Below are 72,089 nucleotides of genomic sequence, written 5' to 3' on the forward strand. Positions count from 1 at the left end.
CTGTAAACTGAGGAGCCTATATGTGACCAGCTCCTACACAACCAGGGACAAGTCGCCAGACATGTTTTTGTTTTACTGGCCTATAATTAAGACAAATTTTCCATTATAAGGCCTATATATTAAAGATGAAATTCCCATAAAAAATCAAATTTTGGAATTCTTAATATCATGGTATTTGACTCTGGGACTTTCAAATCCTTGAAAGTACCGTATAATATTGAAAAGAGGTTTGTTTTATCAATAATTAACAGTTGAAATACTAGAATCCCTGTTCAATCCTGCGTAAGGCAGGAAACTATTTGGCACATCACTCAGAATAGCAATTTGGCAAAAATATCAATGTACCATTAGCAAAATTATCCATATCTTGAAAAGTATCGATAATGTTGGTATTATTTTAAACGTAATTGTCTAGTGCTTACATTTTTATTCAAATCATGAAATGTCAAAATTGCGTCTTGTCCCTGTTTTTGTCAGAGTGGGTCACATAACTGCATATAAATTCAGACTAACTTTCAATCGAGAACTCTTTAGTCTGATTCAAAGGTCAAATACTTTTGACTGGAGTATTTAAGCCCAATCGCCATTCTAACTTCCGGTTTTTGAGAGCAGTTTTAGGACACTTTGACCTCTGACATATCGGGAAAATTTACGTAATTATTATTAATTTTCTTATTATTGTCACAATTGTGATCATTAAAAATACCAAATAATTAATTTATAAAATACTAATATTTTTTATATTTGTTTTAAATATTATAAAACATTTTAGATTATATTTTGTACGTACAAAAACCCAATATTCCTGAATTTTCTGAAAGGTCAAAGGACAAAGTGTCCTAAAACTGCAAAAACTGTCCTACAATGCATTGCAAACTTCCAATGCCGATTGGGCTTATTCGATCACACAAATCGTGTATTGGTTGCTTGGGATCAAGCGATTAATTGCAAAATGTTTTTAAAAAAAGTGCTCAAACCCATTACAGTTGAGCGTAGAAACAAATTCAAAGTAATGCCGTGAAACTATTAGTAACGGTTGCCTTTTCCAGAGGTCTATACTTTGAATTTGTTTCTACCCTCACCTATAATGGGTCTGAGCACTTTTAATTCCAAAGTTAGTCATCTGAAAAATAATACTTGTTATATATTAAAATATCAATTTGTTTTTAAGTAGATAATTGACCGTGCAAGCTCTAAGAACTCTATCTGTAGCGTAACAATAGGAAAACTGATATTTAATTGAGCCTATTCAATTAACCTAGGTTGTAAGATTTAATGCATATACTATAAGGCAAAGAACAGGTCTCTTGTATATATTTGCTTTTCACTAAGGAACCGACATCTGAAAGCTTTTATCTCTAGTTTAACAATAGTATAATTCATATTTAATTTGCAAAGGAACCCGGGTCGTAAGATGTCTGTGAACTGGACTTGTATCGCATCAATAAGATAGTAAAGTAGAATTTCACTACTAATACCACGCAGATGCAATTTCAACAACAAGGGGTCTTTTGTGTACAATTTCACCTTGACTCGACGAAATCTATTAGCACTTTCCGTGACTGTCTCACACTTCCTCTCTGAATTGCTAATTGTTTCTCTCTGTATTCTCTATTCTTTCCTCACTCTCGCTCCTAGTTAATAGCAATCCCATTTTACCTAAGATCTGTTTTAGAATACAGTGCTATTGCAATATGCAGGGACGTAAAGACCTAGCTAGATCAGTATGCTGGAAAACGAAACATTTAAAGTAGTCCACCATACAACAGTAATAATGTCAGGCGAAAACTTGTGCCACCTGCATATTTTCTTTTCCTATGTAAATCAGCAGTCATATTAGTGGCTTATAAGGGCATAAATCAAAATCATTTCTAATACTTCTACAACATTTATTGATACCATTTCAAGATAATCAAGCGTTACTCACGTCGTCTTATTAAAGGGCAGGTTTATTGCAAAAACAAGTTTATCTCTATTCGAAGAGAATAATTATTACATTACAAGTTTACACTCGTTGCAATTTTTTTGCGTATTTCTCTTGAAAAAAGAGAAACTGTGTGGGTAAAGTTCGGGCTCGTACGTATCTTTTTCCGTTTGAAGCGAAAGCAATTTTCAAGGCAGCGGGCTGATGAAGCGGACACTATATCATTTACTTGTGCAACACAATCACAATCACTTTGACAAGTTTGACATTAGCAACAATGAGTTGTACTATTATTTACCATAACAATGCTGCATAACAATATACAGACTATTGTTCTCATTTTGGAATCAAAACCTCACACAGTATTGTTACTATGCATTTGCTTTGTAATATGTGACCGTTCACGGCGAATGAGCCGTAAATTCATCCCCGGTCAATTTTGTTTTATTTCGTGTTTAAAAATAAACATCATAAACTTAAAAATGGTATATCATTTGACTTCAAACGATATCCAGAAGCGGGGTTATGGTTTGTTAAACTTTGCTCCTTCAACAAAATTATAGCTTTTTACGTTTTTACATGTGTCTCTTTTTCCACATTGCTGGCAATAAATATTAAACAGTCATAATTGGCGGTCATTTCAAATCATCCCCAAGTCAATGAGGTTTAAGAAAGTTCTCTCATTGTTAATTGTTGGTTATGCATACCTGTACAAAATATAATGCCTGGTAACAATTTGTTTCATACATCATTGTCTTTCAAAGACAGTTACTCAACCAAGGAATAAGTTATGGTCACAGATTTGGTGTCATTTTTGACAGGAAAGAACAATGTTTTCACTGAAAAGAGGAGTTTAGTTTGATAACTACATTCGATTGATTGGACTGCACGGCGCCATGATTACGGTGATTGACACTGATTCAAATCCTTTGTTTGGAGCCAATCAATAATTTCACCCACAACTTCTATTGTTGAACTAATCCTTCCACATGACAGGTGGTTTCATGGTGTGAGCAAAAGATTATTTCCATATCAAAATGGCGGTCATTTTAGATTTTGAGGTTGTTGCCACAATAGTTTACAATAAAAAAAATAAATAAATAAATAAATAAATAAATAAATAAATAAATAAATAAATAAATAAATAAATAAATAAATAAATAAATAAATAAATAAATAAATAAATAAATAAATAAATAAATAAATAAATAAATAAATAAATAAACAAATATGACACACCATGCAAACACCTCGGGGCTATTAATTGGTCGTTACTTTCAAAATATGTGTTTGTTAGAATCGGGTGTGAGGTGCCCTGACATATTTAATTTGATTGGTTATCTTTTGTTTACAATTTAAAGTTATTTCATGTTATCCCATCCCATCGAACCGGTCTATTACGTTTCAAATAATCGTCCAGTTTTCCCTCAAACGCCATTTTTTAGAAGAGGAAGTTGTCACGTATGTACACATTCATATCAATACATTGGTATACTTTTTAGTTCAAATATCTTAAATAATTTTTTTTTCCATGATTTACGATGTAAAATTCACTTTTTGGGTCAAAATGTTAACAACATAATGCATTTCATCCAAATTATTGCATCAAGATATAATATAAAGATGGTTTTGTTTGTGATATGTGACATGTATTCTTCACAGCAAGTATTAAGTTCATAATGTATTTACTTTCAAAGTTATGCCTGTTTTAATAATTGGCATTTTTTGTAAAAAAAATACAATAATTGCATTTTCAACCCAATATCTTAGCTCATGTCACTTTTCAGAAATGCAAGTCTTTTTAACAGAAAGATGAGACTCTGTTAATTCTAACCCGGCTGGCACCTTTGTCTAAAATGTTGCACGAAAATCATAACTAGAGCAGATAGATGGTCCCCAAACAGATTCCCATCCTCCAAAAGACCATTAGACATAACAAGAATAATTGGATGCTGGTACATTTTTTTAAATTAAAATACATTGTCCATTACTTGTAATCTGTTTGTATGGTTAAACCTTTGATGTCGTTTCAGATATAATATGTTTGAATAATCATAACATTATCATATCGAGCTAATCTCGTAGGTGGGATACGCGTATATTTACATATAAATGTGTGACCGTTTCCGGTGTATAAAGGTAAAGGTAAACGAGACGATCCTGTATAAACAATGATCGTAGTGCCCATTTATCTTTCATTGGCGATTGGGCCAGACTCCTCCATGTAATATTGCTATAGGGGGATCGCTACACATCCTCCACAGCGAGTCTGTTACCTTCCAAGCATTTAGGAATGCCGGTACCCATTTATACACCTGGGTGGAGAGGAGTAATCAAGATAAAGTGCCTTACTCAAGGGCACAACACGTTGGCGTCGCCGGGGCTCGAACCCGCAACCTTCCGATTATTAGTCGGGGCCCGTTCCGCTCGGCCACCGTGCTCGGCCACCGTTTCCGGTGTATCTAATCTTATTTTGGTTCTGAGGTTGACTACAAAAATCTTGAAAAGATAAGCTCTTATTTGTTGAAGCTACCATTTACAGAATTACAGGTACAAGAGCGGAGGTAGATTACGGGTCCAAATGGGAGCTTTTCCATGGGTACGAGTAGTCGCTTTTACACGTTTGGTTATGTTTTTCATAATGCCTTCTTAAAGAGCTGCATGGCACAAAAAGGTCCATTTTGAAAACAAATGATGACAAATATGATAATTATTTGCATCCTATACCTATAGACGACTCCAACACCTCAATGGCAGCCATAGCTGGGTCCCCCTTAGGTCTATCTTAACTTAAATGTGAAATGATGTGGCTTTGGCGGGATATTAAACTGCATCCCATCACCCGTGTTACACGTAGACAAAAGAATGATGAAAGTTTACAACACAATACATTTCACCACCGATTTTTAAGCGGATTCAATCCACCCAATTGGGCAGTAACAACACCAGTGTGGTGCAGACGGGACCCAGTAATGGCCGACTTAATTCTGACCATCACTTGGCTCGTTGGATTCGTCTATATTGGGCGTAAAAAGGGCATACACAGCAATATTATATAATAGGACAGGTAGAAAAACTAAGAGATACCCCTATAAAGCGTAACTTATTACCGAATACTTAAAAAAATTAAATGTTTAAGTGGGTGTGATTTGGGGATGTTATTACAGTTCACATACCTGCCAGTACGCAGATCAGGTGAAGCAACAGTCCAAAGATATACCGGTTCAACAAGTGGGACACCCACATGATGAACGACCTGGGAAGAAAAATGAAAGTAAATCAGTAACGGTGGATATTTACTACACCAAATATCAACTTACAGCAAGCCAAAGTAACAAAAAAATATTAAAATTCAATCATTACAACAATTGATAATTTCCACTTCAATGTTTAAACTTTGACAGACTTTGTGTATATGCTATATCAAATTTTAATATAAAGCACGTAACAGGCTTTAGGGCGTACTAACACCAAGCTCAGTTGTGATTTCGAGTTGTGATATAAATATTTGACTTAAAATTATCAGTCGCGGTATATTATCAAAAACGCACCGAACTATATAATGAATTACCTTATTTGACCACTAATTTCTTCGAAAATACAACCTATTTTAGACTTACTTTTGTTTTTCCTGCTTAATCGATTTCGTATCCTTCCTGCAAATTCAGACAGGGGTGGGGTTTGGTTCTGGAGTGACGCCAGGCACAACCAGAATGATGCCGTTAACACGACTATGCTATGAGCTGTTGCTACCAACACGTACGCATGCGTGAAATATTTTACAACGAGAGGTATCATGGGCGTTGTTAGTTAATATAAATAATATAAAGGTATATTTACTGTTAGCTTGAGGTTGCTATGATAGAAACGTGACGCATCTCGGAAAATCGGGTACGATGAAATCAATTATGTTGTGCAAACAGTATTTTGTGAACGTGTAACTCAAGCAAATCCCCAAAGTGGTCCCACAGGATCGTACAGCAGTCAAACAATAATCCAATTAACACTTTTGTGCGTGTACGACCTATGATTGTGAAGTAGCTGGGTAATATATTGATGGCCGTTTCGCTTGTTGGGTCAAGAGTGCTCCAATGTTCGTAACCATTGAGACGAATTGTTCGTTTATAGTTTACACAATCTGTGATGTCTGGTTAGTATGTTACACAGCAAAGAATTAAAATATCAGAAGGATTCAATAGCATTCAATGGCCATTATTTTCATTTATCATATATCGTCTGAACACCACAGATAGTACAAACTATTCCCTTTCCTGAATTCCTCTAACTTGTGATATTCTCCCCCATATTGAAGAAACATTAACTTTTAAATTTTAACTCCAGTAGATTATGCAAATTGACCTTGGACCTGTTGTGCCACATAACTCGGTAACTACATGTCGTAAGAACAACTGGAAGCACACAATTATAATTACTGGTTTTTTTAAATAAATTTGAAGCATGCTTAATGTTTCCCTCTGTATGATCTACAGAGCGTATTTGGGGTCCTTTTTCTAGAGTGACGGTGTTCAAACAAAGCTTGACAGACTAAATATTCGAATCCCACATACCCAAACTAACAGAAATGAGTTGGATGATAGGTGTTACGTACACCTGCCGAATGAAGCATAAATAAACACACATTAAGGATATCCGATCCCATATTGCTTGCTTGATTTGTTTGGACTAGCCTTTTCTTTCTTTGTCTTTTTTTAATCATAAATTATAGGCAATTATGTTCGGAGTGTATTTATAATTTAGCCAAAGTAGACTTAATTGTACTTTATAAGCAGGATTATATTATTATTATTATCTAACGTGAAAATTTTGTTTACAACCTTTAGAACAGCAAAGGGTTGGGAAATAACAGACTATTTTTGTCCAAACCGGGGCCTTTTGATTTTCTGAGCCAAATGTTGGACATTATGCATATAACTCGAGAACCACATGATTTTCAACAAATCTGAGCACAACCTTCTTCAACATGTTCCCTACAAGAATTATGGGATACGTGTTGAAATCAACACAAGTTTGAGCGTTTTGAGAAATTCACGATATAATACAAATTGTATGACAAATTATTAAAATTTGATATTTTTCACATTTTTGATATATAACAGTCCTCTAAGCAATTTTTTTTAAATCTAATGATATATTCTTGATAAAATTTTGACCTTTCATATTGAAGATATGGATTTTTTCCCCAAAAGACCTAATTGTTTTGGTGTTTTGGGGAATAAATTCCATATCTTCAATACGAAAGGTCAAAATTTTCAATTGATCGTCGGCTTTTCATCCCACCTACATACAATTTAAGTATAAATCATCAGATTTATAAAGTTTACTTCGAGTACTGTTAAATATTAAAAATATCAATTTTTAATGATTTGCCATAAAATGTGTATTACATTGCGAATTTAAAAAAATCAAAATTATTTGATATCAGAAGGACATTCTTTGTATTCAGAATGTAATTCGATATGTCTGATGTGCTCTAATGTCCCACAATAAATACTGTCCAAACGTTCATACCCCATCCCTTAATAGTGTCATATGTTTATAACATTTCGATATTTGATGTTATATAACTCATACAAAGTTTCTTGTCATTTGATTGGCCAATTACTAATGGTTATTTCTGCTATTTTAGCGGCCAGCTGCAAAAGGACTACGCGTATAGCGCGATGTTTTCACCTTGACTCACCGATTATTGGTGTGGGTGTTTCTTCTAAAATAAATATACATTTAGATATTTTTAATTAATTTTGTTTTCCTGGTGATTTATAAAATTGAGTGGAAGAAAGGGAACTTATGATGAGTTATATAAAACAAATATTGAATGTTATTATTCGTTCAATAGAAAGAATATTCCCATGAGGTGAAATATGAACTGTTCCATTCAACGAGGCTTATAATATCCTTACCATTGAACTCATAAACATTCAATATTTGTATATTATTATACATGCAGTGATTTAGATATGATATGAGACACAAAGACACAAATATGTGTTAGTACATTTAATGTGTATTTTCGGTAAAGTAATATACAGACAATGTATGTATGGATTATAGTGATATTGGTCAAAATTCAGAACAAGCCAACGTTAAGTGCTGCTGGTGCCTTCAAGAAGCTCAAATAGTACACAACTGCTTCTGTTCGTCATATTTGCCCTCTTCGCCAATGGTGTGTGTACGACAGGGCAAGAACAAAATGTTTGTTTAAAATCATGGCCAAAACGTTAACAACTAGCTAATAATAACCACATAAATGGCGCACTGGGATATTTGACTATTTTATCGCTTCAGTCATTTTTGAACACTTAGAAATGTGAGAACACTATTTAAAAACGGGCATGCCTTTTACAGAAGGAGTCACTAAGGGTACTATGCGACAAGTTCCAGTGAGCATGTGGCAGAGGCAAAGTGCTGTTGGGCTGTCTCAAAATAATTAGTACCAAGACATTTATGACGTACACAGTGGATAATAACTTTTAAGTGTCACGGAATTTTCAAACATAAAATTTACTTTTCAAACGAATTAGAATTATGAATATACTGCAAAAGTTTTTTTTAAAGAAGCTTAAAGACGCTTACCTGAAATCTGAAAACTATAGCTTTACACTTGGGCACATCTTCGACTATATTCAATTGCTTTTGAAATTGATATTTACTTGGCCATTAAAATGATTAGAATTGCAATATCTGGTTCTTAACTTGCGTCAAACACATTGCGGTAGTAAACTCGAACTTATTATAATATTAAACTGTCTGCGGATATAGTACGGCATGTACAGATACATGTATTAATGAATTTGATACAAATACTATTATTATCTGTAATAAGTCATGCTTAAGTCATGCTTAATGATATGCTTTAGTGAACTTCAACTTGCAGAAGAAACTAGCATGTTTAGTTTACTCGTGTAGCATAATAACTTGTGCTTCTGAGGAAAAGTTACTGTAACATCATTTATTGTTGGATTATCAAATTATATGCCATTGTTTCCTTCTAAAGCTTTCACCAATAACTGTCAAAACTCTTTTAAGCATTCTCTGATAATTCTTGAAGTAGCAATAAACAAGTTCTATAATTGATATGCTTTAGAACAGATACACTGGACATTGCACTTCATCTTATCGTTGCTTATTCTAATATTAAATTGTCTGTAAAATATTATGTTATGCTCAGATATTAATTAATTTGAGACATAATGTTTTATTAGTGCAATAGTGTAGTAAAATATTATAACGAGTGTAATATGATATAGGTAACGAGTTATATCACTTATTAGCTTAAGTCTGAAAACTGTCTATATCTTTTCGGGTTATTTAATATAAATATTTGTATATATATGAATATATATAATTTTCATTATCCGAATACCATAGTGAACATAAAGCTCCTACAATATTGTGAATTGCATATAAAGGAAATTCACAAAGCTCATTACAAGTAAAGGTAGAAGGGATCCAAGGGAAGTCTCTTTAATGCAGATGACAGTAATGTTATTTGATATTTAAGAATTCTTGTTGAAGGAAGCATGTAAGTAACCATTCAAACGTCTTCCTATTTTTGGAATTATTTATAGATTCTGACATATATCTTGCAGAAGAAAGTATAGTGTGTTAGTTTTCATGACATAATCTAATAACTTAAGCTTAAGGAAAAGTTACTGGTACATCATGATTTCGTCGGCCGTATCACATACTGACGTATTTGCAAAATACGCATTTCGAGAAAATCGAAATTGAAAATCTAGCGATTTTCATTTGCTGCATAATCTTGATTAAAATATTATTGTCGATTTTCACAGTAATGCAAATATACCATATTTTCAATATAATTCACTTATCACTATCAGAGCATAACTTATTCTGCAAAAAAAATCAATATTAAATAAAATACGTCACTATGTGAAAAGGACTAATGTCAATTTCACCGTTCAAATGACAATAAGTCGCGCAAATACGTCAGTATGTGAAAAGGACAAAACAGCAATTTTGCCGAGTATTGACAGAGTCGCGCAAATACGTCGCGCAAATACGTCAGTATGTGAAACGGCAAATTCTTCAGATACGATATACTGGGCTTGCGCAGTATAGGTGATCGGCAAATACGTCGTTATGTGATGCAGATATTTCAAGGTTTTGTAAATACGACATAATTAAATTAATTAATATCTTAATAATTACGCCACTTTGAGGCATGATTTTTGGTGAATATATAGAGTAGAACATAACAAACTAACATACCAATTTTCTCAAAAATGAAAAAGGTTAAAAATGTCGAATACGTCAGTATGTGATACGACCGACGATTTGTTGGATTCTTAGATATCTGCATTGCATAGGTTTCCTTTGTTTCCTTCTAAAACTTCCATTAAATGTTAAAATACTTTAAACAATAGTATATTGAATAGATAAATAATAAAAATCCAATTCACTGTCAAAACTCTTCAGATTCCCTATGCATATGTCATCATAATGTTTGGAGAAAAAAAACCGGTTGTCTTTTTTTAATACAGTGTTCAAGATAGCAGGCAAGAATTGATCACGGCAGCTGCGAAATTCAGTCCCAATTTACTTCCGGGATCGGATTGTATGGAAAGTGCCATACGGCTTATAGCAATTTTGCCGCCTCTCTCTATCACGCGACTCGCCGCCAGATTAGAGCTGCAACTCCGCTATGACCATTAAATCTGGTTAAAAAGAAACCTCGATTTGGGCCAAGCTTTATACAGGGTGTATACAGATTATGGTCAAATGACTCACGACGATCAGTTGGGCAAATTTAGGCAAACTGTACTCTTTGGCTAGCAAAATTTGTCTGAATAATTGGAACTTACGGCTCCGACCGTAGTACACCCAGTGGCGTAGATTTCTTTTTGACAGTGGGGATGTGGTTGGAAAATAAAATCTTGAAGTATAGTGAATCCAGCTCCATTTAGCAACAGAATACGTTTTAATATGGTAAAAATGCGCACGAAGCGTTCGAAAAATGTTACCATATTGAAGCTAAACTTATGAGATATAGTGCACAAGTAAAATAAATTCGTGTGAAGGGCGCAAAATGTGACACTCTGGAGGCTAAAATGGACAAAAATGAGGATAGTTTGGTCAGAAACCCACAACATGCGTCAAATGCCTGGGAATGTGCAATCATGTATCCCTGGATTGCATTAAGGTATGCAGGAGGACTTAAAGTGTATGTAGCAGGGAGGAAAAGCCGACGGTCAATTGACAAATTTTGACCTTTCATATTGAAGATATGGATTTTTTTCCCCAAAAGACCTAATTTTTTTGGTGTTTTGGGAAAAAATCCATATCTTCAATACGAAAGGTCAACATTTTCAATTGATCGTCGGCTTTTCATCCCACCTACATACACTTTAAGTATAAATCATCAGATTTATAAAGTTTACTTCAAGTACTGTTAAATAACAAAAATATCAATTTTAATGATTTGCCATAAAATGTGTATTAAATTGCGAATTTCAAAAATCAAAATTATTTGATATCAGAATGACATTCTTCATATTCAGAATGCAATTCGACATGTCTGATGTGCTCTAATGTCCCAAAATAAATACTGTCCAAACGTTCATACCCCAGCCCTTAAAGCCTTAATGAACGATCTTTTTTCAGAATATACCTTTATTTTTTTCAAAACCGATTTTTGGCATATTTGTAATACTTACACATGTTCCAACTTAAATCTATGAGCAAACTGTCAAATTTACCCTATTTGTAGTAAAACGGGGTGATTTTCTGTTGGTCCGACATATTATCATAATTTTTAGATTATGATAATATGTCGGAACGACTCGCAAATCGTAGTCTCCTACGAAGCCATTGGTTACGCTCCCTCCTAACTCTGAGGCCGCAATCGCCGTCCTAATCCAAATAGTGCAAGATATTTCGAGTGATAGAGGTGAAGTTTATAATGTTGTTGCTTTACAAACTCCCAATGTTTTTCGCGTCCAAATGTATTGGAAACTTTCATAATGATTGCATATTATCATTTTGGAAGAAAAAAGAAAAATCTAAAAATTTAAAAAGATCGTACAGTAAGGCTTTAAAACAAAGGCCATTTCTTATAAGCACTAAAACTAAATTGCGTTGGAAAGTAGTCGATAGACTAAGTTATACGCATTTGAATAACAGATAGAAGAGTTTCAAAAGTGACAGATTTGGATTATTTCCTCCTTCAAATCAATGTTTGCAGTTTTGTTACGGCCTATTTACAGCGTGACAGATGAACGCTCACCATTCTGTGTTCAACATATGCGTACTTCGAGGGATAAGTCTATGTTAATTTTTGTCATTTTTGAAAGGAAAAAAAACGTTAATTATTTAAATTATTATAAGTTAAAGAAGTAAAGATGTATCGTGCCGAAGGAGGACTAAAAATACGTAGAACAAATCCATGCATCTAACTTTAAAATTCATCAAATTCAAGATAAGTTTTTGTGGCTTTCAGAAATGGCTTGTTTCAGGTGTTCGGATATAGTTTGTGTACAGTATTGTACCTACACGTGCTCTTCAATTTATTCTACTACTAACCATCGGTCTTTGGAGCACAAGTAAATTGATACAAACTGTATAGAAATAATTGGAATCGACGACTTGAACCTTTGAAAATTTGTTTCTTTACTATGTACCAGATTATGCTCAATATGTTAAATAAATATTTGTTAGGAAGCTACATGTTTTTAACGGAAATAACATATTGATTGTCAGAACCTATGCAATAAATATTTTGAGCAGTGAAGCTACCCAGCAAACACATAAAGTTTTCGACATCATTCGCAAAAGGTTATATAAGGTTGTCAAAAAACGATTAAAAACGTTTAAATAACATTACCACACATCTGCAAATATTTTAACATATTATTATTTTAGTGTTGACAAAATATTTGTAAAAATGTTTGCAAAAAATAGGTTACGTTAACATTTTGAAAACATTTTAGAAATATTGTTGTAGAGTGATTTCATTCAAAACATGTTCATGACCTTTATATAACGCGACATTTAATGTTATTACAACCTTTTTATCTGGACCAAAACCCAAAATATAACTCGTTTAAAACGTTTTTAAAATAGTTTTGTGTTTGCTGGGTATTCAACTTTGTTGTGGTGAGTAACACTATGAATGCGGTGAACATTTAAAGGCCCATATAAAAACAACAGATGTGGAAATAAAAGTATAAATTGACCAGTATATACCAGTTGTAGTCCAACTAAATCATAGCATATCTGATGGCCTGGGAGGAAGTTAGCCCATATTTGCAAAACTGTCCATGTCTTTAAGGTAAAACAAATACTCATATTACTGTCTGACCACGGTCTGGACTGCAGGCTGATCTTACCCAGGGAAAATGACATTCCATTCTCCCCCTTTAAATGACAGTATTTTCAGGATACAATAATCATATCTTCCAATCATTTTGATACAGTCTGTACACATTTATTTATTGTTTATTTTTATCACAAAACCATATACACCACATCTTAATTCAAACGTTTTATTCACCAGTGTTATAATGAAACTTGTCACTTTTTTTTACCAAAAAATAATATAATACATGAAAACTTTTAATTTTGGCGGAGTGATACCGCGATAGCGTCGATATCATGGCTTACGTCATTTGATGTGCTTTTGATCTATGCTCTGGAAATGGAGACGTCAGAAAAGCATACGCTATACGTTCATATTATATTTACATGCAATGATAAAGTTGATATCACAGTTATATAGCGATTATTGAAACGTCATTTCGTTTCAAAAATCACAGGAAATAAATACAAATAAAAGATACAAATTTCAAATATTTATAAGCAAATCGACCATTATTAAAATTACATGAACATTCAAATCGATATGTACAGCTTACGTAATATTGAGGGCATCCGATAAAAGTGGTTGTGTGGCATAGATGGACATTTCCCGGGCTGTTTTCAGTTAATACATTTACACAATATTCTTCAGAAATACAAAAAAAAATCACTTTTAATTTGTAGATTGTTTTTTTTATATTTTTTGGATAGAGTTAACGTAGGATTTTGTTATCAAATCTTTAATATATTTTGGTGCAAATTATTCACCTAGTATTTTAAAACAAAATAAACCTGTACTATATTCGGTTAGTCGCTTATATGTTGGTTTCGGATATTACCGTGTTTGATATGGTGGTGCTATCTGTTTGAGTGACCGATGGACGTGCTTGTTTGTTCTTTCGCATATCCGCAATCCTCGACGCAATTGTGTACAAATACGGATTAAGAGATGAATTCATAGGGAGAATAAATACCACAGACCACGTGTACATCTCAAGAGGAATTACGGCGGCTTCCGTCTGAGAGAGGATACCCATAATAATTACCGGCATCCAACATATGAAATCCGTACCAACTATCGCCGCCATTTTGATTGCAATTTTGATATCATCTTTTTGTGACTGATTTCGCTGAGCTGCTTTGCTGGAAATCCTCACAGAGATAAACATAGCAGCATAACACACAAATATGGTCAAGAAGCAAACTAGATTAATAACTAAGAAAATTGCAATGGAATAATACCAAGCAGGTTTAAATTTGTCTGCAACGGGAAGATCAAATGATCGCCCAGAATCAGGACCACCAACGTCGCTTGATTGGATGCTGTAACTTGACGGTCGGGTAATCAACGGAAGGCCGATACAGACATCCGACAGATCGTAAAAATCAGACTCGGGTCCCGCTTGCAATGTAGGGAGTAACCCCAATACAAAAGCTATTGCCCATATTATTCCTGTGACTACTTTAGTTGACGTGCCACGGAACTTGAATTTTCCGAAGGGAAACAAAATGCAAATAAACCTATCAATTGATATCAATGTTATGAAGAAAACAGAAGCTTCACTCGAGAGAAGGGATAAAAAATTGGCGAATTTACATAATTTAGACGAACGCCATTCATCTGAATACACAAAATATTCATCGCCATAATACAGATCCACACACGCCAAAATTAGCATGTATATTCCCATTTGGCAATCTGAAACTGCCAAATTGCTAATCAAGAAAGATTGTTTAACTTGGATGGCCGACGTTTTCTTTTCCCTAACTCTCAGTGCAACGACGAATATGTTACCAATAAGGGCACTGATTCCAAGAACCCACATAGAGACACGAAGGATGATATTCTGCATGAGACTTCCGCACTTGAAAAGTGGAGGCTGTTGTTTCAGGATGACGCATTCTTCCAAGCTATCAAAATGACAGCACAAGAAACGATCATCAACGTATCTGTTAAATATCAAATTAAAGTTACCATTTACTTTCCGGGCTTGATAGTTTTGTTATGATAATATATTATAGAAGACATTATTTATTTTGTTTTTGTTGCTGTTTTTCTTTTCTTTTTTTTCTAGAACTTTATCACACAATCATGAATTATTGCATGAAAGACGCGTCAAACAAGTTTAACTATTTTAGATACAAACTATGCCTACGTGTTTTAAACAAGTGGTTATAAAGACCCTAGAAAAAATGTGTTGCGAATAGGACATTTGTACATGCTATCAACATGGTCAAATCACCGGGGTAAAATTGCATAGCCTCATCGATCAGTATTTTCAATCTACAGGGCATTGTGGTAATTGACACCCATACAACACATCTTTTCACACAGAAATAGACGTTCCAACTGTTCATATTGCATCCATTTTTACAAGCATTATATGCCTAAAATGGCCTAAAATGAGGCTATATTGCCCTTTCCAGCCTTCTCTAATATTAATCTCCATAGACTTTACATGTAAAATGAAAAGGTCCATAAAAAAGAACGGCAACAAATTGTGTAATAAAATTTGCACAACATGCTAGTTAAGCAAGCACGAATGCAATGCACTAGTTTTCGTGAGGGGGCTATACGAAATATGTTTTATGTATTGTATGTATGTTCTTTTCAAAAATAAAATGTCCATCTGAAACATAGATGTTCAGTTCGATGACATTTTCCCGCCAAAGTACACCCTGGTTAAATAATTGATACCATGCACTGATGTTCCTTATAATGTCAATTACTTCTGACAGTTGTGCAGCCTTTCAATCAAATGGTTTTAGCTCTTTCAGTAAAGTAACTTTTTGGATACTGATTTTATACATTAGTTCTTTAAGTTCTATAGGCAAAATAGGTTTTGAAAGAAAGGACTTACAACTTTTTCAAACTGTTCAGACCACGAAATCCTCCCTTTTCAACATTTACTGGTACATCCGTTCCGCTCGCTCGTATCAAAACTCTAAAAAAGAAACACCGATTTGATAAATTTGAATATAATGAATACAAAAGCCACCCAAGTCCATACTTTGGCCAAATTGAGTTAAGCATGGGAAAGTGTTGCTATACATAGGCCTGTCATATGTTTGAAAGAACAACTCAAATTCATCCTCTGTGTCTATTGAGCATGTGAAAAATAGCATGTATGAAAGAATCAAACCAAGTCCATGATTTGACTTGTAACACATTGATTGAAATCCAGTATGTATAAAAGTCCACTTGTAACATCTTCATTGCTGGAGAGTGACTTTTGAAAAAAATGGGTTTAATCAAGGATAGTGTGTGGTTTATATTACATGGCAGAATGCTTATCAACATTATACATAACTGTGTGCTTTATTTTGTATTATCTTACTAGTAGTAATATCATTCCAACATTATTGTCTTTGTATATGATTCAAAAAACCACCCAAGTCCAGAATTTAAAATGAACCCCAAGAAGTCCCTGAAATGCTAATCGTCAAACCTAATACAGTTTAACCCACCCATTTGCACGTACAACTTACCATATTGACCAGGTAAATCTAACTAAAGGAATTAAAATGATACACAGGTTTTTTTCTCAAAAGCACTTCCCATGGACTTGGGTGGGTTTTGTATTCATGTATTCAATTGTATATTTAGACACACTGCCATAAAGTAATTACTCCCTTAATGAATGATCAGTATTCCAAAACGGTTATTCGTATGCCTAATATGGGGTATGCAGTCGAATTTTAATTTAATTTTGCCCATCGTGACACTTTGTGTGTCCCAATGGTCCCAAAATTGATGCCTTAGTGTACATTTAAAGGACACGAAAGTAAGTTGCAGCAAAATCTTATGACCATGGGATTCAGAATCCATTGAAGGAAATCGGTTCAGCTCTCATTGGATTATTCTTTTTGTTTCAAGCATTTTGTGGGAGATCAATAACAGTTGTCGTTATTTACATCAGTGATCATATTGGGATGTGTTACCAATAGATGCGATCCTTGGGTCCGTATGCACAAAAGAGTTAAACCAGGTCTAAAGTTAGACCTGATCTAAGCAGAATTTGGTTCCACCAGGAATGGACCTTTACTAAAACCCAGTAAACTGAACTAGTGAACGTGCTACACTATGTTTGTTTGTAAGACCTCTTCCCATTTGCCAATTGACACATTTAACAGGGTTTTGTATGTAAAATATACAGGGTTCTTTATCTAAGTTTGCCAAAGAGTGATTCTATTGTTCTTGACTGCGATTTAAACACTTGAAATTTTGTTTACTTACAGAATCTCAAGTTCCGTATTATCAAGAAAGGTGTCGGCTTGAATTGTTGCAATTCGAATATCCGACAAGTATCTGAAATTAATGTTTTAGTTCACGTTAGTGCTTGAGGTCTCCTTGACATGGGGGTGGGGATTACTTATGTTGTAGGCAGCATATATATATCTGTTTTTTGTAATTAATTATTCCTTACCTTGCCTAAAATTTAACAGAAAAAAAAATGGCGGATGAACACATAATTATGTTGCGCAGAGCTCCACAAATGCCTTGTAGAAAACAAGCTATTTTTTAAAGTTTGTCAAACTAGAAAATGCTAATAATATTTCAGACGTCTACTTTGTATATTTCTATTATTTAAACCTATAGTAGTATTGAAATCAACATGCTTAAATTAATTAGTTATCATTAATTCTAATGTTTAAACTTTGAAGAGCTGATCAGGATATTCGAAATGGAACTGCGCTGAATTAAATAGTTTCACAGAGTTTGAAATAGAAAATGAGATAACAGAGATACTTGCTAAAATGCTTCCCGCGGGGACTATAGATAGCCCATTCTACTCTATACATTACCAAAAAGAATACTAAAAGTATAAAGATGTATAATGACAGACAAGGGCTTACGATATTTTTAAAATCCACTTCCATTATGTTACTCAAACTATGATAAAGCAGCACACTTTAAATGGTGCTGATGGTGAACTATGATACAATGTCATGACTTACAGTACTTTCAACCGAGGTAATCCTCGAAAGGCGTGGCTTGTTAGCTTTGCAATGTTGTTGCGTGAAAGATCTCTGCAAAAATGAGGGGAGATACACAAACGTATTAAGATAAAGTTTACACCATTTTAACATAATTAATGTATACCAATCTATGCACTCTTGTTAATTTAATCATTCAAGAATCATAAACATAATACTATGTCACTAGATGAAGCAAAGCGAGGACAATGTTCTCCAAGAACATGCTTTTAACTTGGCATTAAGATCAGTTATACCGGTTCAAAAAACGTTAAGGGATCTGGAATGAGCGTTTTGAGCGTTTCGACAGTGTTTTTTGGGGGACATGAGAGCACATCAGACATATCGAATTGCATTTTGAATACGAAGAATGTCTTTCTGATATCAAATAATTTTCATTTTTTGAAATTCACGATATAATACAAATTTTATGACAAATTACTAAAATTTGATATTGTTCACATTTTTGATATAAAACAGTCCTCGAAGTTAATTTTATAAATCTAATGACATGTTCTTAAGGTGTATGTAGCTGGGAGGAAAAGCCGACGATCAATTGAAAATGTTGACCTTTCATACTGAAGATATGGATTTTTTCCCAAAAATACCTATTTTTTGGGGGGAAAATCCATATCTTAAATTTTCAATTGATCGTCGGCTTTTCATCCCACCTACATACACTTTAAGTATAAATCATCAGATTTATAAAGTTTATTCGAGTACTGTTAAATATCAAAAATATCGATTTTGAATCATTTGCCATAAAATGTGTATTACATTGCGAATTTCAAGAAATCAAAATTATTTGATATCAGAAGGACATTCTTCGTATTCAGAATGCAATTCGATATGTCTGATGTGCTCAAATGTCCCACAATAAATACTGTCCAAACGTTCATACCCCACCCCTTAATATGGTTAAAATAAAACTTTCTTTTCTACCGCATTCTTTTTATTTTGCTTGCTCTGGTCACATAGTATTGGGTCACTTACAACCATGTCAAATTGGTAAGACTGTCGAATGCACCTTGTTGGAGATGATCAATACTGTTACTTTCTAAAGACCTGTAAACAAGAAAATGACTTTCTCTATAGTCTGTATAATTTTACCGAGTCAGTAATTTAGATATTGTTGTTTAGTGTATATTTAAATATGATTATGAGAAGTATAATAGGCATACATTATCAGAAAGGAAATGATACAAGGAGAAAATTTAGAAATTTAAGATTTTACTTTTACTGACTCGAGGAATGTATACGGACTATAGTTATGATACAAATTTAAGTTTAGAACGCCACATTATAAATACACGGCTATGAGCGAGTCCCTCAGTTGAAAATAAAAAGCAGGTTACTCCAACTCCTTGTGAAACACATTTTAATTCCATTATAATTCTATATTAATACTAATAAATTGATAATGCAGGTCTTCACCAAACATTGACGGTGAGATAAACCTGTAAACATTTGAACCCTTTTAATCTGTAACCTTCTGAACACCAGGCCGAGGCTCTACCAACATACCAACTGAGTCAGATGGGATTGTACCCGATCTTGTTATGGCTTTATACTCACAGTGTATGTAATGCAAATATTCCTTTGAATAAGCCAGGTTCAACGACACTGATTAGGCCATTGGTGAGTTTCCTGTAAACAACGTGAGTTTAATATGGTATGACATAACGATACTGCGGGCCCTATAGGGAACACGTATATTGCGTATTATGCTCTTCTTTTAAACTTCAGTAGGCATAAATTTATATTTTACTTAGTGTTTAGATCGCAAAAGACTTTTAGGTGCCAATTATATTCACACCTGTATATCCTAAACGAAGACAAATATGTCAACAGTAACACAAGCGGTCAGTACCTGTACCCTTTATATCTGATTTAAGACCTCGTTTGTTGAAATGTTGCACTTTTATGTTCTAATCAATGGAAAGCACGATGCTAGTATTAATATGTTAATCAATGGAAAGCGCGGCGCTTGTTCTCTTGTTCGATAACGCGTTGTGTACAAATCAGCAGGACATGCAATATGATGAATTGCAATAAAATGCCCCTTCACCTTTATATGAGAACCACTAACATATCCTAATGGCGGCTTATATAACACACATTTATAATAGATCGGAAGGTCCTAGGTACGAATCCCATGCCGGCACATTCCCTTGCTTTTTTGGTCAAGTCAGATTGTGTACCGGCCGGGATTGGTGTTTATGTGTTGTCTTGTTTAATTGTATCACTTTGGGTTGGTAAACTGTTCTTTCTTTCTTATTAAATATATTCAGTTTCCTCTTGTAGCGAGCACTCGTTCCATATTGAGTTTATATGTTCTTGTACATGATGCGTAGCCCCGTTACCTACTTTACACCTTGATACTCACAGCGTATTGACCGTTCTAGCCATATTGTTGATTGTCTCCATACTCCAGCCTTTACTGCAATATATCTGCAGATTATTTCCTTGATAGGCACAGCTGCATTCCTCAGGACATCTTTTAATATCTGCGCACATAATTTTAGGTATTACAATGAAAGGAAAGGAATTAAAGACTTAAAGAGGTTAAAAAGAATTAAAGACTTAAAAAGATTTAAAGGGTTTTGGATGTAGAAGTATCAATATTTAATGAGTTGAAGTATATTAGATCCAATTTGACTCTGGGGGATTAGCAAAATATTATACAGTCACGGAAACAATTTGGGATGCATTTTTCATGAAACAAATTGTTTTTATTCTTGGAAAGACACTCCGATATTTTGTAAGGTACATGAGGTATAATTTTGAATGTTTATGTTGAACAATAAATGGTCTTTAATGTGACATAGCCTAAATGCATTGACATGTACTTAGACGATGTCCTTTTTGTGACATGTTGTGTGAAAAATACGTCTTTATCAGACAAAAAATTTATCAAAGACGAAGTCCTACATATTTGTAAAAACGTGGCGTTCTTAATGGAAAACAAGATATTTTTCAGACGTGCGTTTAAGTACATCCAGGGTGATTTTGTAGAACTTAACATCATCACATAAGAATACCCGTTTCGTCACCATATCATGTCACATGGTATTTCTTTACACCGGTGTGATTGATCAAAACAGATAATGTAGCAGGTGTCAGCATATACCACAACCGAATTAAATTAGCAATTATCCGTGCGGATTCTTGGTATGAAATTTTGAAACCCGCATGTTTCGAGTTTTGTTCAATTTTATCCAAAGTGATAACATTCGTAGAATCGTTGCCATCTAGGTTTACAAAAAAAAAAAACCCGGCACAAATGAAAAACAAGACCACGAACACAGCCGTGTTGTGACCCCTTAATGACATTTGACCCCAAAATATATGGGAGCAAATGTAATGGTTGACAGAAGAAAGAAGAAAGAATCAGACCACAGACACAGCCGTGTTGTGACCCCTTAATGACCTTTGACCCCAAAATATATGAAAACCCCATAGACATTGGCTAATGTCAACGTATGTGTGCACGTGACATCACTTTGCCATGTTATTTGTGGCAGAAGGGGCATTTTGAAGGTTTTTTTTGTCTCAGATCGGAAGTGACCCCTTAATGACCTTTTACCCCAAATAACAAAATACCACGTATACACTGAGTAAGATCAATTCATGAGTGAATGTACCGTCTCTGTGCTATATTTTTCTTGGCTGATAAAGTTTTTTGAAGTTATTTCGTTTTATACCGAAAGTGACACCTTAATGACATTTGCCCCAAAATCTATGTACACCCCATATACACTGGGTAATAACAATGCATTTTAAAGGTATTATACCGGAAATGACCCCTTAATGACCTTTGACCCCAAATAAAAATACCATTTGGGTAAACACAATTCATGTGTGAACATACCATCACTCTCCTATATTTTTCTTAGCTAATTAAATTTTTGAAGATATTTCGATTTATATCGGAAGTGACCCCTTAATGACCTTTGACCCCAAATATGTGTACACCGCATTGACACTGGGTAATAACAATGCATGTGTGCAAGTGGTGTCACTGTTCTACGTAATTCGTGGGAGAAGATGCATTTTAAAGGTATTTCGTTTTATACCGGAAGTGACCCCTTAATGACCTTTGACCCCAGATAAAAATACCACATATTGGGTAACTGCAACTCATATGTGAACATACCGTTACTGTCCTATGTTTTCCTTAGCTAATAAATTTTTTTGAAGGTATTCCGTTTTATACCGGAAGTAACCCCTTAATGACCTTTGACCCCAAGAATGTGTACACCACATACACACTGGGTAATAACAATGCATGTGTGTAAGTGGCATTGCTGCCCTACGTAAGTTGTGGGAGAAGATGCATACCCCTATGTTTGGCACGGGCAATGATCATTGTGACCAAGTTAGGTCAAAATCAATGCAAGCATGTGAGTGCTAGAGCAAATGTAAAGGTTGACAGAAGAAAGAAAGAAGAAAGAAGAAAAAGAAAGAAAGAAAGAAAGAAAGAAAGAAAGAAAGAAAGAAAGAAAGAAAGAAAGAAAGAAAGAAAGAAAGAAAGAAAGAAAGAAAGAAAGAAAGAAAGAAAGAAAGAAAGAAAGAAAAAGAAAGAAAGAAAGAAAGAAAGAAAGAAAGAAAGAAAGAAAGAACGAAAGAAAGAAGAACCTGTAAGAAAAAAGACACAGCTGTGTAAAGATATAGATTTAGGACGTCGTTACAAATGACATATATATATTTGAAATAAGAACACGGTATCTGACATACTTGGATCTTCTCCCTAGAAATCGCCAAACAACCTTCCTCCGAAGAAAAAGTGTGTACATACCGCATTTGATCTCGTCATCTCCCCCAGGACATCCTATCTGGCCATCACACACTTCCTCTATCGCCACACACATTGATATATTCACTTCATGTACTTTGTCACACAGGTAGGACCCAGGGCAGGTAATATAAGCTGCAAATATTGACATGAAATTTTGTCAACCAATATTATGTAATGCAAAATAATTTATATAGAGCGCTGCTTAGTTTTCATCTTTATGGAAATGATATTTATAACGTGATATTCTGAATGAATTGTTTATTCTTAATATATTCCACTTAAATAATAGAATGCATAGTCCGTGATTCAGCTAATAAGAAACTAAGAAATGTGCAAATTCGTTTAACAAACCACATCTTCTTTCGTCTGCCTGGTTTACAAAGCAGTCTACAAAGCCGTCACATTTTGCTTCAACCGTCACACAAAATCCAGATCCGCAATGGTATTCATCCACTGTACATATACCTGAAAAGAACACCATTTTCGGTGACAGGAAAGGAGATGCATGCAATGGCGTGCCACAGTTAGTTGTCAGCGGGGAAGAGCAAAGTTTTCCGTTTTAAAGCATAATTTTTGCACGGTCTTATAAAATGGGGCGTTTTTTCAATTGTACACTAGAATTCGTGAAACCAAGGCAAATTCTGCGTTTAATGGGCTTATTTGTAGTTTTCCATTATTCATCGCAAAATCAAGGTGTTTAGGTGAAGCATTCAAATAAAATTGTAATGCGTAAAGGAATTCCTAAGCATTACGTTTGGGTTTTGGAAAGAACCTTCTGTTAAATAGCTTTAAATCATGCATGACTCAATTACAAATCTCTACATCCCGTTCTTCTTGGCTATTGATATTTTGAATAGTGTTTATTTTTCCCTAATAGATAGCGCCCTGATCGATTCTTCCTGCATATCAATATGCTTCATTTACATTACATTACAGAGATCGGACACTAATCCCTACCATAACAAACCATGTATAGACTCTACATGCAAATACAGGTGATATAACGTGTCTATATTACAGGATTAGATTAGTAAACTATGATCTATTTGCAAGTATTATATTGATTGAGCAGGAAATATGTGATCCTATTTTTTTGTATAGTAGTCAAGTTGCCGGCGTCAGGTATACATAGAAATTTTTTTTATGATGATGACATGTATGATGCAAATTCATAGGTGTTGTGCGTTTGGCAAGTTGGGAGGGGTCGGGGTTCAAAATGACCCCATAGGATTATAAAATCAAAATTTCAATTGCTCAAATACCTCTATCAAATATAACAAATTATTTACATAAATAAAAAAAAAAAACAAAAAAAACAAAAACAAAACATAAATAAATAAATAAATAAATAAATAAATAAATAAATAAATAAATAAATAAATAAATAAATAAATAAATAAACGAAAAAAAATAGAACAAATTGTAGCGTAGCATTAAAATAAATATCACCATTGCTGGCAGGAGGACTCGAACCAACGATATTGACATTAGCAGTCTGAAGCTCTACCATTGAGCTATGACAGCATGTAGTGATGAGGGTCGAGTTTTTAGCTTATACAGTGTTTGTCTGTGATAATGCCGCCTCGTGAAAGAAAGAAATATAAAATCTCAATTTTTAATTTAAATTTATTTGATAATTTTCTAACCTATATTTTCTTTAGAGCAGGGACAAATATTTCCCCTTTTATCCAATTTGACCGCTAAATAAGAATCTATATACTTCTTTCATTACTAATTTAATTCCGCGATTTGTTCCATTAAGCAATATCAACGATTAATCTCACAACAGATATTTAGTTGGCTTAGTGGTTTTGTACAGTGCTTTTTAACCGGGAGGTACCGAGATCGATTCCCACCTCTGCCTGCAATTTTTTTTAAAGACTGGGAAATAATAACCTGACATTCGCCGCTGACATTCGTACTGCAGAAGCGGAGTTATAACTTTTTAAACTTTACTCCTTCCGTAAAAGGGTACATTATTTTGGCACTTTTTCTTTTTTTCCACATTGCTGATATTAAATATCAAATGGTCATAATTGGCGGTCACTTCAAATCATCCCCAACTGAACGAGGTTCAGGAAAGTCCTCTCATTTTCAATTGTTGGTTAGCCCACCACTTGAACAGGATTTAGCCAAAGCAAACAAAGACTTAAAGGGGCATTACGTGATCCACAGCCTCATCCCCCCACTTTTCTCAAAAAAGGTTGAGATTTTTATATCACTGGAAACCTCTGACTACATAATGTTTATGTACAAAATATTTCTTGCAGATTAATTCGTTTTGCAAAGATATCGTGAAATTTGAATTTCGTTCTGGTGCACCAGAACGAAATTACAACGCAATGTCTATGGAGCAGTGTAATACACATAATCATGCATAACTCGCAAACGCAAAATCGGAATCAATTGACATTTTGGGATTTTTGAGGGTTTTGAAAAGAAGGTTTTGCACTGCGACTTGATACAAATCCTTGAAACATTTGCAGACTTGATCAAATAATCCATTATCGAACTAGTAATTACCACTTGAAAGTTTCTTTCATGCCGGGAATGGATTATCTACAACCATTATGTGCCACTTGAGAGATCATAATTGGCGTCTCGTAGCGCATGACAAAGATCAAAAGTACTGTTCCACGGGGTCCACTAAATAACAATACCTCTAGTTTGCGTGTCAGGTCACCTCAAGTGGCTATTATGTCTTATTACGGGAGCTGGAGGATTTGGAATCGATGCCTTTCAGCTACTTTCCATACCCGTATCATCGTACACAAGTTGGAAGGATTTCTCCAAAAATATTAAGGATTTATCTTTTGGGATTTGCCAAGGGATATACCACAAACGCACCTGATTGTTTGTCGTATTTCTGCCAGTCCTCCAAGCCGGGATTTTTTGAGTCGGCTGCTGCTCTTGCTGCAAAGGCAAGGCGACAGTTGACTTACGATTCGCGATTCTACAGGTCGTGTTCCTGTCGGAATATCGACCCCTCCAACCTCCCCCCCCAATTCTTCCCCATGCAGGCGAAGTCGCGGATATCCTTAGTATTCCACGGCGGCTGTATGCCTCGTACCGATCAAGCAACTGGACTGCCATCGTAGCGGTTTATCATGGCTTCGCTGGGAGGGAGTATGATGGTCTCAGCGAGCCCAACACTGTTCGCCCTCATTAATGGCTTGTTCGCAGAAAGGCCGCCAGTCTATGGAAGAGCACTACCTGTGCCTCACCAAGTGGAGTCTATATCCTTCCTTGGGCTGGGTTCCTGGTCAAGAATCATACCCACCCTTTCCTTTATCCCATCATCAGTGTTTCAATGTCCTACCATAGCCCTCAGAGGGTACCTTGAGCGTTCCAGGGCAATCGTACTAGAGTGCTCAGTATATCCCATATACCCATGTACCCCATATTTCCAAGAAATTGTAATGCAAAGTTTAAATCTTTTAAAACTTCAACATTAATGTTGCATGGTATAAAGCTGTAAGCACTTGATCATTGTCATTATTGGCTCAAATGTTCTTTGGAAAGATAAAACATATTTGCACAACCTAAAGAATTAGAGTTGAGCTTCCAACTACAGAAATCAAAGTTTTCTCAGAAAAACTGTTATTTATCTTCAGTGAAAGCATGAATAACATAACACCGTCGGATTATAAAATAGATGTGGACTAAATGTAATGAGATGCAAAAACTTTAGGAAGCGGTGAGCGAGTATGACAAAAGCGCCTGTTGATCAAACTTGGAATGAACTGCATTGATGCGCGCATTGTGGAATCGTTAATTTCTTCGCAACCAGTCAACTGAATCAAATAAATTTTTCGTAAGTGATGCACAATAAAATAAAATAATTTGATTTTGATGTCTATTTCTTGACTTACGTTCAATTTTATTCACTCGCTAATTTTTTCTGGGACACCCTGTACAGTTTGTCCACTTTGAAGTACAAAGTAAATTACACAGTTTCGGCGCGTCGTAAAGTTAAAAGGAAATAACACGCTGCTAGGCGCACACAAATGCGTGAGCGTCTTAATACGCGACGCACGATATGCACATGCAAAATGTGCTTATCTTACTTCGTAATTAAAAGTGGACAAACTGTATATTGCCTATAATCCAGCAAAACAATTCGTCGGTCGCAACACATAGTGGCGTAGAGTGATTTTCTCAATATTCCGTTTCACATAGTGGCGTATAGGTTTAGAGCAAGCTATCCTATATTATCCTATAAAAGTTATTCCTTGTTAACTATCAAAAATACAGTTTAATAGTTTGAACCTTAAACTTCAATTTCAAATGGAATCGAGGCACTGAGAGATAACAGTGGAGGAATATCGACTCAGTTACTAGTAGCATATCCTTCAAAAACGTTTGGCTCGGAAACGTATTTTGTCCTTCACGTACGCCACTATGTGTTGCGACCGACGAATTGAAGATAATTGGTTTTATAAACAAAATCAAAGCTTCATTCGCAACATTGCTACATGTAGTAATACCATATCACTGGACATTTATGGAGTCAGACTGTGGCCAAGCGATATTGTGGAATTATCAAGCTGGAGCGCAAGAACCTCATCCGCCCCAACTTGCTGAAAGCTGGTTTATGAAAGAAACAAATCTGACAATGTAAGTGGGTACAGAATTGATGAAGACCTGTTTCCTCAAGAAAATAAGTGAATTATGAAAGTAGCACCGTTTTAGAAAATATCATCTGTGCAAGGATTATGTACACAAAGGATATATGCTAAGCAGGTCAACGCATGGTGACGTTTGACCTTGGGTCGTTGCCGATCCATCACAAGACGTATCCGGCAATCATAACATTATACCTTATATGCTAGAAAAGTAATTATCAAGCCCGAATTACATGGTTTATTTAAAAAAAAATCATATCGACCATAAAAACGAACAAAAACAGCCAGCTTTAAACACGCGATATTCAAAATTCCCGCGCCGAAAATTTCTAGTGCAATGACGTAATGGCTATTTGTTCTCAAAATTGTCGTCAGCCTTTATTGTATTACTGGGACGCCATTGCACTAGACAATTTCAGTGCCCGGGAATTTGGGATATCGTGTGTTTAGAGACAGCTATTTATATGTTTTTATGGCAAATATAAGGTGGTTTAAAATAAAATCATATAAGGTAAAAATATAAATGTTCCGGTTAACAGTTGGTGGATTAAAGTACATACCTCCATCATTCGAAACTGTTATCTGTTCCAATTCAAGTCGATATCCAAACTTATTACCCGTGCTATCGGTCTTCAACATAAACCACATGCTGGACATTGATGAAGTAATAGCGCGCACTTTCACCACACCAGTCAGTTCTGCTATTTCATTCATTGTTGATACAGGACCGTTGCCCACAGTCAAGGAATCAAATCCATTTTCCAATTCAAACCTTTTAACTCGAGCAACGATTAATGTATCGTTATTGTCTGCGATTATTATCCACTGACATTCGAGGTCGGGTGGGTATGGATTTGGGTATCCCAGATGTGTTAATTGGTATCTGGGAGATATTATGTTGCTTAAGCTGGCAAGTAAAATAGTTCGCCCACACGTTGCTGCATGGAGGAGGTATATAAATATTGCTAAACAGCATGAACAGGTAAGCAATCATTGCGGTATTATAGTTTCAAAGGTTTCAGAGATACCAAAAAATCGTATTTTTTAATTACAAATTTGTTCAAAAGCAGCAAAAACAAAAACATTTATACACCTAACAACCATACAACACACCCCATTCAGAAACATAATTTAATACACCATTTGCAACGTTGCATGGTATAATTCCTCACCGTATGTTTCACATATGTAGCCATGAGCAATGTTACAATCCACGTCATTCCAAGCACCTCGTACGTAGTCCAAATTATAATCGACTGTTGTTATTATTACACACTTTTCGTATGCTTCGTTTGGCTCTCCCAGTTGCCAGTTGCTTTTTCAAAACAAACATTAATTAGACAAAAAAAGGCATTTATTAAACAATTTAACGATTTCTTTGCTGCGTTTTGTTTAAGATCAGCCAAGTAAAACACTGTTATAGACCATGTACTACTATACTATGTAAATCAGGTATTGTTACCCTTAAAGGGCATTTCGTGATCCACAGCCTCATCCCCCACTTTTCTCAAAAAAGTTGAGATTTTTATATCACTGGAATACTCTGGCTACATAATGTTTATGTACAAAATATTTCTTGCAGATTAATTCGTTTAGCAAAGATATCTTGAAATTTGAATTTCGTTCTGGTGCACCAGAACGAAATTACAACGTATTGTATATGGAGCAGTGTAATACACATAATCATGCATAACTCGCAAACGCAAAATCGGAATCAACTGAAATTTTGGGAATATGCTTTTTTCGTGGATATGTACTGAAAAATGTCATAAAAAGAGGATGCTAGGATCACGAAATACTCCTTTAAAACAAAAGTAATTGCTTAAAAAACACTCAAACATAATTGCAAAATAAAGTAGTCGATATGTGGAAAATATTAATCTGCGTTTTTGTTATGGCGTTATATTTATTTATTTATGTATTAGATTCTTTCTTTCTTTATGTATATATGTGTGTTTATCTGTTTATTTATCGTTTATATTAATGTTTTTGTGGTTTTTTTTTATTTGCAGTGAGCAAAATATATGTTTATGAATTATACATGGTTATGTGCACCACGAGTTCGAAACCAAACTGCTTGTACGTCATTTTCCATATGAATATGTAAAAGCGATATCGGGTTCTGTTTGCTTGTATACAATCTCCTTAAGCCGCTAACAAGCGGTCGACTGACACAAACACTTGGCGCTCTACAAAGCACATAGCGCCTCGCTATAGAAATACGGAAAATAAATTGTAAAGCAAATTATAAACCAAATGATATTCGAAATCAAACTTTTGGATGAAAGTAGTGCTATAAAACAAAGTAGATGAAGTAAATACATTGCAATAAGAATTTGTATCGTGGTATCCTGGATCTCAAAAGCAAGTATAAATAAGTTTGAAAGAGTAAACAAGAGAGTCTGGCCCAAACCATGTGACAACTTACGTATAAACTCTGTCATTCCTATTATCATTCCTGACAACCGTTCCGTCAACCCAAATATATTCATCTGGCTCATTTGTACTTGACACCAAGCCTATCAAGTATGCTGCTTTTGTATCATCGGGTAAGAAAGTGGTTACGAATGCCTATAAATGTAGAAAAAATCACGCTTCATGCATCTTTAATGTGGTGTTCTTAGTCAATGGGAGTGGTCTCACATAATCTGATTGGCAAATCGCATGATTGTGGTTTGTTGGTTGGTTCTTCCTAATTACATGGATTATGTGATCGATCTGGTCTCTAATTCTCATAAACAACTCGGCTAGCATTAGAAAAATATTGATGCTTACGCCCGCCTCACTATTAACCACTCTCCAGTGATGGAGTGAGGTCGTTTATCTAGCCGCATTGTCGATTTTGCGCGTACAATGTGTTATATCAACCTTTATTCAGGAATGCAAAATACAAAATATAAGCAATGCAAGAATACAAGGAGGAACAAAAACCCAGGACAAAACCTGGACAAGATGCCCAAATTAATGCAGTAATGTCCTTTTTACATATCGTCAGGTGTATTACATAATGTTGGACTCCACTAGAAAAAAGAAATTTGAGTTAGACGCGATCAAAGAATATGACAATTAATTTTGTGATCAACCATAGCAGAACAATAACAAGTAAAATCCTTCAAAAGTTGCTGTATTGTAAAAAAAAAACACTATTTAAAGTATCTTGAAACATCTATCACGTGAAGAAATATTCGCTATTAAATTAGTAAAATGATTGCAAATTTATACGTCAGTATGTACAAACGTGAAAACGTTGCTCCTAACATCCGTCACACATTCGTCACTATGTCTTGCGCCGATATCGGGTACGTTAATCTGGTCTCTCTTGTTGTTCTATGAGGATCTGCCACACATTCGTGCGCATGAAAGTTGGATCAAGGAAGAACTTCGAAGCATCCGTCGGTTCTTTACGCTTATTCTTAAACGCTTTTTTATGATAAAACCGACTCGCCACGAGCGCCCTGGACATATTGCATTTGATTATTTACTCCTGATCTAACTAGTTCTCATTCTCATGATATAGCTAGTCACACAAGATGTAACATCTTTTCACAAAACGCCATTGATTGTATTTAATTTTTACCAATTTACACCGTATTATCTGTCAACATGGAGCCGCCTCTAAACATCTTTTGATCATATTTCAAAATGATCATATTTTCATTTTTTATGAGTTAACCATCCCTTATATATTGGAAAGTTTTGAATTTATATCTCTAAATAATTGTTGAAGCAACTCGAACCATTCAAAATGTATTAATATGATATTTACTAAAATAATGATCCATTGAAATATCTCCTCTACGGAAACGTTTTTGGTTTATACCCAGTTATCAACATCCGTCAAAAAATCCCGTATGTTTCAATGAACAATATTGAATAACGTGCGTTCAGAATGAAAAATCGTGTTTTACATAGTGACGGATGCTGGGGTTACGCCAAAAAATTAGTTGTTTATCCGAGTAAACGTTTTACATAGTGACGGATCTTAGATACGTCACTTTGTAAAACGTCGGGTAATGTCATCAACATCCGTCAATTACATAATTGATTAACTAATTAATTATGCAAACTTGAGCGGTAATATTATACTACTCACTATTTAAAATACATTGGCCAATTTTCATAAAAATGACAAAAATCAACATCCGTCACTACATGTATGTAACGCACCCGACGATATATAAAGATAATCAAGGATTTTTGAACATACATGCGAAAGTATAACTTTAATAAAGGCCGCACGGTTGTTTGATGGGATCATTTATTAGTTTTTCAAACAAAACATCATGTGCAACCAAATTTTAGGCATAAACAGCTAAATGTGATATCATGCTAATGTATACAAATGCTTTTGAGACATTCTCAACTTTGATTTCCCCTCTTTTACAAAATTATTCACTTTTATAGCATCTTTGTAGCTTTTTCGGATATAAAATGTGTCTATTAATGACAAAATTGGTGGCGCTATTTAGTCACTCGAAATTACTCTTACAAGCTTTTAATACAGATAATTCCTAATATTGTTTGATGAAATATGTTTATACAATTTCCTTGTTGCTTGTTTCACCTATTCCAGCTGATTTAATGAGAGTAGTAATCACTTACCCCCTTGCAAATAAAGAAATATGATTTAGGATAAATAGCGCCATCTATAGTTTGCATTTAGTTAATAATGAAGCCAATTCTATATACAGCACAAAAAGAAACTCGTCAGTTATATTCATCCTTGCTGTTCAATAACTTGATAATTTTGGATTATTCTGAAATATACATTTTGTTAATTGGACTTTTCTTTCTCATTTGACACCCTGTTTGTGAACATTGAGCAAGAATTGACCAAGATATGCGCTTCCAAACTCTCAAACCCCAAAATGAAAAGTTGCATTTTCAACAATTTTCAATGGGAACGCGTCGTTGTATTGCACACAAGCACCACGGGCCAATCAATAAAGCACACGATGTAATAGGCACAATTGAATCGTTAAAATTGCAACTTTTCATTTGGGGGGTTTGAGAGTTTGGAGGCGCATATCTTGGTCAATTCTTGCTCAATGTTCACGAACAGGGTGTCAAATGAGAAAGAAAGGTCAATTAACAAAATGTATATTTCAGAATAATCCAAAATTATCAAGTTATTGAAAAGCAAGGATGAATATAACTGACGAGTTTCTTTTTGTGCCTGGTGTATATACTTAGCAAATTGACTGTGTGTCAACCTGCTACATATAGGCCCTACATCTGTACATAAGGCGCAGAATCGCCCATGACGATGAAGAATTTAACGATTCAATTGTGCCTGTTACACTGTTTGTTTTATTGATTCGTCCGTGGTGCTTGTGTGCAATACAACGATGCGTTCCCATTGAAAATCGTTGAAAATGCAACTTTTGATTTTGGGGTTTGATGCTTTGGAGGCGCACATCTTGGTCAATTCTTGTTCGTTTTTCACGAACAGGGTGTCAAATGAGAAAGCAAAGTCCTAATAACAAAATATATATTTCAGAATAATCCAAAATTATCAAGTTATTGAACAGCAAGGATGAATATAACTGACGAGTTTCTTTTTGTGCCTGGTGTACATCAAACAACCGTGGCCGTGAGGCTTTAGAATAATGTAGTCTTGAAAAAAATATCATGGCATCAAGATATATGCACGTAGCTGATATTGTGTTTCTTGTTAATAATTTCATAATCAGATGAGCACATCGTTAAGGTTGGTCTTAACCCTGGAATTATGGAAACTTTCGGGCCTCATAACTGCTAAATTGTTGTTCCAAAGTAGGCCTATATAAAAGTATTAATATTTAGAATGGCAAAGACTTGATAAATTCATCTGTGAGGTCAAGTTTGGACCGAAATGCTGATTTTGCCCCCCCTCAAAAACAAACAAAAAACAAAACAAAAACAAAAAACAAACAAACAAAACATTTTTTTTTTCATTAAACGTAACGAAAAAATTCTTGGGCCATTTTTTTAAATTAATTTTTAGAAACTAAATTTAGATAAAATATCTAAGAGCCGTTGTTTTATTTTTCTGAATTTTGACCAACTTTTGCATACACAAATAATGGTCAACAAAATCATAAGGAAGTCCGATTTTTGGTCAAAATTTTAAATATTTTTAGCAAAGTTGGTCAAAATTCCAAAGAATTAAAAAAAACGGCTGCTAGATAGTTTTATCTAGGTTTTAAAATTTAATAAAAAAAATTGGCCCCGAATTTTTTTCTAGGGTTAAGACCAACCTTAAATGGACAACTGGTTTCCAGTAGCCATGATGTTGTTCAATATTATTTTGACTGCTTAAAAAGCAGTGGTCCTTATCGAGTTACATGGTTGTACGTATGGGTGTGTTTGGAAGCCACAATGCATTTGAAACATCGCAAAATATCTATTAGCCGGTGATTTAGACGAGTTAAGTTACGTATGAGCTAGACAAAAATGTAACACCACTGCTTGCTAGTGATTTTAAACTCCCTCCTGAACCACATATCCAAAAGGGGCAAAAAGCGGGCTTCAATTTTTTAAATGGGAGGAACATGGATAAAAATCATGTATTCCTCTCAATATATTATGGTTCAGAAAAAGTAAAGCTTGACCCATCTCCGATGTATAATTTTTTCCAGGGTTAAGACCAACCTTAAATGGACAACTGGCCTCCAGTAACCATGATGTTGTTCAATATTATGTATTCCTCTCATTATTTTGGTTCAGAAAAAGTATAGCTTGACCTATCTCCGATGTATAGTTCTTAAATGTATAGGCATACATGTCACATTTTGGTCTCCATCATTATGTACAGGGGTAAACAAAATACTCCGATTTCCCTCAACGTGGTCTCAGATTGTTCCACTTGGAACAACATTTTAAACAAAGAATAGTTTGCTATATCACAGGTATTTTGTTACCTCACAAAATATGTTACAATTAACATGAATTAATGGGCTTTGAATTTCTTTAACCAGGTAACAAAACGCGCGAGATATGGCGTTTTTATATACGTTTTTAGCCCTGTGCATAATGATGGAGACCAAAAATTGACATTTGACCTTTATGTCTATAACTCAAGAACTATACATGAGAGATAGGTCAAGCTATATTTTTTTTGAATCCTAATAATAATTGTTTAGGACGGTGTTTAGTGTTACTAGCAAGCATTTGTGTTCGATTTTTGTCTAGGTGTGTCCATTTTGGTACTTAAATTGACTCGTCTAATTATTGTTGTACTTACATTTTCAGCCCCATCTTCGACAACAACAAGATCTGCGTCCATTTGTAAACACACTTCTCTTGCATCTTGTATCAGCGTTGGCTCTGTGCGCAGTATGTAACAACGCCCGTTATGGTAACCCCAGTTTGTTGGGCATTGCCATTCTATGGTATGATCCCATCAATGGATAATAATAATAATAATACTAATAATAATAATAATAATAATAATATTAATAATAATAATATTAATAATAATAATAATAATAATAATAATAATAATAATAATAATAATAATAATAATAATAATAATAATAATAATAATAATAATAATAATAATAATAATAGAATAATAACTGTCAGATCAGTAATTATATTTGGTTTTGAAAACAATAATTGTATCACACAAACCTAATATATAGTTCGTAAATTGTTTTAGAAATGTATTCTTTAGAGTTCATAAGGGCAATGTCGGAAAAGGTCACGAAATTGCTCGACCTAAAATACGTATTCCGCCATTGTGTAACGCATGGTTCTTGTTTGATAGGCTTTCCACCTGCACATTTGACAGACATTATTCCTGATAAATCAAAGATGTTTGTAAATGTGTTGCGTAGATATCTCAAAGGCACCTTCATATTGGAAAGATTTACCAAATAGTAGTTTGTAAAGTACTATACTTATAGTATAAGTATAATGATGTATAATCATATGTTGCGGTAAACGTAAAATTAAACTTCTACGTTTAAATTTGGTGCTTTCACAGGAGCGCTTTTATCGGGTCAAACGGCATCTTCAGCGGATATTTATTGCTTGGACGACTTGTTGTTGCTAGTGATGTAGAGACACATCCGATGACGTCACAGGTGTGAGTGACGTTAAACAAGAAGAGAAGTGTCAAAGGACTTCCCTCGTAGGATCTTAGAAACAAGCCATATTAGAAGTTAACGGTTCCAAAAAAGTAACCCCAAGACATTTTAGTATAATTCATAAACGGCTTGACCAATTCTCTTGTTTTAGTTATGCATCAAGTGAGTGGCCAAAAAAGTTGCATTTTCTACATATGAGCCATTCCATGTCAAGTCCAGGGATGTGCACCGCAGCACCTCTTCATATTCCATTTTGTATGATGTTGTTCAATATTATTTTGACTGCTTAAAAAGCAGTGGTCCTTATCGAGTTACATGGTGGTACGTATGGGTGTGTTTGGACGCCGCAAGGCATTTGAAACATCGCAAAATATATATTAGCCGGTGATTTAGACGAGTTAAGTTACGTATGAGCTAGACAAAAATGTAACACTACTGCTTGCTAGTGATTTTAAACACCCTCCTGAACCACATATCCAAAAGGGGCAAAAAGCGGGCTTCAATTTTTTTTTTAGTTATGCATCAAGTGAGTGGCCAAAAAGTTGCATTTTCTACATATGAGCCATTCCATGTCAAGTCCAGGGATGTGCACCGCAGCACCTCTTCATATTCCATTTTGTATTCCCGTGGCATCAATTTGAAAAAAAAAAAAAAAAAAAAATTTGGGGGGGCAGCGTAAAAATGTGTCGCAACGCGAAAGACGATGTTTGGTATGAATGACCAAGTGGTCCAAAAGGTTACACGTGTAAGATTGCATCTAATACGCGTAAGATTGCATCTTATACGTGAATGAAGCGGGATTTTTAAATTGACGAATCACAGAGTAAGAAATCACAAACAAGCAATCATCTCACGCGTAACTTCAACCAATAATATGTAAAGACGTTTTGTGATTTGTAACACCCACGACTTCTTATACGTGTAAGATTTGGATTTCAGTGATGGACGATACGTGATAATATTGGCGGCGTACCGAGGATAAGGAGAGCGCGTAACCAAAATCGTAAACGAGGCATTTTGTTAATTTATATGAGTGCTACTAACAATGTTCTGTATTTTATGACGAATCTCTGTCAGAAATTGTTCCGACTGTTGGTCCTTCATGGTCACATCCCGATTTATCTAAATTTTTGCTTACCTTTTCAGTTAACTGGAGTAAATTAATACTCATATCAATTAAATTCCAAGAGGTGATGGTAAAATAATCACGTTTGCGAAAACTACCGCGGCGCAGATCGATATCGAGGCTAAGATTATTCGACACTCGTCGTACCAGTCAAATCGGAACACCATCCATCCCTAATAGGCAATTCTTACTCGTATAAGAAATGCTATGGCGAGATTTCATTGGTCGAAGATGAATACGCGTAAGGTGATAGGATATTTGGGATGATTCGTCAATTTAAGCATCCCATGATGCAGTCATGTCTATAGTATAATTCATCTCGACCTTTGCAGGACTTAAACCCCATTAAAAGCTATTAAACCAATATAACACTCATTGAAACAGCTCAACTGATTAAATCGGATCTTCTCTGGTTGTGCACATGTGTCTGTTTTACATGTGCGATATCGCAATAAAGCTGGTATTATAGCTTCAGTTGAGTAACCGATTATAAAGGAAACGAAAGGAAACGATGGTATGTGGACCTTTGTTCACGAAATGAGACAATGGCCTGCTTTTTGTTAACCAGCATTCTTGAAAATGAGCAACATAATGATTGTTGACTTAACACGGTTTGGAAATAATTTCTTCATATTTTTGGTGTTATCTGTCGTTTACATATCCTTCCTAAAACACAAAAGTGCGACCTCTCCAAACACCTAAATTAGCTAAAATTTAGGACATGTTACAAAACTATATTTTCTAGAATTTCATGGAATAGTTTAAATGTAGCTTGTACCGTTTTTTTTGTGGCATCCTTCAGAACGGAGCGGTCCGTTACCAATATAGCTCAATATTTTCGGTCAAATCTCCATTCAATTAACACGGGGAGTTGGCTAGCTATGAGCTAGCTATGCTTTGCCCTCACTCATATTCTACGAAAGTGCGACCCCTTTTGAACATCTAACCTAGCTGTAATTTTAGGTCATGTTAGAGAAATATATTTGCTAGAAGTTTGGAGAATAGTTTAAATATTGGCCGGTTATTTTTCACACAGTGATGTTAACTAGGCAATGCCCATATACCTATAACATACACTGTTTGTAGAGGTCACGCGTCAATGGTGAGAGCACTGTGTATTGTGTATAGGAAAACGGACAGTAACCGCAGTATGCCGCTAGATTCTAAGACGTATAAGATGCGACCTTACACGCATAAGATGCAATCTTACACGTGTAAGATGCCATATTAAGGTGACACGTATAATCTTACACGTTTTTTGGTCCACTTGGCAATTCATAGTATGTTTAGAGGTCCATAGATGAATAAAGGGAACCCCCTACAACTCAGAAAACTTGTAACTCCTGTACTTTAAAAGATATAGGGCCCTCAAAATGCAATTTCGTCCATCCAGGACAAACTTCGGGGGGTCAGAACTCCAAAGTAAAAATAATGTTATCGTCCATTTTTTTTGCAAGTCAGAGCCCTTTGGTAGGACATTACTCTTATCCCATATTGACCCTATTAGAATACTTTTAGCTGATATATTACCCATGCAACACGGCCCTGCAAGGTTCTAACACTTCAAAGTGTTCATAGTTCTGGTTGCTGGGGTTCAAATCCCAGCACAGGCATGGAATCCTACGTAATATGTATCACGTTCGCTTCTATCTAGCGATCAATAACCTGAATAACCATTGTGTAATTCAATTCAATGCATAAGCCCATACACATGTGGTTCTTTGATGTCAATCGAATACAATATAACCCGTGATCAATAATGAACGTTGGTCAAAAGATGAGCTTACTTAAGTGAAAAATTATGTACATGTAGATTCATAATTTATGCATATTGCCTTGAAAATCAAAAATGATTTTATTAGCGTTATTTCTAATCCAAATTTTAAAACCACAAAATGTTTTACCTGACTTTTGACCCAGAAATGTATGAATTTGATGAGAAATTGTGATGAAAAAAAATGTTTACAAGTCAGATTCAGAAAGATTCATTACACACGTTAATTACATCGCAATCCAAACATAGGTGGTAAGTTCAACTGTTGTATGTTTTTGTCATTTCGTTTTTCTATAGGGAATAATGTTTTATCGTTAAAATCGGACATGAAAACATATCAAAAACACAACAAAAACGTGCATCGCTGTTTGTCTCTGTTTGTTTGTTTGCATAAAACAAATTATAAGAATTGTACAGAAATGACCTAACACTTATAAAGGCTGTATCTTGAGAAAGCGAATGGTCTGGTGCTAGAATCTTGGCAAGGACACTCTGGTGAAATAAAGACAATTATATCTGATTGATTTTGGGTGACTTTTGAGCGTTACATGTAAATGCAACAGCAACTTACATGCTTCAAAATTTGAAAATGAACAAAATGCGAGTAACTATAATGTCATCAACGTGACAATAATATTCATGATAAATAATTATTGCTCCCTAAAAACGAAATGATTAACAAATGGTTTGAATACATCGCACGACCTTATAGTAACTGTATCTAGAAATGTGTGCAAGTTACTTGTCAATTTTTGCCAGAAAGGACATAATAAGAAGTGGTAGCCAAGGCTTTGCTTCAAATAATTGGAATTGTAGGGAATGTATCATTCGAGCAAGCTTCCCATTCAATCATTTCAATAATGATGATGACTTCAATAATGCTATTCAAGGCTTTGATTCAATTGGTGAACATGATCAAGTGGATATTGATATCACTAATAGTTTTGATCACCTCTGCTTAAATCCACTTCGTCAAGATGATGATTTTAATGCGGCTAGTTGTGATATAGATTATATTTGTAAGTACTTTACATCTGACAGCTTTAACACAAATGTAAATAACAACTTGGTTAATAATGGTTTATCATTGTTCCAGTTAAACATCAATAGCATGAACAAAAATGTTGATGAATTGAAATCACTATTGCAAGTATGTAAACATCGTTTCTCAATAATTGCTGTGACTGAAACATACTTTAAATGTACCCCACCTGAATACTATAAGCTTCCTGGTTATCAATTTGTTTATAAAAACAGAGAAGGTATGCGCAAAGGAGGTGTAGGTATGTATGTGAGTAATGATATCAAATATAAGATCAGATCTGATTTAAATGAAATTCATTCATCATCATTTGAATCATTCTTTGTTGAAATTGACAATGAAAAGAGTAAGAACATCATTGTGGGAGTAATCTATAGACCACCAATATCAGGAAATAGTATTGAGCTTTTTAACTCTGAGTTTGATTATGTTCTAAACAAACTCAGCTCAGCTGAGAACAAAATCAGCTATCTCTTGGGTGATTATAATATTGATTTGCTTAAAGAAAAGAGCAATAAACATATTAGTGATTACTTGAGTACAATCTATTCTTATGGTTTTTACCCAACAATTGATAAACCGACTCGTATTACCAGAACATCTGCAACTATTATTGACAATATTATTACGAATAATTGTTGTGCCAATCACCAATCTGGAATGTTTGTAGTAGATATCAGTGATCATTTTCCCATTTTTTACTAACACTAATATAAAAATAGATGGAAATAATGCCACACCTAGTAAAACTCAAACTGAATATAAAAGACAAGTTACGGATGATAATATAAATTTGTTATTAAAAAGACTTTCATTAGTTAATTGGAATGACGTTCTAACTGAAGAGGTGGATACAATGTATACTAATTTCATATCTAAATTCAATGACTTGTATGATGAATGCGTACCTAATAAACAAATTAATCGTAAACATAATCAAGAACCACATTCTCCATGGATAACTAAAGGACTCTTAAAATCAATTAACCATAAAAATAAATTGTATAAATCTGTTTTGAAACATCGTACGACTGCCAGGCAAGATCGGTATAAAATATACAGAAATAAATTAAACTCACTCCTCAGGAAAGCCAAAAAAGTTACTTTACAAATAAACTAAATAAATACAGAAACAATATGAGGAACACCTGGAAAATACTTAAAAATATACTGAATAAAAACAAAAGTTCAAACTTCACCCCCAAATTTCGTGATAATGATAAAGTATACACAGATCCAAATGACATTGCAAATGGCTTCAATAATTACTTTGTTAACATAGGTCCAAATTTGGCTTCATCAATTGAATGTATTCCAGGTATTGATTATTCGCATTATCTGTCAAAGAGTAAGATCAGTCATAACAACAGCATGTTTTTTACACCTATCACCGAGCACGAAATCCTAAAAATAATCAATGGATTGGACTCCAACAAAAGTCCAGGGTATGATGGACTTGGTTCATTTATAATAAAAAAAGTTGCTCCAATGATAGTAAAACCACTTCAGATAATTTTAACGAGTCTATTTGTACTGGTAAAATACCTGACAGTTTTAAAGTAGCGAAGGTAATTCCACTGTATAAGAAGGATGATAATGATTTGTTTTCAAATTATCGCCCAGTATCTGTTTTACCAATTTTCTCAAAGATTCTGGAACGGCTTGTATTTAAGAGATGCATGTCATATTTAGATCACCATCGCATTTTATATAAACGTCAGTATGGTTTTAGAAAAAACCACAGCACATATATGGCAGTGATTGACTTGGTTAACAAAATTACTGAAGCTGTTGACAATGACAATTTTACAGCAGGTGTGTTTTTAGATTTATTAAAAGCATTTGATACTATAGACCATACAATATTGCTTGATAAACTCTATCACTATGGTTTTAGAGGTATTACACACAGATGGTTTGAAGATTATTTGAGTAAAAGAAAACAATATGTTTATTATAATGGTGTTCCATCTCAACAGCAAAATCTTACTTGCGGTGTGCCTCAAGGTTCAATACTGGGTCCACTACTTTTCATTATATATGTTAACGATATTCACTTAATTACTGAGTTACTTGATGTGATTTCATTTGCTGATGACGCCAATTTATTTTACTCTCACAATCAGTTTAATGTTATTGAGGAGGTCTTCAACAAAGAGCTTATTAATGTGAATAGATGGTTCCAGGTAAATAAATTATCCGTCAATGCTAAAAAAACGAATTATATGTTACTCGGTACCAAAAAGAACACAAAACCTGAGTACAATTTGCAATTGTTTCTTGACTCTGACAGGCACTCAAGAACACCGCTTGAAAAAGTGCCAAGCACTAAGTTTATAGGTCTACAAATTGACCAGAATATTACTTGGAAAGAACATATTGATAATATTGTAAAAACATGTTCAAGAAATGTCGGTATCATTAATAAATTAAAAAACTTCCTCCCACATGAGGCGTTATATACATTGTATTGCTCTTTGATATTACCGTATATCAATTATGGTATCTTAGCTTTGGGATGTGCATGTTCATCATACATAAATGATCTTTTTAAAATTCAAAAGAGGGCACTTCGTATTATAAGTGCAAGTGATTATAGAAGTAGCACAAATCCCTTACTGATTAGGTATAATACTTTAAGTGTCAGGGATATGTATACATTTGAACTTGGTTTATTTATGTACAAACATGATAATGGACTGTTACCGAGTGTTTTTGATGATTTATTTGTAAAACAGTCTAAGATCCATGACTTGAATACCAGATATAAAGATCGTCTGAGGCTTCCATTTATCAAAAGAGCTTTCTGTGAAAAATCTATTAAATATGCAGCTACTAAGTTATGGAATAATGTTGATAACAGTATTAAACGTTCATCATCGATTAATCAATTCCGCCATGTATTTAAAAAACATCTCATGCAAAGTTACTGTTAATTCCTATTGTATCTGATTTATGTGACCACATTGGATATTTATATTTTGTATTACTTATTGTTGTGCATTTTCTTATTTACTATTGTTTACTGTTATTGTTCATGTATTTAGGTTAATTCATATCAAGATATGACAGCTTACTGTTGCTTCTTCATTGAAATGACAATCTGCTGCCATGTCTAATGATGAATTAACCAATCAAGGATCACAGACTTTCAGGCCTCTTCTTGGCCTTTCCTGTGATTCCTTCACTCTCACTTGTATTATGATTTTGTATGTATCCTATGTATATTTGCTATTTGATGAGTGAAAAAAATAAATGAATGAATGAAATGAATGAAACGAGCTTTTTCTACGGTTACTGACCAGCTCATTAACGCGATATGGGATATTCTTTACCTCGATTTTACTGCCCACTGTTGACGATAGGGCTTCGAACTCTTATCAAAGCGATCTAAGAAGTGTAGGGCCGTGGCAAAACTCCAATTGTACATTTTTTGTACATTTTGACCCCCGAAAACCAATGTCAGACATTTTGCCCCACCATCAACTTCAGGTATGTTGAAAATGTGTTCTTAGACAACATTTCTGAGAGATAGTGGCTTGGGGTCTTGATGACTTTGCTTTAAAAACATCTGTTAGGTTTGCTTACTCACATACAAGTCATTCCAGCCATATCAACAAAATGGGTTGGTTGGTCACTGTTCATCACCTCAAATTTTGCTTAAAATTATTTCTAGCATACCTGCATACCTATATGAGTATAATGAACACATGGGAAAAATGAATGCTCAACTCTCAACAGATACAATGTTTCTGAGGCAAGATTCTGCTTCTCTGGGTAAAAGTCACCCTAGGTAATACTTTTCAGCTTATCCTTTTCGCAAAGTTAAAATATGAGTGTCCCAAATCGTGACTAATTCAACGATGCGACTCGAGAGCAGATAGTGGGGGTCTGGGTCAAATTTTGACAAGCCATATTTCCAAAACCGCTTGGAGTTGAGCATTCATTTTTTCCATGTGTTCATTATTCCCATAGGGGTATGCTAGAAATGATTTTCAGCAAAATCTGAGGGGATGGCCACTGACCAGCAAACCCATTTGTTGATATGGCATAGGATGACTCATATGTATGAAGTATGGAGTAGACAAACCTAACTGATGTTTTTAAAGCAAAGTCATCAAGACCCCAAGCCACTATCTCGCAGAAATGTTATCCAAGAATATATTTTCAACATCACTGAAGTTGATGGTGGGGCAAAATGTCTGACATTGGTTTTCAGGGGGTAAAAATGTACAAAAAATGTACAATTGGGGTTTTGCATGGGTAATATCTCAGCTAAAAGTATTCTAATATGGGATAAGAGTAATGTCCTACCAAAGGGCTCTCGCTGGCAAAAAATGGACGGTAAAATTATTTTTACTTTTGGAGTTCTGACCCTCGAAGTTGGTCCTGGATGGACGAAATTTTAAGGGCCCTATATCTTTTAGAGTAAAGGAGTTACACGTTTTCGGATGACAGATTTGAATTTTACACAAAAAGGACCACAGGATACATACGTTTTAAAGCTGTAGGGGTTCCCTTTATACATTTATGGACCTCCAAACATCGTCTTTCGCGTTGCGTCACATTTTTACGCCCCCCACCCCTAAATTTCAAATTGATGCCACGGGAAAACGAAATAGAGTATGAAGCTCAAATTTTCAGGATTTATGATCTCATCAATATCTACCACCACACATTAAAAGAAAAAAAATGAAGAGGTGCTGCGGGCACATCCCTGGAGTTGACATGGAATGGCTCATATGCTTTGTATGCTTCAATTTGTGTTTGACACTTTTTCCCTTTAAGTGAGTAATTTAATCAAAAAGAAACATAATTTAATTTTATTAAATTTAAGCTTTTCCTGATTTAGGTGTCACACATTCAAAAACAGTTTTTATGGTTCAGTGATAACGGTCACCCTTATAAATGTTTTTGAACCATTCAAGGAATGACCAATGAAACAAGTGTATAGGGATCCAGCATAAAATATCTAACCAGGAATCTGTTGGTCCATTGGTTAAATTCATCAATGAACACAATATTTATCATTGAAGTTACAGTTGTTCCTTCCCAATAAATTTAATTAGAGTGAAAAACTTGTTAAATTTACGCATTTTAATGCATACAAAAAGCCAAATAAGAAAAGTGCAACTTTTGTCGATGAATACAATTTCATAAATGGCTGTGTGACTGTTCAATGAACTATAAAACATGTTTGACATGTATAAATATTAATTCATGAACATATTAACTTCAGTTATTTTAATAAAATCATACATAAATATAGAAACATTCCTTTTTGATAAATTTTTTTCATGTAAAATAGGTCTGAAACCAAAAGTCATGCATAAAAAGCCTATGTAGAAAAGTGCAACTTTTTTGGCCGAACATTTTATGAATGGCTGTTTCTCTCAGTGAATATGATAAAAGATAACAACAAAACACCGTTCACTTGATGCATAACTAATCAGTCTATGTTCCAAACTTTGAAACAAGAGAATTGATCAAACAGTTTTTGGATTATACCAAAAAATCTTGGGGGGGTGGGGCTTTTTTTTTTTTAAAGACCAAGACTGAACCGTGACAAAGTGTTAGACATTGACCCTGTCTGAGACAACCTTCTGAAATCCGGAACCAAAGGGGCGCCACAACATCTTCTTGCTCGACGTCATCTACATCTGTGATGTCATCGGAGGTGTCGTTAAATCACTAGCAACAACACATCTTCAGAGCAATAAAATTTGCTGAAGACGCCGGTCGACCAGGTGAAAGCTCCCCGGGGTCAAAACCAATAAATCGGCAGCAAAAATCGTGTCGCATTGTGAATTTCTTTTGTAAAATCAAACAACCAAACTACACGCATAAAAATGGTTATGTTTTTAATCTTGGATTATTTCACAGGAGGTTGTTTAAGGGATATAATGGTCAAAACACTGTGTCGCAAATGAAATAGTCTGGATATTTAATGTTGCTCGTTCTTAACCAAACGTGCATTCAGTTGAAACATATTTGTAATAACGATCTATAATGATAAATGAAGCAAAAGCCTACTTTGAGTGTTTAAAAATACAATCGAAATATCTCGCAAGGTTTCGTGAAACCTAAGTTACCACTATCTGTTAAACACATGCCTTAGTGGTGGTAAACAAATGGTTGACTGAATTAATATCTTTTCAAATGGTTTAAAAATAAAATAAAAAAGCATGATGTAGAATAACGTGTTGTGCATCTTCAGTGTTAGATCGTGCAAATAAATTGATGCTATTACAGGTTACGAGCAGTTGAAGAAAATGTACCTTGGGCCAGCTGTATGTTGAATTCATGAACGCATGATAATATTGCCATTAAACACAAAACATTTTGTCATTTTGTCACAAATCACTACCATCCTACATCATTTTTTAATTGTATTTACCAGTACAGCGGGTTTCATCTGTTCCATCCGGACAATCTACTTCATCGTTGCATCTCCGGTAACTTGGAATGGAAGTAATGTTATCATCGCATATGAAATCTTCTCCTTGAAAATGACAGGGAAGAAATGTTTTTTTTTTTAATTCGAGTAAAACTGTCCAATTTATACACGGCAATACAATCAACAGATGAACACACACAAAAAACAAATAATATAAATAAAAATAACATTTCGCTTAATATAGGTTGGTAATAGTCCTGTAGCAGTTCTTTTATAATTATTAGACCATCTGGAGTTTTGATGCGTTTATAGTCAATCCAATCTGAACATTAGCAGGTATTTGTTGTTTTGTGATTTCTTTGGGAAAATATATTTCGTATTTCCATTGTTTATGTTATTATGCCCGGGAACCAAGGGAGAACAGTGGTGCCATTGCATTGCTTTGTCACCCCAGGTTAAATAAATAAATAAATAAATAAATAAATAAATAAATAAATAAATAAATAAACAAATAAATAAATAAATAAATAAATAAATAAATAAATAAATAAATAAATAAATAAATAAATAAATAAATAAATAAATACATAAATAAATAAATAAATACATAAATAAATAAATAAATAAATAAATAAATAAATAAATAAATAAATAAATACATAAATAAATAAATAAAAATGCCCTATACTTACCAAAGCTCTCATAGCACGTGACATTGTCATTACCTTTCTGGCAAAGGGTATAATCTGGTCAAAAAATATACATTATTTTATTAGACATATACATAATTTATTTGACATCTTAAAAACATTCTATACTAGCACGTAAGTATGTTAGCAGCGCATGGACTTATATTGATCTCTCTCATTTTTGACACTTGCTTAATAAGAAATCGGATATTAACGTTTGCACATTTAATGTGTATTATTCGCGAATTTCACAAATTCAAATTTTTTTTCATATCAGAAGGACATTCTTCGTTTTCAGAATGTAATTCGATATGTCTGATGTTCTCTCATATCCCACCGCTACTGCCCAAATGTTGCTACTAGAGCCCATAAAAAAGTTATACAGTGTATTGGTTTGCAGTGACGTAACTTGAGGCACCATCACAGTATCTTCATTCAAAGTTGGAAAATCTCTCAAAATTAGCTACATCTAGGAAAAAAGTCTTACTTTCTGCCTAAACACCACTTAATCTGTCTAGAAAGGAACCCGATATCGCCTGCAAAATTGTACCACAGTATGTTACAAAGGAACCCAAGGTGAAGCGATTGGTTCTCCAGTCTCCCCCTTGTTGCTCATTTGTATATGGAAGGTTTCTAAGAAAAGTCCCTTACTACGGCCCCGTATCCGTCAAAATGGTTGCGTTCCGTCGACGATACTATCGTGCTCATACACGAATTTGTTTTGTTTTTCATCTCTCATCAATAACTTGGACGCAAACATAAAGTTTACAAACGAACCGAAGAGTGACAAATTTCCAATTATGGACACTTGCATTCACGTCAACCAAGGTCTCTTTTTACAGCGCCTATCCAACAAGTATCTCAGTTGTAACCCTAATCACCATCTTGATCACATATGGTCAATTGTTAGAACGCTGATGGCAAAGTAGACAAATTGGTTGTCATCACAGAGGAGGTCAAAAAGCAAGAAATGAGCCCCATATCAATAAACGGTATATCGACAAGTGATACGGAATGCTAATAGTAGTATGAATTTAACTTAGCAGAGTAAATATAAATGTAGCCCTTCAAAATAAATTACTTTCAAAGCTAACTTTATAAAACAAATCTTTGAATCACTATGTATGTACTACCTCAGTTTTCTTATCGCCATGTATTTCTTACCTCCATCTTCTGCATCAGTTACTAATAATAAGAATCCTCGATCTGTGCCAAAAACATCTGATGTGAACTCAAATAGTAAGCCTTCGTTAAAGGGGGATATGATACGTGTGTCAGGCGTTTCATCACCATCATATTTAAGAGCCCTATGATTGTTGATAGTTCCAACATACAAAACGTCATTTCCATGGTCAAGTTGGAAGTCCATGAATTGCACAAGGACCCTCCTCTTCGGTGTCGGTGTTATCGCCCATACACATCGACGGTTGTTCAGATAATAAGCAGGGTAACCAGGTGACTGTATAGTAACGGAGGCGTTGACAGATAGCTGAGTTTCCTCGTTAGGACAATCTGTGTGAATTTATATATGACATTTGGTAACACATTCTAATAACGAGAAGGTAATAAAACACCAGTATATTATTCGAGGCATTTCCATGCAACAGAGCTTCAGTAGGTAATAATGTGAATCCAACGGACGAAGAAACAAAACACATCAATGATCAATTAATGATACAAGAGGATATATCGAATAATACGAATAGCTAGAAAGAAAAGGGCGAAAAAATAAACTTGACGTGAAAAAAAAGTAAATTACAGACTAGACGGTACACAGAGGGGAACAAAAATAGCTAGTGTAGGCACAGAAGTAAGCAAAGTTCGATAGCCAAAGATTATCCAGGGCTCACAGAAGTGTTAAACCAGCATAATAACTGGGATAAATGTGAATACAAAAGTACACTGGAACAAGTGACTGTCATCACTCTGCACATAACCAGACACGATAAGCCAAATAACAAATGTAGGTACAAAAACAGGCAAAGTTCGATGGCCAAAAATTTGTCAATTCCAGAGCCCACCGAATTGTCAGGAAAACAGTACAAACATTAGAAAAAAAAAACATATTAGAACAAGTGATGGAAAATCACTGGGCACATCAACAGACAAACTAAACCAAACATACAATGAAAAACCCGACGTTTCGAGCAATAAATTGCCCTTCCTTAGGAACAGACAACAACATATAAAAACAAACAACGGAAACTACATGCTGTAGTTTGAAAACAAATTCAAGTCAAAAATTGAAGGCTAACAATACTACAAGTTCAGAGCAAAATATGCTGTGTCTTAAGGGCTGGGGTATGAACGTTTGGACAGTATTAATTTTGGGACATTAGAGCACATCAGACATATCGAATTGCATTCTGAATACGAAGAATGTCATTCTGATATCAAATAATTTTGGTTTTTGAAATTCGCAATTTAATACACATTTTATGGCAAATCATTAAAATTGATATTTTTGATATTTAACAGTACTCGAAGTAAACTTTATAAATCTGATGATTTATACTTAACGTGTATGTAGGTGGGATGAAATGCCGACGATCAATTGAAAATTTTGACCTTTCGTATTGAAGATATGGATTTTTTTTCCCAAAACACCAAAAAAAATTAGGTCTTTTTGGGAAAAAAATCTATATCTTCAATATGAAAGGTCAAAATTTTCAATTGACCGTCGGCTTTTTCCTCCCTGCTACATACACTTTAAGAATATATCATTAGATTTATATAATTTACTTCGAGGACTGTTATATATCAAAAATTTGAAAAATATCAAATTTTTATAATTTGTCATAAAATTTGTATTATATTGTGATTTTCAAAAATAAAAATTATTTGATATCAGAAAGACATGCTTCGTATTCAGAATGCAATTGATAGGTCTGAGGTGCTCTCATGCCCCTCAAAAAATACTGTCGAAACGCAATAAACGCTCATTTTAGATCCCTTAAGGATACGATATATGATTTACCGACAAGTGACTCATTTCGGAATGCGATCAAAAAAGTTTCCACAGGCTTCGTTGGGATTCGAACCAGCGATTCGGAACTTCCTTTGATTACGCGTCTAGCGCTTTATCGCTCGGCCACCGTGGCAGTTGAGTGGAGAAGTGTAATGATAAATGATACATCTCATAATGCCATCTTTAGCCTTTTGTTAACTATAAAAAGACGCGTTTTGTAAAGATAGATTAGCCGTTTTATGCATAAAGAGCACGAACGTTTGGGAAAGGTTTGAAACAAATAATAAAGACACTGATGTGATGATGAAATTGCGTAAGTCGGGAAATATCTGCGTCGCAATGTTTTGTTTTGGTTTTAGGAATTTGACCTTAAAATTTACGACTTCAGGACATTATCATTCGAAATCAACAAAAGATATTTAAACAGTATATGGTCTCATTCTTTCTCTAGAATGTTTTGTACATGTATGTGAAATAGCTTCAACAACCTTGACCTAAAAAAGGGCAAGAGGTACCATATTTACCGATTCAGGCTAAATTTAAAATTGATATAAAACGTTTGTTTTTGATCGATTACAAAATTTATTTTTGTCATATAAAGAAATTGTGTCTGGCGTGAATTACACTACAGTTTTTTTTATTCTTAGGGCTCTTTAACTTCTTCAAATAATTTTTTAAATGATAGAGTGAATCCCCTGGTCCTCTATAATTACGCACAAACGATCGAGTCCCCTTAACTCAATAAATCAAGTTTACGCTGGAAGAAGACCGGTTTATCGTTTAATAACGAGAAGGTAATCAAGCATTAGTCGATTATTCGAGGCATTTCCATCTAACATAGTTTGGTTTAGTTTAATCTTACGTGACATAGAGTATTAAAACACATAACATCAAATTCAAAAGTATAGCATCGAATGAATATGATATAACAATAAAATGGTGGCGTATTAGGTATATAGAAGTGATCTACGGAGATTCAGGATGTGGTTGGCAAATTTGGCTACCCTACGAAAGTGTTTGTCATCCGTCATCACCACATTGAATTGTTCAATGCCTTGTTATTTGTTGCAAGTAATGGACTATTATAATAGCGTTCTTATTCCTATATACTAGTATGTAGTTGGCATGTGCAAACGGTTTTAAATACAGATTTATGCTGCTGAGACAAATAGCCGTGCACAAGTCACTAACGCACGTTTTTTTCTTCTTTTTTTCAGGAATGTGCATAATAGAGCCCTTCACTTACCATAACAGTGAACGGATTCCTGGATGATCTCCATAACACTTTTGCAATGGACGTAATCTAGTCAAAGAATGTTATAGACATTTTGATATAAATGGGTTTTTTATAATCATTAACATATTTTGTCCTGCGTAAACATCTCAATAATGTATTGATTTATGTTTCTATAATCGATGACATCACATCTACACTACACATACCATGTATGGGCTGGAAATGTTTACAAGTTTATCGAAATGATCAAAATAACCAAATCGTTGATTATACAGATGCCTACGTGTTTTATGTATTTTCGGTGGCGTATTGATTTAAATGAGTTTTTAATAGCCCATGTGCCTCTTACCTTCATTTGCTACATCAGTCACTAATAACGAAAATCCTTGATCTGTGCCAGAATTGTCAGTTGTGAATTCAAAAAGTAAACTATCATTAATGGGGGATATGATACGCGCATCCGACGTCCCATAACCAGAATAAACAAAATCCCTTGGATGGTTGATGGTGCCGATATACAACAAATCATACATTTTTTCAAGTTTAAAATCCAAAAATTGCAATAGAACCTTTCTCGTCGCTGATGGTATTACTCGCCACTCACATCGAATGTTACTGAGATAATAAGAAGGGTAGCCAGATGATTGTATGGTAACAGAGGCGTTAATAGACATCTGAGTTGTCTCGTTTGGACAACCTATGTGAAATGTATAATACAAACATGTTATAGTTATAAAATATTTGAATTAGGATAGGGGATATCAAACATAAGTCGTGTCAATAGCATTGAATTAGGTACATATACAGCCTGTCTCAAAAAATGTGTGCAAGTGAAAAGCGCCCTCTGTGGCAATTAGAAAGTACCGTTGTGACATAATGCTTACATCAACGTCAATGGCATAGTCTTAGCTCTCAAATGCCGTTTAGTCTGTTCAATTTGCTTGTTTTAATCTCGAGATATGCTTACTTAACAACGAAGGGGTTAAATCACAATTGTGCCACTTTTACTAGGGAAGAGGGCTGTACATGTAAATCAATGATAGCATCAAGTTTATCAAGAATTCCTTCGTAAAATCAAAAGAATGCATCAATTACACAACAATACAAAATAGTGTTTAATGTTTTATCATGATAAAGGTATAATGATTCTCTTTTTCCACTTACGACAAATTAAACGATAAATAAATATTGCACATTCTGCTGCCAAATTAAATACATGTGCATGTCAATGATTTTACCATGGTAAATACTGTTCTCTTTGTCATTCAAGACATGTTAAAAGACAAACAAATATTGCACACTTGTAGGTTAATGAAATTAGACAAAATAATACACGTGTTGATGCGTCTAATGCACGAGCCCCGAAGGGGGAGTGCATTAGACGCATCAACATCAGCTATCATTGATTCACATCCCTATTCCCTAGTGAAAGTGGCACAATTGTGATTTTACCCTTTCGTTGTTAACTAAACATATCTCAAAGAGCAAATTGAACAGAACAAACGGTATTTGAGAGCTAAGACTGTGCCCTTGACGTTGATGTAAGCATTACAACGGTATTTTTAATTGCCAAAGAGGACGCTTGCGATGAGGTTTTAGGCCGCGCCGGGGCTTGAACCTGGATCTCAGTGGTACAAGGCGAAGGAGCAACTGCTGCGCCAGCTCACTCTTAAATGAATACATGTTCATATGGGTGTTCCGTTTCGTTTAGTGCATTCGTACCGTAATTGTAAGACCAATTGTTTATGGTTTCGCGTTTAAAAAGTGAGCGCTTTCTTTATTACCATTATGTTTATACAGCCGTCCTCTTACCAGTGCAGGCGAATGATTCCTGGATGATCTCCAGACCATTTGGGCATAGGATGTAATCTATTCAAAGAAATTAAACGAATACATATATATATTAAAAGTGCGAAAAACTTTTTTTCCGTACTGTATATTCATCTTGTTTAATGTTTCTTAAAGTCAGGGATTTGCTCAAAATGTACGCCCACCCGTCAGGGACTTCACAGGATGTAAGTCGGGGAGTTGCACATTAAAACAAAACAAAACAAAACAAAACAAAACAAAACAAAACAAAACAAAAGAAAAAACATAGAAAGACACTTCAAATATATTGAGATATTACATTCCATTCCGCAATGACGTACTTATTATCGTCTTCACATCTGGATGGTTTTGGTGTTTTAGAAAGATCTTCCGATGTCATGGATGTGTAGGACCAAATATTGTAGTGAGTAAAATTCAACTGGTTTTGTCAAACAATTATCCAAACTATCTATTTAATGAACAAACCGGAAGAATATCTACACCACCACATTTATGCTTTGTGATTATGAGGTTATACGTTTGAGTTTAATAATTTTCGTCCATGGATACTGTAGACAAGGCAATAAACAATGTTGCAACTTTCATATATTTGGTTACGTTCATTCAAATGTACGCTGCGACATCAGTATTGGGACCCAGGGGCGGATTTAGAGGGGGGCGCACCCGGTGCGCGCCCCCTCTAATATTTGCAGAGCAGCCCCTGACTCTGTGTGTTTTTGCAGAGCGGCGCCCGAATTTGTGTTGGCGCCGAGCCGCGGCGGTGGCTTGGCGCCCCCCGTTTTGTAAATTCCTGGATCCGCCCCTGGGACCATTGCAACAATTGAGGTGTCACACTGCGCTTCCAATTCTGCTTCCAATGCTTAATAAAATACGAATAACACAGATCTAGACTACCACTTGCGACTGTGCAAATTGGGCAATATGAGCATGACGATGAATGTAGGATGATCATGCATGGGTGTGAGGGATAATATATAAAACCGAAAATAGCCACTAAAAAACAAACAAATTCCCAAAAATAGTTATGATGTTGAAAACAAAAACAGTAAAACAAATAAGGATATAAAAAAATTAAAAAAAACCTCGATATGAACCCGATATCGCCTGCAAAATTGTACCAGAGTATGCTAATCTTCCGAGTGTGCTATATTCGTGAGACACGAAACAGCTGAATACATTTTTGTTTGTACAGTACTACCTGTTTGTATCGGTACGGTAAGCATTGTAAGTTATTTGATTCATATTCTAGCTAAATTTTCCGAGCTATTCGTCTGCTGCTTATAAACGGAGTTTTACGGTACAATGGTAGATTTGAATAGATTTGCAGTGTTTCTCTATTACGCAATAAACCTTGTCTCTGCCTGGCATAAAGTGGGTATAACGTACATTGAGCACAATACTCTTATAATGATTATAGCCTCATATGGTCTATTCATATTGCAATACTACATCGTAGGTTCAATACAAGAACGTGTACGTGACATTTGAGCGAAGGTGAGTTATTGATGCAAATGAATAAATAAATGCACCCATCTTATGAAGGTTACAGGTCTAAGAAGCAATCAAAGCGAAAATAACCATGTCTGGATATATGTTAATAACATTATGATTGGTCATCAATGGAACCAATTAAAGATTGAAAAAAATAACTACACAAAGAACAGTTTTTAAGTTTGGGCATAGGTTTGAAGCTTCTAGAATAATTATATTACGTTATATAATAATTATACATGTATTATGTTTTTGTAGATAACGTTAACTAACGATGCAAACCACTTATGCAACCCTTCACAATAAATTATTTCAAAGCTTTAATAAAACTCATTTATAGTCGCCTTATAGGTACCTTACCTCCATTTTCTACATCAGTTACTAATAATGAGAATCCGTGATCTGTGCGAGAACTACCAGTTGTGAATTCAAATAGCAAACTTTCGTTAGTGGGTGATATAATACGTGGACCCAGCGTACGATAACCAGAATAAGCAAGGGCTCTTGATGTGTTAATAGTTCCAATATACAAAACGTCATCTCCATTTTCAAGTTTGATATCCATGAATTGTACTAGGACTTTCCGCATCGGTGTCGGTATGACCTTCCACGCACATTGCATGTTGTTCTGATAATAAGCAGGGTAGCCAGGTGAGTGTATGGTAAATGATGTGTTTAAAGACAACTGCGTTTCCTCGTTTGGACAATCTGTTTGAAAGTATACATGAACAGATCGTCGGGTTACATGGAAAAACAGTGACATGATCGACGGAAATTATATAAGTAAACATAATGTGTCAACAGGTTCGCCGTCGCCTATAACAAAGGAGTCAAGTAGAACAATTGGTCCCGCCTGTGAATCGAACCCAGAACCTCAGATTTACGAGAGGCCACGGGAGCTTCGTGATTATGCTGATTGATATTCGAACCATAAGCGGTCACTTAAACTTATCTCCTCCCCGCAAATAGATCGTCGGGTTCATCACATAGTGACGTATCGTGATATTAGGTCACTTTCGTAATTTTTGTTATGTTTTAACTATCGTTCTCTTCAATTACGCCAAGTCCCAAAGCTGAAAATTAAGAAATTAACTAGTATTAAATAATTAATACCATTTTTTGTTCGTGAAAAGTGTATCACAGAATGACGTATAGTACAGTGTGGGCCAAAAACAACTTTACCTAATTTAAAAGGTTCATATCTCAAAATTGAAAAGCCTGCTGCAAACTGCTTTTTTAACATATTCGTAAAGAACATCTTCTTTTCTTTAGAGTATTTGGTGAAAAACTATCCAAAACTGTATTAAATTAAAAACGTGACGCTTTTTTTTTTTTTAAATCAAAGAGTCAAAATTAGCTTTGTCCACGCGAAGGCCTACTAGCTGTCCCGTCGCATCACTTGCAATAGGGAGTTCGATAAAGAATGAGAACTCAGTATATTACGCACAACTTTGTTCAGCAATTTTATATAACACAATCAAATGAATCAAACATGAACAATTTAAATGTCAAGCTATGATATTTCGTCATGATATGCAGCTTTCACACTGCAAAGATAAACACAATTCTCTTCAAATATGCACAAAGCAATTGTAATCTCAGACCTAATTTTTGTGTCATTACGAAAGGTTATCTACAAGAAAGTTTGAAGTTATTGAACTTATTGCATTCGTGGTATGTTCGGCACGTTGTTGCGTCGACAACTGACACTGGGGTTAGCTGCAAGTTCCCTTTGAACCGCTGCAATATTTGCAGCTGAGCGACCAGTTCTTGGACGTCCGCTCCGTGCTTTGCATCTGTTCGTCACACTTCCGAGGTTGTGAAAGTTGTTCGTATGTAGAGTTATGGTAGGTTTCGGTGGGATCTTACGTTCGGGAAACGAATCCGAAATAGACGCTGCACTACCAAGCTTTCTGCTCTTAATCAAGTATACCTCTGCCATAAAAGGCATCTCTTGTGTTGCGAATCGCCTCATCTTGACACCTTGCAAATTAACCTATTTAGAAATAAGCCACGCTATTTCAAATTCAAAAATTGCGCCAGATAAAACCTTTGTAATTATGCAATTTTATGCTAATTGTTGGTCAATGACAGGAGTGAAGTTCGAGTACATGACAAGTAAATGGGGGTTAAAATCGATTGTATTTCTTTCATGCATGTAAAACAATCATCACTTTTCAAAGACAAGCCAAATGTGTTTACCAATTACATGTATGCCTAACACATATATGTATGTCGTACACTGCAAAATTCCTGGCGACATAGTGACTATATCGCACTGGAACTCTAAAGTCACTACCGCCGTCACTCCAGAATAACCTACCTTATGGTGGCCGACGGAGTCACTACAGGAGAGTGACTACATCGGAAACAAGGCAGTAGGGTATTATGCAGCAGTGTCATCACGCAGTGACTACAACCGCTAGCCTCCGATGTGTTACCTGCTCGATGCCGCATCGGCGACTCATGATGTACACCACTGAGTAGATTCCGACAGTGGTCCACATCTTGTAGTCACATCAAAGTGACTTCTGTAGCCAGTGCCCCCATGCGTCGCCTGCTCGGTGCCCAGTCGGCGAACTTCAAGGTGACTACACTGCCAAAAGGTCGTTGACCGAGCCCTGTTATGAGTTCGAACACTCTGGGGACGCGCGCGTATATCTACAATGATGATGACAAAATACGCGTATCATGCTTGTTTACTGCTTGCATACGCTCATGAATGGAATGAGTTGGTTTTATAATTAATTGATTGGTGCATGCTGTACACTAGACCCTCCCTCGGGTCCATGGAGAACGACTGGTAATGTAGATTACATAGCATTAAAAATCAACCCAATACATCCCTCGGGTCCATGGAGAACGACTGGTAATGTAGATTACATAGCATTAAAAATCAACCCAATACATGGACCCTCCCAGTCTGTAAGCAATTTGACTTCCAGTTCCCACAAAATGCTGGGAGTTCGCTTTTACGGATTTGGAGTCACGCAATCTTTCTATATACCACGTCCATGTTTTCACTACATTAACGTTTGTGTAAGCGACTAAACAACGATATTGTATCCGACCAATCAACGCAGCTTGGCAGCGCGGGGATATTTGAAAAGGCTTCCCTAGCTAAATAATGTGCAAACATTTGCAAACCGCACGCGATAATATACGCAATATGGACAATAGGCCTAAGTCCGAGTCGAGTGGTTGCCTTTTATTATTGCGCGTACCATGGGTCTATCAGACGCGTGCCACTTGAGCTCAATACCTCTCAGTTGTTGACAAGTGTCCCATTACGTAATTATTTATTGTTACATTATCCAGAGATGGAACGGAACCGAGACTGGGGGCCAGTCTAGCTGTACACTGGGTCCGTGGCTAGCTGTACTGCCGTCTTTGTGTTTTTTATCGTGCTTTTGCATTCTTTATCATTTATATTTCAACTGTGAGACTTCCGATTAATTTTGTTTCGTTTATTTATTGTTCTCTTTTATATATTTTAATTCTTTTCGTGCTGCATGTTTAATAATCTCATCAACTGTGTGTGTTTTATTTGCAGTTCTGGTTCTTGGTTTATTTGTTTGTTTCATTTCAAACGATTTTATTTTCTTTATTTGTTTGTTTGTTTTCCCACAAAACTTATATCATTGCTTTGTTTACTTCAGTGGTTAGACGGCATGTTTTGCAATCAAATTAGGCCTATTTTTCATATTTTTGCATGATAACGTTATAGGCCTATTGACACTTTTTTTTATTTAAAATAAATTGTGTTAAAAGCGATATTAATTTTATTTTCAGCCGAAGTTCGCAAAGTAGGCCTATGCCTATAGGCCTAGCATTTTCAATTTATACATTTTGATTTGCCAAAGCTTCACTTATGTTGAAGCAAGAATTGTTCTGTTAATTGATTTATAGGCCTAGCATGCATTTTGTTTTACTTCTTGTCACTTTCCTGAATATAGGCCTACTACAATTTATACTTTTACTGCCGTAAGTTTATGCAAAACTTTGGCGTGTGCTATTTTCTTTTTCCGTTTTACAAAATGGTGTTTTTTATAGGCCTATTAGTTTGATTTCTTTTTCATGTTGATTTTTTTACGTTATCAAATTATGCCTATAAATCGGGGAATTTTTTTATTTGTATTTTGTTGCTATTGTCGTCGACTGGCGACTCGTAGGTAAACGTTTGTTTGCTGTGTATTTTTGTAAACTTGATGCGTGCACTTTTTAAAAATAGCTACGGTTTTGTTTTTGTTGCTTGAATTTGATATTCACTTAAATATATTTCACTAAATTTTGTTTTTATTTATTCACATCAATATAGGCCTATTGCAGTGTTTGTTTGAAACTGTGTCTTATTTTTTATCACGCAAATATTAATGCTTGTTATTAATTATTATTGTTATAATTATTATTATTAATTTATTTTTTACACATTTAATATTTTAATTCATCAATAGGCCTACATGCTTCTTATAATATTCCTACTTTTAACTTCTTTAATTGCAATTTTCCTCAAGTTGTTTTCTTTCGAAGTGTTTCTTTGTTTCTTCCATTCTTTGCATGTTTATTGGTTTCTTCACGTTTATTTATTTTTTTATTTTTTTATTTATTTAGTTATTCAAATAACTTGACCACCAATTAATAAAAATGTATCTTATTCATCATGTTAGTTTATTGAATTATTGTGTTTACTTATCATGTTTATTTCTTTTACTAACAAATTTATTTTATTCATCTAATATTTCCCTTATGTTTAAAGTGCAGTTTGTAATTTCCCCCTCCCTAATCCCTTAAAAAAGCAAGAAATAAAGAATATTAATTGAATAAATCAAGAGAATATAAAAAATATGGCAATAAAAGCAAAACCGGCAACCCAAAACCCCGGTACTGAGCACCCAGGCACAGTCGCGTAGTCACACCGGCGTGACTCTCCTGTGGAGTCACCGCGCCGCAAAGTCACTATGTAGAAACCTAGGAGGCTGGCTACCCGGCTATTTCGGACCGGCGATATGGAAAACCGAGGTGTAGTTTCCGATGGAGTGACATTGTGATGACATCGCCGTCACACAGATGAGAATCTTGCAGTGTATTCTTAGCAATCTGACACACACCACTGAATTATGTGTGGACAAAGTGATTTTTGACCCTCGGACGTAAAACTAGCACCAGTTTGTTGATTTATCTTCTTTTGTTTTCATTTCTTCATCACATACTTTTAGAAATATATACATATAGAATATGTAACAATATTATGAATATCTCTTCTACAAGTCGAGCAACCACCCTCTGAAATTGGGTAAAGTTGTTTTTGTCCCACACTGTAGATACGCCACTAATATGTGATGCATATTTTCCTATGTTTATGGTATATTTCAATTTCACATTCTGACGTATAACTTTGGAATTCTTTTTTACCCATTTAAAAGGTAAAATATGATCTAAATAATAGTTCAAGAAGGTGCTGTGTACACAACAACAACACAGGCTTGTTGCAAATCGACTTCTTTTTTTTTCAAACTTGTTTATCTCCAAAATGCACTTTACAGTTTTCCATACGATACGCCACTATGTGACGAACCCGACGAAATGTAATAGTTAAAACAACTTCAAATAAGGAAAGGGAATATAACAACGTTAATCATGTGTAGTTTGTAGGTTAAATAATCCCTTATTAAATGAATGCATGTACCTATTTTACTGATACGTTCATTTTAAGATCAATAGTTCACAATTTTTGATGATCTCTCATCTCTTACCAGAGCAGGCGAATGATTCCTGGACAATCGCCAGACCATTTGAGCAAAGGACGTAATCTATTCAAAGAAAAAATATATGTATACTCATTAAAAATACCAAAAACATAAACCTTTTAAAATTCTTCGTGTTTGCTTCTTAAACAATTAACTTTATTTAGCAGTCAAAAATAAGACACGTTTATAGCCCTGAAAGAAATATTTAATTTTCATTTGTTAATGTATTTCTTACCTCCATCTTCTACATCAGTTACTAACAATGAGAATCCTTGATCGGTGCCAGAACTGCCACTTGTGAATTCAAATAGTAAACTTTCGTTAATGGGTGATATAATACGTGCGTCAGAGGTTTCATAACCCAGTCGACCAGAATAAGCAAGAGCTCTTTGTTTGTTGACAGTTCCAATATACAAAAAGTCACGTCCAAAGTCAAGTTTGATATCCAAAAATTGTACTGAAATCCTCCGCATCGATGTCGGTATTACCGTCCACTCACATTGAATGTTGTTCGTATAATACGCAGGGTAACTAGGTGACTTTATTTTAACAGAGCCGTTTAGATATAATTGAGTTTTGTCGTTAGGACAATCTGTGTGAAATTATTGCGCATATGTTATGGTTATAAAAAATATGATGGGGAATTTTAAACTGTAGTTGAATTATAGTATTTGCATCATTACCATTAACACTTTATTAGGAACATGTAGTATGTATGTTAAATAAGCAGTTCTTAAATTACATTAATATATGTCCAGTATGTTTTCTAATACGCCCAGCCCATTCGATTTGGTTATTGTGAGATCAATCGTTTACGATTTCCTACGATATGTGTTTAAAAAAAAAGGATAACGCTTTATTCATTGTTCAGAAATATATATTTTGCACACCGCTTACCGGAGCAGGCGAATGATATCTGGATGATTTCTAGGCCATTTAGGCAAAGGGTGTAATCTAGTCAAATAAAAAAATATACATATATTAAAAAATGACAAAAAAAATGCAACCTTTTCTTTATTTTGCGTTGATCGTGTCATATGTAAAACCATTTATTTCATCATGTTGCTTCTTATGTGACACTGACGTATGTATGTTCAGAATGCTGATGGTATGTAGCATTTGGTTATGTATACCCCCTTTACAGCGTGCTTTATCCGACAATTCTCAATGTCTTATAGACATTATAGAGGTTGCTTGTGGCAATGTTGATATTTTGCAAATAGTATGTTCAGGAAACAAATAACTAGCAACACTATTTGTCCACAGTTATCTGAAGCCAAATATAGAATTACAAGAATTATTCGCGTAGGCCTCGACTAAATCATATAATCATATAAATCAGCATTTCCCCTGTTTTTGAATGAGTTACTAAATATGTGTATGTCTTGTCTTGAGTCTTGAGTGATGAACTCCTGTTAAGCGAGGCTTTTCCTAGGAGAGCTGTGCTGTGCATACGTGCCAAATTCGGTGCTCAAATTCGGTGCTCAATTCGGTGCTTAAAAAAACATCAACAAAAGTGCGAGTAAAAAGGGGCGAAGATGTATGTATCTTTTATTAGGAATGTAGTTTGTACGTTAAATAATAAATTTAATAGCCTGTGCGTGAACCAATCACAGGAATCAGTAATAAGGATGTTTCTTACCTCCATCGCTTACATCAGTTACCAATAATGAGAATCCTCGATCAGTATCATAACTGTCAGTTGTGAACTCAAATAGTAACCGTTCGTTAATGGGAGACAAAATCCGTGCGTCAGATGTTTCAATACCCAGTCGACCAGAATAAGCAATATATTTTGGTTTGTTAACAGTTCCAATATACAAAAAGTCATGTCCGTAGTCAAGTTTGATGTCCATGGATTGTACGTGGACCCTCCGCATTGGTGTCGGTATTACTGTCCACTCACAAAACATGTTGTTTTGATAATAAGCAGGGTAGCCGGGTGATGTTATGAAAACGGAAGCATTTAAAGATAACCAAGTTTCCGCATTGGAACAATCTGTGTGAAATTATAGATGAACAAAATATTACGGTAATAAACAATTGAAATAATGAAAGGGGATATCTAAAATCATCATTAATGCTTAAATGAATGTCTGGCCAAAACATGTTTCTGCTGCGTTCAGTCCATTCGATCTCATCATTGTAAGATCATGATTTTGGTTCATGGGAAAGACCCTTTCTTAATTTGTAAGGATTATAAAATTAACACATAAAAACAAAACAAAAAATGGTCTGATGCGGAATGAATAGATTATGTAAAATTGTATTGTATCTCTAATAAGCTAATATGGTGACTTTAAAATGGAGCTGGCATACACGAACATGGTTCATGTTCAAGGAGACAGTAGTAATGCATGGAAACATAAGTACCTCTTTACTAAGGGTGTATACGTGCTCTGGTTTGACGACGTCTTTACTCGTGCTTTTGTTTGTTAGCAAAGAGTTCGAAAGCAAGATACGAGGGTATCTGAAAGAAAGAATCGCATGCTGGATATTTTGTTTTGCGTCATTTGCTCTGACGTGTTCAAATTCGGAGAGCCATCAAATTTATGTGTAGACTTTAGGGAAAAGCTGGTGTGTTAAGTTGAAGTGAAAGTCATTCTAAGTAAGTCAACACATTTAGTATTGTGCTTCAACGGTGTACCTCGTAGACATTGGGGAACCCGGTCCTCCTCTTGGTATTATTCATGGACTTGATTTTCCCTTATTTTTGTTCTCACTGGCTCTGTGAGTGCTATTCAATACACCAGGTGTGTTTATTTATTCTTTGCGGGATGACTATGATATTATCTTAAAGTTTGTTGTTCATATTCACAGATCTGCTTTTATGACCATCCATGGCTCCGGTTGTCTCCTAGCCACGCCCAGTGGCGTTGCTTTGGACTTGTTCATGGAGCCATTTGTGGTCAACGCAAATGTTTTGTTAGTAGCCACTCGATATACTGCACCATACTGCTGGTCATCCCTCCTTTCATGCCCTTCGTGGCTATGTTTTGGTTTTAATGGTGGCATTACCTCAACATACTAAAATAATTGTCCAGAGTTTCGGGCATAGTTAGTTCTAGAGTGTGCAGCCTTCACCTCTGTCTAATGCAGCGTTTCTTTCTTCTTCGAGATCAGGATCCATTGTCATTAAATTTCCTAGATACTCACCGGTATAGTATTAGACTATCGTTTCATTCGTTAATTGTTCAATAAACCTGATGCTTTTGTTACCTCATAATGCTATTCTCCTACTTCTCTTATTTATCTCTCATAACCCAAGTTTACCATATTTGGGCCAGCGGGTGGGTCAGCGACAGTTGCATTCTTATGCTACCTGATTGCTTTCCTCGTTGTCTAAGTCTACTACATGGAACTACTGGTCTTTGCTCTCGTCGCCAGGGGCCCATTAGTCGCCTGCCCTCAACTAATTAGGTAAATTTTACTAGGCAATTGCTAGGATTTAACATAAAAGTCTAAGAATTGAGATATTTTCTCCAAATATCAAGAGATATCTCTAGAACCACACAATCAATATCGGGCTTGTTGTACTCACTTTAATGCATTTTCCATGCTGATTTCAATTATAGTCGATGTTATTATTAAATTGAAAACATTTGGAACTGATCGTGTGAAGAAGTTCACACCCGAGTTGACACCTGCGTGGATAGTGTTTTAACCGGTCTTGAGGGTTGAAGTAAAGCAATAATTTCGTTTAACATTTATGTTGATTGAAAACTATTGCGTAATCTTCAAGCCCTTGCTACACCGGGCCTCGCGTGGTGCCGTCGTGCGACTAAGACTGTCAAGGTGTTGCATTCATCTTTAGTGCGTCGCAAACTTTTTCCCTCCCGTGCCTTATATTTGGAGGATATTCTGTTGGTGACCGCTTATTGGGTCTTTCCGCAGACGGAAGGGTCAGCGACACTTTTCATTCGTAAGCTATCTGTTATGAATTTTAATTGGGGAATTAGTCATGGGAAAGAAGAGCGAGGTACCAGATTTGGAGTCCCAAAGGATGAGGGAATGAACGCAAACGAGAATGACTATCACGAAATGAATCAGATGGAACAGAAATTAAGTATAACAATTTATTATGAATTTACGTTAAACTGGTCAAAACACCTAATGTATGTATTAATATAAAGTCTTACCAGAGTTACATCGCGAAAGTATAATTGAATATGATTCACGTGCAAGACATGATGACATTATAATCGTCATCATGTTACCAATCTAATTAATAATCATGAACGAAAGTAGAATACATCTTCATCTGCCGCAATGTTAGCAAGGAGTGAAGACTTTATTAACGCAGAAACAAATCATCGCTTCACTCAGTGCAATTGATGCACGTATTACGTATATAAAACGTTCACTTGATGAATGGTTATCCTGGCTTTCTGCACTATGATAAATAATCAATTATTGACTGAATTATCGTCACAACATATCTGATCGCTTTCCTAGTTGTATACTGCAAGCCACTACTGGTATGTTCTCACGTCGGATGCGACCTGCACCATGCTTTTTCATTCCGTAAATATTAACTTGGGTCACCTATGGTAACCGTTGTGGTTATTACAATAACGATCTTGATAAAAGACAAGCTTAAGGTTACTAATTATTTTAAACTGTTGTGATTTGGTAGTTCACATCATCATACGAATGGTAGTGAGCTTTGGCAAAAACTGCATTGCTCAATTCATAGCGAGCGTGTAGAAGAATTAAAATATCACAGATATACTTTTATAGGTGCTGCGGTTCTTGAGTTAAGTTGTAAAGAGGGCTAAAACAACAACACTTTTGTAAAACGTACATAACTCATTAACAACAATAAATTAGGCAAGTTTGCAAAGTATATGATTTGTAGAATGAACTTTTGCAAAACATCAAGGTGTTAATTTTCAATAATTTATTGATCTAGATAATGAAAATCGATTTTTAGGTTCCTCCGACCAACAATGCCCTGTCTACCCTTAAAACGATTTAACAACACTCACGTTTTTGTTAAAAGTAGCCATACTCCGTTATGTGTGATATAAGTGAATGATTGTTGTATGGCCTTTACTCTTTGAAATGTCCTTTTTTGACACAAAATTAAATAACGTATACCTCAAATTTTTGGTCACAACTTTGAACCTTATCAGGAGACTGGCGACCCAAATCTTAGATTTTGTTCGGTTTTGGCAATGATTGCTTGAATGACGTTAGACATTTGGAAAAAAAATCATGACATCAGTTCATTCACGGAACGTGACATATCCTCACATTAAAAAAGCACAACAAGGGCTTTAAGTACTGACGTTTTGAATGCACTATAGTAAAATAATCTTAATCTAAGCCTTAGATGATCACAACAGTCAGATGGTTTTAAATTTTACCTACCTGCAAAGTCACAACTTTGACGAGGTGTTCCTATATTACAATACTGCCATCGTATTTCTGGGTCTATGGTATAGCACCAAGCACCTCCTGGATCTGGATCTGGGTTTCGGCAGTAATTATGATGTCCCAGTCCTGTTCCTGGATATACGTCTATGTTGTAGTCATGCCTGTGAGGCGTTTGAATTGTCCATACTTGACAGGTAACACCAGATGAAGTTACAGCAACCATACCTCTGTAGTCTTGACCAAGTGCCTTTGTGTAACATTCGGTTTTATCAGGTGCTAATGATTATGAAAGCAAGAAAAAAAATTAAAGGTTTGAAGCCAGGTTTGATGAACAAATTGGTCGCGTGCCGGACCTGTATGAATCATTTCAACATCAATAAGTTGCATCATATGCAAATGGTAAAAATGGTTTTATCTGATTAAAAGATGTCATTTATGTCGAAACTTATATGCACTCCTTCAATACTGAAATTGTATCAAGCAAAGTATCGTCAGCATAATTAACCATTCTAGTTTTATAAAGCGCATTGATTTATAGTGCGCTGCGCAGAGGCATGGATCCACAAGCCTCATCACACCTTACTAGAATTCACTGACCACTGTGGCCCACGACACACCATACAAACCACTTACCAACAACCAGGGATTTTGCAGCTAAGAACCGCAATACCACAATAATCCACCATCACATTCATTGTTTGTACATTATGTATCCATTGAATATAGAATAGCAGGTAAATATATGTTGCTTATTCAATGAATCTGTCATGCACTTCTTGACTTTCAGCCTTATCGTGTGTACATTATTATTTTGCTTCATAATTGTCGTCCATTTCTATGTCAAAATCCTGAATAGATTCCTTTGGTAATAGTCCTTTACCACTTTCCTCAGTCAGTTAGTCCTGTACCATTTAGAACTTTGCTATTTCGTCCACTTGTGATACCGTCCTTTTGTCAGTACTACTTTTAAAAACTATTTTGTCCATTAACCACCTAAACGGTTTTTAACACATTCAAAAGTTGTACTTAAACACATTGAAACTATTGCTAGAGATAAGGTCTGGTCATCCTTGACCATTCTTGTTGAAAATGTAATCAATGTCTTTAATAGCTATTAAGGTACTACCTCACAACAAACGGGTTTATATCAGCAAAAATAATATACTATCAGTGATCCTTGTTAAAGTCGTTAAGTATGGATATGTCTTCAAGTGCCGAGACTAGTCTTAAAGGGTTCTGCATAAACCGCGCGAGCTAAATATTAACTGGGGTGTGTCTGGCAATGGTGTAAAAATATTATTTGATAGAAAATATGCTTTTCACGAGTTTACAACTATGGTGTTCATAATGTAGTGAATTTGCCTAAAATGGCGGATTAAAGGAGGCTGAATTTGAGCTTTGTGGGGGACACAATTTCGAACTTTATACAGCATTGTTCTGTTATTGTCAAATGTATTGGGTTTTGAGGTGACATTTCCCAAACTAAGTCAGCAATTGCCATTCGTCAGAGCTTACATCCGCTTGCAATATATTTGTTTTTGAAAATCGGAGGAGCTTAATAATATGGCCCGTACTCAGTGGTACGTACTCAGAAAGTTTGGTGTTATATGACGTATGTTAAAAAATCGTTGTACAAGAACAACTGCGTGGATTCCTGGGCTCCAGGGGGTCATTCAAACTTCTGAATACGTACCACTTTGCCAAGTTTTTGAAGCTCCTCTTACTTTCAAAACTGGTACATTACAAGTGTATTTCTGTTCTGACCATCACTTGCTGGTATTTAGGTTCAGTAAATATCACCTCAAACCTCAATAAATGTGATAATATCAGAACAATATTTCCCGAATTCAGAAGTTTACCTCCCCACAAAACTCAAATTAAGTCTCCTTAAATCCGCCATTTTAGGCTAACTCACCACATCATGTGTACCATAATGTAAACTCATGGAAAGCACATTTTCTATCAAACATTTTTTGACACCATCTCCTGACACATGTAGACCACTTTCACACTTTCATAACCCAGCCTATTCAGTACACTATTTGTTTCATTTGGTCCCAATTGTACCATTGGTTGTTATGGTATTTTCCTTCAAAATAGTGTTATAACATGGTAATACAGATAAATTTACAGTGCAAAGCACTTTTAGTGATTTATTGATTGGACATGTCAGGATATGTAAGGTGCTAACCAAACAAATGAAAATTCATATATAAAAACAAATGTCAAGCAATAATGTAGGTCATTATTACGTTATTTTTGTACATTAGTTTTACGTCATTTTTTTAATTTATTTTTCTTTACCAAAAAAGTTGAAATATTATTAGTAATAGCTGTCAGGAATAGTCCAGGGACTTTTAATTTTTTTAATGTCTAAACTATGCAAGGCATTAACAGCTGCTATCGGTATGATAGCGCTGATGCCTTGGCGCCAAGATAGTTGTTAACCTCCCGTTTGAAGGTAGAGCATTCCAAAGGTGAGATGAGGATGGAAGGAATGACCTCTGGTGGCTGACCAGGTTGGATCTTGAGATTTTGACAGCTTGGTCGTGGGATCTGACAGAACGCCGCAGACGAGGATCAATAATCATACGATCTGGTAACAGATGTTGAAGGAGTTCTGGGGCTTCGCCGATGAAATAGAGTGATGGCTCTCCTGCTCTTCTATGTCTCAGGTGCTGTATTTGACGGTTCTTTCCATCTGCTTCTGAGTTGCCAATGATGCGTACCGCTCTTCTCTGTATAGCATCAAGTTTGGACAGAGAAGTGGGTGGAGCACCCATCCATGCAGAGCTGGCATATTCCATCTTGGATCGGATCATAGTCTTGTATATCGTTGCTCTCTGAGAGGGGACAAGGTAGGGTACCACACGATGAAGGATGCCAAGACGTTGGCTGGCTGTTCTTGCCATATTGTCCACTACATGGGTCCATGACAGGTCTTTGTTAACAGTAAGACCAAAAAGGTCAACACTGTCTGCCTCTACCAGAGTTGTTCCGAAAAAGTGGAGGCTAGGGTGACTGTATGAAGCATCTCTGCGGTTAGAAATAGTGATGGTCTTTCACTTCGCAGCTCCAAACAGTACATTCCATGTGTTTGCCCATGTCTCTATTGCTTTGAGATCTACATCAAGTGATATTGCAGCGCCAATTCTATCTTCCTTGTACTTAATGGATGACATCATGGTTACATCATCAGCATATCAGCCAGGGTGCCATACCCTGTCGAAAGCCTTACTGATGTCGAGGCAGGCAACTCTACTTTCTTCTCTGTTATTTAATGGAGTTTGATAGCCGCTGGGAGACATATGTTAGGGCATCGGAAGTGGAATGGCCAGCCCTGAAGCCGACTTGCTGCTTAGATATTAGCTGATGTGAGTGTAGGTGGTGCCACATAGCTTCATATATCAGTCTCTCCATGACTTTAGACAGTGTTGACAGGAGGGATATAGGGCGATAGTTGCTGGGAGAATGCATGTCCCCTTTCTTGTGACATGGGATGACACCCGGGGGGGGGGTTCTCAAGTTTGGTTTTTGTAGGGACGTGCCGCTGAGATTTTGGAAGTAGACCCATAAATATACCAATTTTTCAAGAAATTTGGACCCATTGATATACCAAAAGTCAAAAGTTTCGGCCGAATTTACCCAAAATTGTCTTAGTTTTTACAAATTTTCCCAAAATTTTGGCTAGATTAAGGAAAAATTGGGCTATTTTCCGAAAAAATTGAGAAAATTTTGAAAAAAGGACCCATTCATATACCAAAATAGGCTTTGAAAAAGGGGTCATTGATATACCAGAAGACTGAAAATGCTACCCATGTTTGCGGCACGTCCCCGTATGGTCATTTGTACTGAGTACCCCCCCCCCCCGGGATGACATTAGCAACCTTCCACTGGTTCGGCACATACCCTTTATCAAAGCAAAGTTGGAATAGACAAGCAAGTGGGGTAGCAAGCTCAGGGGCAGCGGTTCTAAGCACAATGGATGGGGTACCATCTGGTCCAGAAGCTTTGTTGATGTCGAGTTTTTCAGCTGCTTACTGACTTACTTTGGGCAGAATACAATGTTGCCGCACTTGGAAGCAGTCTTGATTGGAATGTTGGGGACTGGCTTATAGTTCTCAGCATGAGGGATGGTTGATTTCTCACTGAAGAATGTTGCAAAGCACTCAGCTTTAGCCTCTGATGTTATGTAGGTGTTGCCATTAGATTTGATGCGGAGCAACATCACCTCCGTAAGACTTAACTGCATGTTTATTTTGATTTTTGAGCTGAAATCCAGTCTAACTTCAGTTCAAACAACAAAATAAACATAAACTTCTAACTAAAAAACGTAAGAAAAAAAAACTAGAAGGGGTTCTGTCCATTTTAAAAAGAAATATAGATGCAAAGTGAAAGAGGTATATACAACTTGATACAAGTAATTTAAGTGTTAGCCCTATTAAGATCTTCAATTCTTCGTGTGAAGCATAGTAGGGGCATAGAAAAAATGAAACCAATTCTAGTTTTATCTTATCTGGTGCAGGTATGCAAAAAATGGTTCCGCTAATGTAGCAAAATAAAATGTTATTAAAATATCAATACACAGCATCATGTGCTAAAATATAAGGAAAAGTGGTCCAGCTATCATTTTTTTATCCTTGATGTTTTATAGACGCTCACATGGGATGTGATAATCATTATTGTTATACTCTGTCCACATACGAGGGTTGGTCAATAATATCCCGCAACCATTATTTTTATCTCCGCTCATGCATGACTTAGATGACTGTTACTTACGATCAATAAAGTTTGTACCTTTGTCTTTCAAAACGCACAACAATTAGTATCAGAGTACCTTTAATTACGTTATCTCATTTGCATAAAGTCATTGCTATATGTACACTGACAATTGTCAACATTGGCGAGAAATTTGAATTGGCTTTGAGGAACGTGTAATAAAAAGAAGCAGAAGTAAGGACCAAAGCAGTTTACAACCCTTATTTTTGGTATGAGGTAATCTGAGTATATTCAATTGATAATTGTGAAAGAAGAAATGTATCCGTCTACAGATGAGGAAATGGGCCGTCTTTGAACTGCACCAAAAATAGGCCTATAACAACAAGCAAAAATGGTGTAAAAATCGCGAAAAGAGCCCACACGGCAGAAGAAAGAATCCAAATTATCTCCAAAATAAAACCAAACCAAATATGGTTATTGGTATGGTATAAGAGATCATAGTCAGGACAATAGAATTTGTTGCAACAAAAATAGTAATATGCGCATACGTTGATGGTATGCATTATTGAAAGTACCAAAATGTATGAAAAAGTAAAAATTCATCAAAAACGCGCTAAAAATATGACTAATACAAGGTTTGCGGAACAGTAGCTGTGTGAGTGAATTGCTATACCAAGTCTTATGCTAAAATTAGACACACCTTTCGAAATTCAAATTTCATATTCAATCCAGAGCCTCTCTATGGTGTGCTACTTTAATTACAAAAACAAGACCTTTTGAAATTAAGGGTTCATTAAGAAAGAAATGTTTATGGTTTCACCACTGGGACCTCCCTTTTTTATAATCAGTAGATACCCAATCAAACCAGGTACCATTGGTTAAATTTTGTCATCGATTAATCTTTCTATATCTTATTATGTAAAGAACAATGGGTGATAAATCCTACTCAAAATTGGAGATATTCAACATGGTTTATTTTCTTTAATAAAATGGTATATGTCTAAAAGAGTCCAGCATCATGCCTATGTTATCGGTTTATAAAGCTGCAAAAACCGTGCCAGATTCTATACTTTTATTCTCGAGATATTTGGAATTATGTAACAATACCTCAATTCGGCGCGAGATTTTCTTCTCTACTTTTCACCATAAATCAGGCAGTGCCCATACGCTATTGTGTTTATACTAATGTCATTACGTAATCAAGCATTCAGCATCGCTAATACATATTCGTTTTGAAAGACAAAAGTACAAACTTGAATTTAGCGTAAGTAAGAGCCATCCAAGTCATGCATGAGCGGAGATATACCATAGTTGCGGGAACTTATTGACCAGCCCTCGTAGAAGTACAAACCAAATCTGTGGCATCGGGGGTCGATGCTTTGCGTCACACGCGAACGCAACGCACGCTTTTAGCGTGGAGCGCTCGGCAGTACAAATCGCGCAGCAGTTGGCGCGCCAAAGAAGCATTGCCCTGAAATAAATATTCCCATACCTCCAGTTTCCGAGGTCTATTTACTTTGTACTTCTATGTGGACAGACTATAGTTTTTAATTGTTATTTTTAGATACATGCTCTCAATTGTATGTCAATTGCTTGTTACATAAGACCTTACCTTCTTGTCCATGAACTCTTTGAGGAAACAGGAAACAGAGAATACCCAGAAAGAAAACGCACCACATAAATGGCTGCGGTCCTTCGTCGACAGCCATATTCAATTGCAGAGATCAAATGCAGACGAGACTCATCGGTTGTCTAAATTCGCAATAATTACTAAGATGTTCCGGTATTTAGGTGTTACAATCTTGTGAAGACAATATAATATTATTGGGTCAAACAAATTAGTTCAGACCTACAGGTTTAACGACTTGTAAATGCAGATTATATGGCGTAAGCATCGAACTTAACATGCCAGCTAGATTTGGAAAATTGTGCATGAGAGGTTGTCGTCCGGTTAATG

General features: G+C 35.3%; 2 protein-coding genes across 2 annotated transcripts; both read right to left on the reverse strand.

Moving 5' to 3' along the window:
* Positions 1-14,022: 14,022 nt before the first annotated feature.
* On the reverse strand, positions 14,023-35,013 carry LOC140139134 (uncharacterized). Its single transcript, XM_072160915.1, has 11 exons — positions 34,887-35,013; positions 30,090-30,232; positions 28,834-28,976; positions 28,222-28,599; positions 23,037-23,168; positions 20,625-20,745; positions 19,814-19,885; positions 18,221-18,292; positions 17,499-17,570; positions 16,123-16,206; positions 14,023-15,211 (listed from the first exon to the last, which is right to left on the reverse strand). Exons 1-11 carry the CDS (start codon positions 34,926-34,928, stop codon positions 14,077-14,079), a joined length of 2,394 nt encoding a protein of 797 aa, XP_072017016.1. The 5' UTR covers positions 34,929-35,013; the 3' UTR covers positions 14,023-14,076.
* A 16,279-nt stretch (positions 35,014-51,292) lies between these two features.
* On the reverse strand, positions 51,293-56,262 carry LOC140139135 (tolloid-like protein 2). The gene is made up of 4 exons (XM_072160916.1): positions 56,157-56,262; positions 54,648-54,995; positions 52,779-52,835; positions 51,293-51,663 (listed from the first exon to the last, which is right to left on the reverse strand). Exons 1-4 carry the CDS (start codon positions 56,260-56,262, stop codon positions 51,293-51,295), a joined length of 882 nt encoding a protein of 293 aa, XP_072017017.1.
* Positions 56,263-72,089: the final 15,827 nt, after the last annotated feature.

This window comes from Amphiura filiformis, chromosome 18, assembly GCF_039555335.1.
Source record: "Amphiura filiformis chromosome 18, Afil_fr2py, whole genome shotgun sequence".
NCBI lineage: Eukaryota > Metazoa > Echinodermata > Ophiuroidea > Amphilepidida > Amphiuridae > Amphiura > Amphiura filiformis.

Bases quoted from the DNA above. Each gene is read 5' to 3' on its own strand.
- LOC140139135 (XM_072160916.1), bottom strand. From the start codon at position 56,262: ATGAGGCGATTCGCAACACAAGAGATGCCTTTTATGGCAGAGGTATAC. The intron at 54,996-56,156 runs GTAAGATCCCAC...ACTTTCAAACAG, and splicing joins TTCGGATTCGTTTCCCGAAC to ATTGTCCAAACGAGGAAACG. The intron at 52,836-54,647 runs GTAAGGTACCTA...TTCTTTGAATAG, and splicing joins AACTGATGTAGAAAATGGAG to ATTACATCCTATGCCCAAAT.
- LOC140139134 (XM_072160915.1), bottom strand. From the start codon at position 34,928: ATGGACGCAGATCTTGTTGTTGTCGAAGATGGGGCTGAAAAT. The intron at 19,886-20,624 runs GTGAGTATCAAG...CGTTGTTTACAG, and splicing joins GCTAGAACGGTCAATACGCT to GAAACTCACCAATGGCCTAA. The intron at 15,212-16,122 runs GTAAGTCCTTTC...GATATTTAACAG, and splicing joins CTGAACAGTTTGAAAAAGTT to ATACGTTGATGATCGTTTCT.